The sequence below is a fragment of the Microchirus variegatus genome, assembly GCF_963457635.1.
Source record: "Microchirus variegatus genome assembly, chromosome: 4".
NCBI lineage: Eukaryota > Metazoa > Chordata > Actinopteri > Pleuronectiformes > Soleidae > Microchirus > Microchirus variegatus.
This window is the reverse complement of record NC_139805.1, coordinates 14,566,907-14,623,543: the sequence shown is the minus strand read 5'-3', so window position 1 is coordinate 14,623,543 and position 56,637 is coordinate 14,566,907. Positions and strand designations below refer to the sequence as shown.

The 56,637-nt window shown below is 38.7% G+C and overlaps 3 protein-coding genes and 1 long non-coding RNA gene across 6 annotated transcripts; all 4 read left to right on the top strand.

The window, feature by feature from the left end:
- Positions 1-3,141: 3,141 nt before the first annotated feature.
- On the top strand, positions 3,142-33,423 carry osbpl9 (oxysterol binding protein-like 9; the record flags this gene model as incomplete). Of its 2 annotated transcripts, XM_083887404.1 has the most annotated exons (23): positions 3,142-3,252; positions 5,065-5,115; positions 9,156-9,234; positions 16,018-16,120; positions 19,173-19,338; positions 19,823-19,870; positions 21,935-21,964; positions 22,064-22,114; positions 25,898-25,991; positions 26,475-26,579; positions 27,396-27,555; positions 28,319-28,428; positions 28,618-28,736; positions 28,883-28,968; positions 29,066-29,246; positions 29,473-29,557; positions 29,751-29,861; positions 29,959-30,022; positions 30,113-30,253; positions 30,349-30,427; positions 30,647-30,738; positions 30,838-30,973; positions 31,602-33,423. In XM_083887404.1, 23 exons carry the CDS (start codon positions 3,142-3,144, stop codon positions 31,674-31,676), a joined length of 2,277 nt encoding a protein of 758 aa, XP_083743530.1. In that variant the 3' UTR covers positions 31,677-33,423. The 2 variants fall into 2 exon arrangements, with proteins under 2 accessions (XP_083743530.1, XP_083743531.1); XM_083887405.1 differs by lacking the exons at positions 3,142-3,252; positions 5,065-5,115; positions 9,156-9,234; ... (1 more) ...; positions 19,173-19,338; positions 19,823-19,870 and adding an exon at positions 23,152-23,190 and having other exon boundaries at positions 21,941-21,964.
- A 1,307-nt stretch (positions 33,424-34,730) lies between these two features.
- LOC310926602 lies at positions 34,731-38,705 on the top strand. Of its 2 annotated transcripts, none has more exons than XR_014592811.1 (13): positions 34,731-34,748; positions 35,278-35,331; positions 35,504-35,541; positions 36,069-36,111; positions 36,303-36,350; positions 36,532-36,601; positions 36,785-36,897; positions 37,075-37,114; positions 37,281-37,330; positions 37,567-37,608; positions 37,777-37,810; positions 38,238-38,267; positions 38,488-38,705. It is a non-coding gene; the product is annotated as an uncharacterized lncRNA (long non-coding RNA). The 2 variants fall into 2 exon arrangements; XR_014592812.1 differs by having other exon boundaries at positions 37,564-37,608.
- A 468-nt stretch (positions 38,706-39,173) lies between these two features.
- tor3a (torsin family 3, member A) lies at positions 39,174-43,167 on the top strand (the record flags this gene model as incomplete). Its single annotated transcript, XM_083887544.1, has 6 exons — positions 39,174-39,339; positions 39,469-39,591; positions 40,756-41,021; positions 41,584-41,759; positions 42,543-42,667; positions 42,920-43,167. 6 exons carry the CDS (start codon positions 39,174-39,176, stop codon positions 43,165-43,167), a joined length of 1,104 nt encoding a protein of 367 aa, XP_083743670.1.
- A 1,919-nt stretch (positions 43,168-45,086) lies between these two features.
- On the top strand, positions 45,087-52,731 carry calr (calreticulin; the record flags this gene model as incomplete). Its single annotated transcript, XM_083888438.1, has 9 exons — positions 45,087-45,186; positions 47,034-47,135; positions 49,145-49,348; positions 49,471-49,565; positions 49,800-50,009; positions 50,210-50,323; positions 51,948-52,091; positions 52,266-52,358; positions 52,501-52,731. The coding sequence occupies exons 1-9, from the start codon at positions 45,096-45,098 to the stop codon at positions 52,729-52,731; spliced, it is 1,284 nt and encodes a 427-aa protein (XP_083744564.1). The 5' UTR covers positions 45,087-45,095.
- Positions 52,732-56,637: the final 3,906 nt, after the last annotated feature.

Genomic DNA, 56,637 nt, shown 5'->3' with positions numbered 1-56,637 from the left:
CCCTAAAGCATTTTAGCGTTTCTATCCTGGTATCCTTGCACATTACATTTCTGTCATGTATGACGGGGCATAACTGTGTGGAGCATGGAGAGGGAGAGCACAGAGTCACACATGAGCAGGTGAAACTGGGACAGTGTTTCTATATGTGTCCTTCTGAGTGTGGACATTGTTGGATTCCCTGTAGCCTTGTCATGGCCTCAGTGCCTCAAATCCTTCAACGTATGAACACTATGAAAATGCAGAGACCTACTTTACACTAATCACACAGTACTGATCTCTCAACAAGCAAAACTGCAGTATGTCTTCAGCACATGAGCGATTTGTACATTATTTGGTTCAAAGAAAAAATGCTTTTTAGAATGTTATGTATGAACTTGAATTTTAAATTATTCTTTTCTTTTTTTTATTAAAAGCACAGACCTATTTTGAGAAAAGAGTGTAAATATTTGATTTATTTCATATCCAGGAAACAAAAGATTTATGTGTGGTCACAACATAAGGAGCAATGTTTTTGATGTGCAAGACTGAGGCCAATCCACCCAGACCTGAGCATCTGCTTTATGAATGTATTATTCTTCAGTTCTGAACCCAGCCGAATGTTCATCTGCATGACTCTTTAATCTCCTGAGGTGTCATTTATTTATTATGTTATACCTTTTCTTGGCCCAATAATGCTAGTGTCCAGAAACAACTGCTCTGTTTTTTGAGCACAAACAAAACTGTGTACAGTGCACACACAACCACAAATGTCTTTTTATTTCTGTGGCTCACATCTTTACACTGGATAAGACACATTAGTTCATTGACGCGTTGCATCTAAATATTGCAAGATCTATTCAATAATACTGTCTTTTAAAGGCACTAACTTTTTCAAGTAAAACTTTATTTTGTGGTGCATTTCATACTCATTTCATGTTACTGTCTGGAATATCTTGTCTATCAGGACACTTTGAGACACCGATGATTCATTCTGATACTCACTGTGCATTATAAATAACATGGCCAACCTTTTTTGTTTTTATTTTTTATTGTGCCTTTGTGTGGAATGTGGATACATATGTACAGACATCATCACTGCAAGAAATCACAGTATGGCAATGATCAAAAACTATGCTATTTCTTTTTTTTTTGCCATGAGATTATCACTACGTCATGCCCTCCTGTTATTTGGTGGTTAACAGTCAGTTGTAGATTCTGTATTTACATAGTCATTGACATTGGACATGTATTTGTGGCCATAAACATTGCTAATGCAGCCACACCTGTGTGGTTAAACACATGAACCTGCTGCTCATAATTTGTGTCTGAAACATTTTTCTTTATAATCGCCTTACATCATTCTGGTCCGTTTGCCTGATTTTTAGTGCATGTCTGTGGAACAGGTTTCCAAAAAACAAAAAACAGATGAAACGTTTTTTTTAAAAATCAAACATTGTTTCCTGTCGTTGACCACCACAGCATCAATGGATTCATTGAGTACCAATGCTTTTCCTCCTCATATCTGTTATCTTAACCAGTGCTGTTTAATATTTGAACTGACCACCTTTCTGCTCATTTTTATGATAAATCTTCGACATTGTCTTTATGTTGCCTTTATGTGTTTATTCTTCTGTATATTTGTCCCCCCCCCCTTCTGTCTCCCTGTTTTGGAGAGCAGCTCTGGAGAGCGTGTGTACACATCATTATACCAAAGGCCACTTCTTCAGTTCTACAAGTGCAATGTAAATCCACACACACACACACACACCATATTGGAAGATGTGAATCTAAACAGGGATGCAAATGGCAGAGATGTTGACGTAAATTTTTTATCCTACAAAATATATATTTTGTGTTTTTGTTTTTTAATTTAAAGCTCACGTTATATTACTGTGAAGTTCTGCTTATCAGTGTTAAGCCTATTGTAAATAATAAAGATATTGACGAATACTGTTTGGATTTAAGTTGTTGAGCTGCTTTAATCCATTTGATGAACACTCATGTTTTTGTTTTGACTTCTGAGAGCATAGTTGCCTCATCGGTCTTTCACTTGTACTAATAAAATTGAAAATATAAATATTTCCTGGATAGAAATGTTACATGTTGAATTTGAATAATTATATAATATTAACCCAGCTGCTTATTATTTAGGTGCACTGAGTTTTAATACATTATGCTACAATTTCAAATCAAGTATTTTGTATAAACATTGGTACATACACTGAATCATTATTAGTATTAGTATTGTTATTAAGTGCTCAAGCACTGACTTGTGCCCTATTGAATCTGCTCTGTTTATTCTTTTAAACACTTCCTTCTTCTTTCACTTCACCTTGCCATGCACGAAAACTCACCCAACTTGTGCACATCAATGATAGTGGTGAAAAGCAGCAGGCCTCCACCCTGTCTGTTCTTTTTCACCTTTTTAGGGTCAACCGGTCCACAATGATAATCTGCAAAGCCAGTGATGGCGCCACCTACTGTAACATATGCTTCATTAACATGATGCTTTAAGGCTGTGATCTACATTTTCTATACACAGACATAACAAATTATTGGTGGTCTCTCTCTAGGGCCATACGGTGGCCATAGTAACTTTGTAAACAGTTAATTTACCCATTGTGGGACTAATATCTTATTGCTGTGGCTTCACACCCTGACATGCATGTGGGGGTGCGAGGGCCTATTTGGTGCTTCTTGCAGCCCTAGTTACTGTCCAACACACAGAGTGTGAGGACCCCATTGTAATTGAAGGAGTTATTATTATGAATATTAATAGTAGTAGTATTGTTGTTGTTGTTCATGAACAGGGCCAGGACTGCCAAAAAATATCAAACAAAGAGTACAAGTGAAGTTTGAACAGCTTTCTTGTGTTTTGCATCAGATACATTGTCAACAAACTGCTCAGTTCCCTTTTTAAAAGGCTATGAATACATGTGTAATGTGACTATATTTAGTTTTATGGATGTGGTTCTATCTTAAATGATAAATGGTTGATTTGGAAGCTACTGTGGAAGCCAAACAGTAGATGTTTCCTGCAAATACATAATTGTCAGTCCTCCTTTTATCCTCTTCATCTTCATCATCATCATCATCATCAGCACCAGCACCGGGGCTGTGACACCATTTCCGACTCCTCCCTAACCGTAGCCAATTGTAAAGATGGCGTCCATCATGGAGGGGCCGCTCAGCAAGTGGACTAACGTCATGAAAGGGTGGCAGTACCGTTGGTTTGTGTTGGACTACAATGCCGGCTTGCTCTCATACTACACGGTACGTGAATTACCTCGGTTTTCAGCCGCTGAAGTGGCCCGTTCAGGCGGTTACACAGGGTCTAAGCTGCCGCTGCTTGTCAAAACCGAGTGGGAGCAAGGCCTTGTGTTTGTCAGGAGTTGGGAGTCTCAGCTGGCAAAAGGAGGCGGGCTTTCTTGGTGACGGAGCTGACCGCTGACCAATAGCAATGCTCCTTTCACGGCAATCAACCAATCGAGTTTTACTGGTCGCTCTTTACTTCCGCGAATATTAGCTTGCTAAGCTAGCAGCAAAAAAAATACACATATTGTTGCTTATAGTTCACGACATTAAGTAAACGGTTGATGTAATTCCAGATTTCGTCGAGGCTACATTTGTTACCCAGCTGTAATTAATACCCGGTCAGTTATTGGTGTGCTAGCTGAAAAGCTAGCAAGACATTACAGAAAGAGTTTGGCTTCTGGTTCATTGAAACGTTGCTCTGGTTAGTAAAGTCGATAACAGAGCAGTCAAGAGACAGTAACTGATCACAGAAATAAGTTGTGCCGCAGATGAGTAAAGTTCTCTGAGTTCACAGAGCATCTCTCTTTTTGTTTACGTGTGCTGTAGTCGCTTGTTCGTAATTAAATCCACTGTAAATTACATTCAGCTTAGCAGACACTATCCTCAACTATGACTGAAACAAACGGCTTTATGAGTGATAAAAAATAAAGAGAAACAGTAATGGGTTAGAAATAAGGCACCGATACAACATTAAGATCCCAACTGAACACCAATTTAGTGGCCAAAGACTGATCAGTGTATATAAATGCAAGCAATTATAGGATCAATTTAATTTAGTTTCTGGTTTTGTGCTAAAACTCAACATGATTAACAAGCATTTGCTGGTTTTAGCTGCTTTACCCACAGGTTAATTCAAGAGTGTATTGTTATTTTTCATTGCCAAAAAATGTTATTTCTCTTTAAAGGCAGGAAAGAATATTACAACTTGTAATGTAACCAATTAGGTAAAATCACTGATTTGGATTGAAGTTAATGGGGGGAAGTGCTAAGAGTTTTGGAGTCCAGTATGTAAAGGAAAGCAGTCTTTAAAGTTGAGTAACTATTACAATGCTATAGTAATTACTACAACTATATTGTGACTGTCTAAAGATAAAATTATACAAGTCACTTCAACTACCCTAATTTATCTTCAGTGAGCATAATTGGGTAGATTGATTAACTAAAACTAAGCTATAGTTTGGGTCTAGCCCTTATGTGTAAGAAAATATATGTAAACGGTAAATTAAGGTAGCTTAATTGGCAGATGTGAGTTTCAGAGAGCTTACTTAGCTCAGTGGTAGAGTGAGTCGTCTTTCAACTCGAAGGTTGTGGGTTCAAAACTGTAGTGTAAAGCAGCTTTGGTCATCAAGACTAGAAAAGCACCATGTAAGAAACTCATGTCCTCTGAAGTCAATCTGGAGATTCTCCTGCCAGCTCCCTACGATATTCTGAGGTAAACGATCGCGTGAGCTCGCAGCAGGAGCAACTCCACAGGATCCACAGTGAGGGAAAGGGAGAGTGTCCACTCCATGTTTGTCTCCCTGACAGCGTTCCTTATATATGAATGTCAACATCTGCTAGGCCCACATTTGCTGTATTATCCCAAGTTAATGTGTGAACATTAGTGATACCAACTCTTAAACTGAAGCAGCTAAATGGGAGTTCAACTGTGTTTCGTCAAACTATTGTCAGCCAAAAATGCCTAACTTCCTTATCTACTTCCTTGTCAAGTACAGTTTAGCCTTTCCTCCACTCTGTTTACTTACTACTTGTTTTGTTGTTGGTTCACAGTCGAAGGACAAGATGATGCGAGGATCCAGAAGAGGCTGTGTACGACTCAGGGTAAGATTTTCAAATCCTTGGGCTGTCCTAACACTTATGTTTGATAAATGAGGTGCATTGTCTGTGTGTTTGGCTCAGTATCTTGCCCACTTTGCCAGATAATTGGATTACTGTTCTGCCCAGTGGTTTCCAGTGAGCAGTACAACACACCCCTTGAATGACTTTCTGACAAGATTTGCTTCAACAGTGCATTCTTGAGAACCTATAGGTTAGGCTACAGGCTGTATGGTGCAGTTTAATCATTTGCAGTAGTGGAACAGTAATCTGCAGCCATGTCAGCTCTTTAGTTGCACTGGTTTAGCTATACCAACGTAAGGAATGTGTTTTCAGACTGTGAAGTGTCCACTAGGTGGCAGCAGTTGTCCTATTTTAGATTCCTAATGACTCTTACAGCAATCGGTTTTACATTATTGTGAAGCCGATTGGAAAAAACAAAGGAAATATGAATGAGTTTCACAGTTCCACCAGAAAAGTAAAACGGCACCATGTTACAATTATTTTGATAACAATCCATTTGGCCCATAAATTGCAAGAAAATGTTGAAAAACATGATCATGTTCTCACGTCTTGTTTTGTCCACAAACCAAAATTATTACATTTTTATGACTTTGTGATATGGAACAAAGAAACCAGAAGATATTCGCATTTAAGAAGCTGAAAAATTGGAGAAACTTGTTTTAATAATGAAAAAAACGCTCAAACTAATAAATCAATGATCAAAATAGTTCATTTAGTAATCAATTAATAATCAATTAGTCAAGTAATTGTTTCAGTGCTGTATATAATAGACAATTGTATACAACACATTTGTGCTAATGCATTTACCGCTTAGCTATTTGAAGCTATATCAGACACCTGTTTTTCCAACTGAGTAACAAATATTCTCCCATAAAGAATAAATGAGCAGCCTACAACATGTTGGTTTTAATTTAATTTTTTCAGTCTTTACATTTAAGATTTTTGGATTTTTAATTTTTACCTTTCTGGTATCCGATCCAGTGATCTTCGACCAGAATCAGAGGGAGGATATTGATACTAAGTATTGTATTGGCTCATCCCTATCATCAACATTGGGTATCACTCGGGCTGTAACTAACAATTATTTTCATCATTGATAAATCTGTTGATTAATCAAGTACTTTTTAACATTTTAAATATCAGAAAATGTTGAAAAATGTTGATTAGTGTTTACCAAACAAGGTATCCACAAGTACCAACTCAACAATCTAAAATATCCTTTAAAAAAATAAAATGACACTGCTGCTGTAATAAGCAACAGACATCAAAAGGGTAAACAGAGGTCAACCTCCAGACAGGACAATAATCAGCACATGATGATAACAAACACCATGAGACTGGAAAAACCTCAAAATTACAGTCTGTGACCTCATCACAAACCCCTTTAGAGCAAGAGTAAAGACAGCGCCGTCCACCAGAACATAGAGAACAGACTCTGGGATGCAAACCACTCATCGGTAGTTAGAATCAGAAAGAGTGGAATTTCCAAACAATTATAGAGATGAACCGCAAAAGCTCTGGAACAACAAAAGTGATGCAAAGACCCCATGATCTGCTCATGATCAAGAACACTAGCCTCCACTGGTAAGCAGTGTGAAGTTGGTCTCATGGCTACTTCTGGAATTAGCTCACTAATATTTGTTGATGATGTAAGCAGCAGAAGGAAGTTAGATATCCACGGAAATATTTTTTCTGCCAGTAAAAGCCTTTAGATGGGCCAAGAAAACAGCAATTGACCCTCTGAAGAGGAGACTAAAGTGAGACCAAAGCTAACCAGAACTTAAAGAGGTTGTGGTGAATGTCCAGAATGAAATTACCAGGAAAGCTCAAAGAGCTGAAATGTAAAACTTGTCTCTTGAGTCTACAGCAAATGGAACAGAAAGGAAATAATTGATCTAACTTTTCCAGTAGTTTTTAGGGAAATGTAAAGTACTCAAAAATATCACTTCTCTTTCTCTGCTGAGGTATTTGTGAGGTGAGTCAGTGTGTTGTTGCAGTTGTGTCTGGATTTAAGAGCTTCTCTGGTCCGTTTTTACTCCAACATTGGATTGCCCAACAGCACTGATGAAATCCTTGTCATGAGTATAAGAACGAGTGCCTTATTTTAAGGTCCTTCCTTCCTTGCTTAGAGCCAGTTAAGGCACATTTACATGTCAAATCATGTTGCATCTGTACCTGTTTATGCTACAATCATGTGGCACGCCATAAGAGTGTATGACATGAGTTTCTCTTGAGATTTAACAGGTGCAATGAAAGGTGAAAGCCCTTCTTTTTTTTTTACCACCTCACAACTTTTGTTGAGCACCCTGATCTCATTGCGGGAGGAAGTATGTCCCTGAAACTACCTGAAAAGAGGATCTGCTGTTATGGACGCATTATCATTCATCAAAGGTTTTTGTTTGGGCTCAACGATTGTGATACAGTGTAATGCACTACAGATTGAACAACAAATTGATGATATGCCTCATGGAGATGAAAGCTTTGTTTGTTGAATGTGTTTGCTTCCCTTCCTTGTTTTAAATAACTCCTATTCAGTGTGATTGTTTGGTTTTTAATTGCCTTTAACAATCCCCAGTTCCCTATCTTATACAGTATATTGTGCTAAATGCTTAGCCCACTATGTCTGTTGCAGTTTCTTTTAAGTATATCTTTCCCACGGCTCTCTGTTCCTGCTCAATCCAGGCATGCTTAGGCCTGTTTGAAATAACTGTGCATAACTTGTATTGTAATGTTATGCTGGTTGTCAATGGATTTTTGACAAATATTTTAATTATTTATTATTATTAATAATTCCTGTTCATGGTGACATATCCACACACTTGATTCAGAAAAAGAATCCTGAATCAGCTTTTGTTGACTCTCTACCACAGAAGGGCTGTACTTTGTGGTCAGCAAAAACAAAATCAACCTACAGTACTTTCAGGCAGAGCTTGGAAAACTGACCATGAAGTGGAATTTTTTTTACCTGTTTTTACTTCATCAACTGAGAGTTAATATTTGATTGAATACTACAATTACATCTAAATAAATAAAAACTCACTGCTACCTGTTAATTCATTTTTGGTTGTTTAAGGAAAACAACTCTTATTTTATTTCAATTTCAATTTTAACATTCAAGTAAAAATTCATAGATGTTTAATTGAACTACAGTGTAGAAACATTCAACTCTGGGTAAACATTCAGATACTCTGCTCGAATATAATTTGTGCAGCATACAACAAGATCAAATAATTCAAAAACTTAGTTGCGGGGGCTGGTGTCTCCATGTTTTCTCTCTATTAGCATAACCACGTGTGGCTAACCTGTTTCTGTGCTACTGCGAATTTGCACATCTTTTAAACAATATCTTAGACGATACACAGAAATATTGCACTGTGTCATGGCATGATTCTTGGCGGTGGATGTCTGACGTTGATTTTGCGTTGTATTTGAGCCTCCAACCACTAGATGGCAGCAGGCTTATCACCTTGCATATAGCTATCATCATGGGTATCATCATCACTCCTGTATTGGGATATGATTATTGCCAGTACACAGCCATAGAAAATCCAGCTCATGTGGTGATGTCATTTTATTATTTGTAGGTTTGGGTGTAAAAGTAAGCTGAGTCTCACGCCCTGTTTCTGTTGCTAGGAGCAAGTGCCTCAGCCAGCCATCAGGCCATTTCTCTGCAGTTGGCTATGAGCTGCTGGTCCCTTGTGTCAGTCTCCCTCCACCCTTCCCTGCCCTTCTTCTCCTCCTCTTTCTTCTCTGGCCTTGTTCCATAATGCTGCACTAGTGTATGTGTGTGTGTGTGTGTGTATAAGAACAGGAAACAAATGGATTTTGAGAAAGTATAACAAAAGGATATGGCTCTTTTGAAGGAGAGAAAGAGTGCTGCTGAGATGGATCATGGGTAATTTACAAAGGAGACTCATTCAGGAGGCTGCAGGAGCATGTGTCCGACACGAGGACAGAAATGAAAAGTGGAGTATGACGTGTACTCTCTCTCTCACTCCCTCTCTCTACCCCTCTCTCTCTAGGGAGCTGTGATCGGCATTGATGACGAGGACGACAGCACATTCACCATCACTGTGGACCAGAAGACTTTCCATTTCCAAGGTTAGGTGTTCCCCTTTTAATTTTGCCCCCTTTATTCCTCACTCCTCTTCTCTGTGTTGTCGTCACTGGCTTTGATTCTCTGTGATCTCTTTGAATCCATCCCTGCGCTCCCGCTCTCTCTCACGCTCTCCCTCTCTCTCGCGCGCTCTCTCTCTCATGCTTTTTTCCTTCCCCACCTTTAAACACTTGGATTGGTCTGCTCTAACAGCAGGAAACGCATGCACACCGGCATCTACACAATGTCAAAGCATGCTGTGCGCATTCTCGCCTTTTCTTTCGTCCCGTGGAACCACTCCAAGCTCCGAGAAGTTGGACTGAAATGTCTTTCTATTGATAAACAAGATTTGTTCCACTGCAAGCTAGACAGATTCCTCTTGAACAGAACAAGCAAGTAAGGATCTTTTTTTTTTACTCTCGTCTGTGGCTGAGGAGGAGTATTGCTGCTTGTGTGCAGTCAAGCCTTGGGAATAATAAGGGAAATACTGCTGAGCTGGAAGCTGAGCTCAGGTCTCTTCTTGTTGCTTCTTCGGTTCTTCCTTTGGTTCATCGCTCACACCGCTCACTCTCTGACAACCAGCCACTCTGTAGGGACAGGATTGGCTCCAAGCTACAGCATCGCCCCCTCCCGTCCTGCCGGCCCTTCCCTCCTTTTTGACAGGGTCCAGTCCAGCACACCACAGACATCCTTTTTTACTCCATCACGCCACCAGGTCTTAAAGTAATCGCTTCCACCTTTCTTTCATCTGTCCCATCTGTTCACTGGTTTCTATTTTGACAACACCCCTCACACTTCACCACCAGCACCTGCCATTTACCTCGTTCTTGAGGGTCACCATCCACATTCCATGGGCCCCCCACCCCACACACCTCCTCCATGCCCACTCCCATGTCTGTGTTCCGAAGCTGTATGCTGTGGTTCTACAAACGCAAGGGTAAGCAGAAAACCATGCACGTCAATGGTCTGCATGCATGCCAGTCCAGAACGAAAGGATCGAAAGCAGGCAGTGTTTGTTTGCCTTCTGGGATGTACATTCAGGGTGGAGCAGTATGCTTTGTAACACTCGGGTGAATTGGTTTGTTATGGTGGTTCAAGGACAGTTCAGAGCTATGCGAGTAGACTGTTTGGTGGGCAGTCAGCCAGCCATGAAATGTCAGGAATTGAAAATGTATGTATCCTGTTTTAGTTAAATATTTGTACTGACTGAATTGTTAAGAAAAGCTTTTTTTGTTTGTCACAGGATGAGCTGTTTTTCCCCTCTGTGGGTGATAATTGTACTCGGATTTTAATAGCGATGGTAACAGTTGTTAGTTAGATATTGAATGAATTACTGAGAGACTATGACGACATGAGTGACGGAGCAGGACTACATCGTGCACAGGCTGTTTGAATGAGTGAGTCTAAGTTTGAGAGCGTTAGTTTAAAACCTTTAATACAGTCCATAACACAAAGGAGACAAAGTGTGGAGTAAATATGACTGAAATCATGAGATTAGAATTCGAAAAGATAAGTCAATTTTTGTTGTTGTTTTTTTAATATATGACAGGTATGTATGCTGTTCTTTTGGATAATGTAAAACAGCGAATTGCTTACTTTGAACCTGTGTAACCCTGACACAAATGAATCAAATGTCACACATCCTCTCCAGATACCCAGAGGAGCACTGTGTGTGTGTGTGTTGTCATGTTACCACTGGACCAAAAGAGAAAAGATGACACTAAATATGTTGAACATGAGTTTCTGGATATGTGATGTTGAGGAGTCCGAGTACATTTCACTGTTGTAAAATGATTGTGATGTGAGCATATTAAACAGCCACTCTTCCGGGTTACACACAAACGTTACTGCTCCCACTCCCACTCAGGTGCATCTTCACATAATTAATAATATATTAATCTGCTGCACAGTCATGTTTCAATACAACACAGGTTGTTTTTCTCTGAACAATATGACATTATCAACAAGCAAATAAATATTATCCCTGATGTCACAAGTCTTGCTCCCCTGTAACCTCTCCAATTTGCTATTTTTGAGGTATGCAAATCCTTGACATTTTTAGGAGTTATATGGCATCATATAAAAATCTGGCAATGCAAACATATAGTCAATTTTGAACTGCAATTTTCTTAGCCTCCCATAACCATCTGACATCATAACTGTATTGACTACTTTACCTGCCTATTCAATATTATGGTAAAAAACGGCAACGGTATAAACTGATTCCACTTACCATGTGTTTAAATTATCAATGACCAAATTGTGTTTTGTGTTTTAAATGATAATTTGTGAAGACACTTGCTCTTAAAGGACGGTTCACCTCAGAGGTTGCAGTGTATTTCTGCACCGGGCTGCCCATTGTCTGTGTTAGTGCAGCTCTGTACTGTCTTTCTATTTAGAGAAGCATTCATTATTTATCAGCCTTCTTCCCCTGACAGTGCATCAGAGTTGCCTGAGAGCCCCTCAGCTTCCCCCTTTTCCTCTTTACCCTTCTGCGCTTTTACTCACCCCTTCTTGTCTACATTAGCTATCAATCTCTCCTCTCTCTCCCTGTCAGCCTGAATGAGAGACATGTCTCTTATCAAGAGTCCTTCCTGTTGAAATCAGTATGGGTCGCAGTCCCCACAAACACAGCCCAATGATCACCTTTACTACAGCCACTCATTCTCAGCTAAATCATAGTTCAAATCTGAGCTAAATACTGAACAGATACTAATACTACCACCAATGCAACACCACTACATTGACCTCAGATTACATTTATTGTAAACATTTCTCCACAGCTCTTTTGGGTGGGTGCAGTGTCACAGTATTGACAGGTAGCAGTGAGGAGCATCAGATCTTGTGACCTCCCACTGGAATATGTGCTGCAATGTTTCATCAGCTTGTCAGACAATGGAAGGAACAGGGGTAATAGCGGTGGGATGAATAATTGACGGAGGTCTTTTGGAAAAGGGAGGAGCATCATTATAACTGATAACTGAGATGGTAAGACATTGTTTTGCCAGAAAACGTTTTATTTGTTTTTTGTCTGGATCTGGTATGTTTATGGAGACTCAGTCTTAGTTTATTTGTCTGTTTAATGTGTGGCTGAAGAAAATGTCCAATTTATGCACATCTAGGTCTCATATATTCAGCACAGTCAACCATTAGCATCAAATATAGACGTGCGTTGTCAAACTACATCCACAGCGCTGAAACCCTGATTGAATTCCTGTAATTGTAATTCTACGAACTCAATGAATAATAGGTTTTGCATGAACGAGACTCATGATATAATTTGTCTAACCGGCATAACCACAGGTGCTCTTTCTGTTGGTTAACTATGAACTATGTATCTTCAATTACAATCACTGTCCGATGACCCACCTTTAGATTTAGATCTTTGTAGAAGCTGGCCCATGACGTATGTACACTTTTAATTGTATCATAAACTGCTATTAAAGGCGTGTTATGTTATGGTTGTGCAGAGTTAAAAGAAAAACTTGGTGACCTTTGGACACTTGTGTTCCTCGCAATAGGCACTACACAGCATGTGACAAGCCTGATAAACCACCACTACTGCTGGGACCAGTACATTTCAGAATCAGAAAGTCCTCTGGAAAATTGTTTTGTTGCTATGAATAATTCCTCTTTCATTACAAAGAAAGACATGGAATATTCTTGTGTCTTCAAACATTATCAATTTCTCCTCGGTTTTCTTACAAGTCTTAGTTCCCTATAGTGTTCTAGTTCTCTGACTCGGAATCATTTTTACTCGGCCTTCTCTCAGTCTTGGTTTTTAATCTCAGGATTTTCAATCAAGGCCAGAACTGATTTATTCGTGTGCATCATTATTGTGATTGGATGGAAAACTTCAAATGCAATCAATAACATAAGTAGTTAGAATGATTTGTCACCAAGAACAGCTATACCCCTCCCTGTCCCGTCACACAAAGTAAAGTTAACGTTTGTGGGTACATTTGAAGCTATGCGTTTGTCTGGGAGAAGTCATGTCGCCAAATCCTTTATGAGGTTTGCGTTCCTAAACCACAAACACTTTGTGTAACAACATCTGAAGGGAAAACACATGGCAACAACTACACACCAGGTACTAAGGTAGTACTTCCTCACTTGGCTGACTGTGTTTTTTCAGTGTGGTGAGCAGGCACGACTTTAGGCAGGGGCTTTGTTCCACTAATAAAACATTAAGGTCGTAGAAATTCTTTGAAATGCAGCCCAAAGGGTTTCCATCTACTCTGCAGTTAGGCCAGATGCACTATTGGCCTGTCACAGTTACAGTACTGTGGGAAAAGTTTTATATAAATTCTAATTGTTTATTTTTTATTAATTCACGAAATGCAAAGTGAGCTAACTGAAGCTTATATGTTGAGTTTGTAATTTTTTTCTACACTGCTCTAATTTGTAGTGAATACAGGTTTACTGTTGATCTGTAAAATAGATCCTGACCGTTTTATACTACTGTATATAGTGGACTGGTCTTGGTCTCAGTACGCTCTGCTCTTGGTAATGACTTGGTCGTAGTGTGGTCTTGACAGCACCACTTGTTCCATGACTATCAACTTCTTAACACCCGTTTAGTACAATATTACACAGTGCTCAAATGGCTTCTCATTTCCTCTCTATGCTCTGCACCATGGTTGACTGAGCTGAACCACTCTAGTTTACATTGGTTGCCTCTTTTAGATAGACACGTCCTGGTGCTACATGAAGTGCAAAATGTTTGTTGTTCATTTATTTGTTTTTCGTTTGTTTTTTCTGTCTTTTGTTGACTGTGAATGTCTTTTGGATTTGTAAAATGTCCCTGAGTGTCGGAGTTGTTTTTTTAAAAGATCCAGTAACTTGCTGATTGACAACAGTGGAGGTCCATGATGTGTCCACGTGATTGTCCCGCAGGCTAACTGACTAACTCCTCACACACCAGAGAGTGGAAACTGTCAGGTAGATTTGCGCTACGGACTAGAGTTGAACAAATATTGGATTTGTGACACAGTTCATACAGATAGTGTTTGTTCTGTGTTGAATAGCAGAACTAACACTACCTCTCTCGTGTGAACGGAGCTAAACAACATTAGCCACAGTAATGTGTTCCTCTGAAGAGTCTGGCTGAGGGGAAAAGTGAAGCACTGCCTGAGTGGATTGGCCTGAGCCTCAGCTGCCTTTTAATGTCTTAAAAGCTTTTCTGCTGTAGCCTCTCTGCTGGCACAGCCATTCATCTGCTGCACAGTGATGTTTCAAATTCAATGAAAAATGACTCACAATCAGGATATAGTTTGCTTGCACATTCAATGATGTCTTTTTTCACAGCTTACAGTGTTTTTTTCTTTGTTTTTTGTTTTTTTACTTTGGGTCACACCATCTGCATGCACTCTAAAGCAGAGGTGAAGCTACAGTGCTATGTAAAACTCTTGGGCCACCATTAGATTTGTGTTTTAACAATACTACAATGACCATACATGACCTAAGTCATTGAATGGAACACATCTAGAAAATGGTAGAACGTGGTTTTACCCATTGGAGTATTGGTATTGTCAAAGTCTGTGATTGTCAAAGTATTCCATGAAAGATATCTGCTGTGAAAGATGTCTATTATACCAGTTGTAACTCATTTGATAATCTATAAGAGGGACTTTAATTTCAAAAGCAAAGTCTGACCAGAGGGAGCCCAATTCAGTCTGTGTCATGGCAAAGTACAATAAAGATTGCATGTACCTTTTATCTGTTGGTGGGGCCTGTAATTGGTCACCGTTTAAAGCTACTGTATGACTGGGAATGTGTTTGTTTTTCGGCCTAGGTTCCAGCCTCGCCTTTCTCCATTTTGCCAGAGTTTGAAAGATTTTCTTTCCAAAGCTTATAGTTTATACAGTACAGCTTTGTATGCAAATTGTTTGTGTCAGTGTAGGGATAGGGATATGTCAATTGACCATAGACTTTGGCATTTCAGCCCCGAGCGTTAATCTGATATCTTATCAAAAATACCTTCTCAAGTAATGCTCCCAGCAAGGTTGGTGAAAATCTGTGGATGCGTAGTTAACTTATTTTTTGACATGCATGGGTGAACATTATACCCCTGCTTGCAACCCTAACTTATTGGATCAGAAATGGAAAATGAGTTCTGGCTCACAAACCCTAAATATCATGTGAATGCTTCGCTGAGCAGAGACGTGCACCATGGCCATCATGTGACCAGAATGTGAGTGAGGGCTGCTCATATCTGCCACGCTGCAGTAACCATGTCAGTTTTTGTGCATGTATTTTAAACTTCAAGAAGAAGAAAAACATCCTAACAGCTGAGTGTGAATTTGATTTTTTTTTTTTTTCTAAGAAGTGGTAGCATTTTAACTGAATCGTGTTGTGGGATGTTCATTTTCTCTTTTATGGCAGTAGAATATGTGTTGGCATTGTGCTTTTGAAATGACTGGTTAATGGATCAAAACAAGTGTGATATTACCAGTTACCAGAGTGTGTCAGAGTGATATCAAGCTTGTGGTATCTAGCCATCAGATTCCCTATTTTCCCCCTCATGGTTTCAATCTGTTGTTTACTAAATCTACAAAATAAATTGTTTGTCTGTTAGTTATAGATGAAGTTAACTTCCACGAAGGTGGGCAAAATATGTCATTTCAGATTTAAAAAACATAATAAAGTGTCTCGTCTAAACCAATACACGGTTTCCTTGTCATATCACCTCACTTCTGTGCTAAAATGTCATTGATGTAACACAAAACGAATGTCCTGACGTTATCTGTACGGAAACAGTGGTTCACTAGGTGTTTTTCTACCTTCAGCTCGAGATGCAGATGAGCGGGAGAAGTGGATCCATGCCTTAGAGGGAACAATCCTCCGTCACACCCTCCAACTTCGAGTATGTAACCTTATTTGCATATTTGTGTGTGAGAATGGTTAATTTATTCAGTATGTTTAAGGACATTCTTTGCTTTGAGGCTCCTTAAGCAAATATGTTCTTGTTGCAGTAGATGAAAAAAAATATTAATTTAGATGTCTAGACAAAACGCAAATAAATGTTAATCAGACACTTTGACATTGGGGTTTGTATAGATCCTTGTGTTCCATACATTTGCTTACCCAATAAATAATTTACTGTGCAATACCATAATACCCATGTGATAGTCTCCAGTGTCATTGGCACTTTCAAACTCAAAGTTTATACCTGAAAGGCTGTTTGTCTTTCTGTTGTGTGTCTTTTTGGTTGTTAAGAATGTGTCTCTTAGTCACTTCTCTTTGCTGCTCCTCCTGCCCATTTTCCCTCACCAAATTTATTTTCTGCTCTGAAACCAAACCTTTTTCCTTGTCCGCTTACATCATCAGCTACATAATCATCCGTTTTTCCCACCAATCTCCTCCTCATCTCTCTTATGACAAGCCTTTTCCTTTCTTCCTCCCTCCTCCTTCCTCCTTCGCCGGCAAATCCTCCTGTTGTGCTACGTGTGCCTGCTTGGACTTGCTTCGTGGACAAACTCACATACACACTCAAATTTATTCACTTTTAGAGAGCTGTTGTCATAGCACCATGTGACCCAGCTGTAGCCAATCAACCACACGTTGTCTTCGACTGTCACAGCCAATCGGTGTCGCTCTTCAGTGCTTGTCCCTCGCCACAGTTGCTGCTGCTGATTTGTGTGTTTTCTCTTCTGCCTTCATGAGAGGAAGTGTAGCTTTCCTGTCAGGGGAGGGTCCTGGATTAACTCGGCTCCATCTGCCTCATACCAAACGCTTAGCTGATAACTACTGCCGACGCATATGTTGTACCCTGACTGGACTGACTATCTAGCTAACACACACTCTGACGGCTGCTGTGGTTTATATTGGCAGACTGCAGTGGGGAGCAAGAGGAGGAGACTGTCTTCTGTTTTTGTGTGGGGGAGGAGGTGGGGAGGGAGGGATAGAGAACGCTAACTTTGCCAGAGCTAAAAACAGGATAAAAACAGAATAACGAAGGCAGGGAAAAGAGGGAAACTATCTTGTGTCAGGCTACATGGCCTGATGGGAGAGATTTTCAAGGTTTAACGCAGCATGTCCATTGGAGAAACGCACCCTGTAAGTAAAACACACACGCACACACACACAAACACAAACACCACTGCACCATAGCCAGAAGAAGTAAAGGTCTGCAGTGCGCTGCGGGGGTTTCTGCATTTTTAAAGTGGGTCACTGTGTGTGGAAAGACAAATACATATGATGGGGAGGGGGAAATTGCAAGAGCAGTGCTGTTTTTATGATCTGGAGTGGTTGGGTGGGTTGGTATGGTAATTGTTTATGTGTAAGTGTTCACACGCTGCTCTAAATAATTCCCAATATGTCACACTGATGATATCACATACAAGGGTCCACAGTCTGTTTGGTGGGAATGAGGAGTACTAGAAGTGCAGTCGTCTGGGAATATTTCAGGAACGGTGAAGAGATGATTAATGTGATGTGGTGCTGTGGTGTCTGATTATAATCCAGCCTCTGATTTTCCACCTCCTAACTCATCTCTGCTCTGTCTGCCGACACCACTTCCCCCTCTGTTGAGACACTGAAATGATTGGAGTTATTATAGGGACATTTCTGTCCTGTTTTGCTTCACTCTGTCAGCTTCCTTTTTACTGCCTTATTTTTCCCCTCAATTTCCTTTGGCATATTGTTCCAACCTGTAATGTAAACATGGCTTGCTGTAAAGCACAGTGTAACACCTTCTTGACTTTTTTTAATGTGCTGTTATTTTGCTACATGTTTTAACGTGATAGTGTTGATGTACATATGTACATCTTGGTATTTGATCCTCACTAAAATTATTATGATAAAAAATATCTTATCACACTGTTTTTCAAACGAATAAATAACCAGACGCAACATTTTGACAAGTGATTACCAGTGAGGGCATATTAGACACATTGTTACAACATAGTCCTTCACATCTGAATTAATATTTAATACAGTTTTCTGTTTTGCACAGGCCCTTATGTGGGCACCTAGGTTTTTAGTCACACGAACCTTTGATCTCAGAGGAAGTCTGGCCAGTTAACATAAGCCTTCATTATCTCAGACTTTGTTCTCTATAAAGCTAGCAATTATTTTGCAGTTTAAACTTTAGCAGGCTCTCACTGGGGCTGGTGCAAACATTTGGTGAAAATGGCTTTTCTCCATGTTCCTTTGAGACGGAACGTTCCTTTAGCGGAAAGTAAAGCGCCCTCAAACGCAGGGAACAACAGGACTGTGCAGCACAGCCGGTCCAAAACAGTGGTAACATAATAATAATATAATCTATAATATGGTTTAGTAAATGTCTGATTGACTTCTATTTGCTTCCAACAGCTACAATCCCTTCAATTATTACCTCTCTGCTTTTTCATTCATCTTATTCATTTGTTCATGTCATAGTAACTGTTTATTAACAGTTAATTGCACTGAAGTATGCTGTGTTATTAGTCATCTGGCTGATTCCTTTGGAGTGACGTTGAAGTCTTACTGTGTTGTCACTGTTCCTGAGTCTTTTATAACTATTAACCGGCTCCAGCGTTAAATACGAGCCGATTGTTTACAGAAGTCTTTTTTGTGTTTGTTCAACTATCTGCCTGTTTTTTTCCTGCCTGAAATACCGTGTCATAGCAAAGCCAAGCTGGGTGCTCGTGTGAGGGACTTATGTTTTTAATGGGACTAAAATAATGAAAGAAATACTAATTGTATTGTGTCTCAATTAGGGCTGAATAATTTGGTTGAAATATCTAATTGTAATTTGTTTCAGACATGGCATTGCAGTTTGATTGAAGTCAAACATCATCATTACCACATGATACCATCAAACATTAACTTTTATAATGTAAAAAATTAAATGAATGAATGAATGACAGGCTGGTCCAGTGAGTGGGTGTATAAATTAATTTATTGATAATGGGTGAATACATGGCCTGGAATGGTGATTATATCAATATGCAAATACTAGCATGGTGTTTAATGTGAGTTTGATTATGGCTGTACTGATACTCAGTTGTGTTTTGTTTCTTCATCCTCAGGAGGCCGAGACGGGATTTGTTCCAAGTGTCCAAGACTTTGATAAGAAGCTCGCTGAAGCTGATGCCTACCTGCAGATTCTGATTGACCAATTAAAGGTAGGAGTCAGTGGAGGAACACCTTTCCATCCTTATCACTTTTATATACACTGTTCACCACTCACTTGGGAGCATTTAAAGACAAGGTATAATCCAGGTATAATAGTCAATTTGAAAAACATAAATAAATCCAGTTTCCAAATAGCATCATATTGCATACTGTCATGCTTGTGCTTGACTCTAATTTAAATCATGATCTTCCTTTTACGTGTTTTATTCTCACACTCCTTTTCAACAAAGCAGAAGTTATTTAAAATCAATATTTGTGGTAGTTTGGTGATAAAACAGGAAATACAGTATGTATTTAAAGAAGCAGCAGTTTATTGTCTCATGTAGAAAATCTTAATGTGTCCTTGGTAAGAAGAGCTTGCTGCTGCCCACCACATCATCTGCACAGATTCACCTTCTTATCATTTCAGTAACTCTTTTCTCTGTGGACTCATTTTGGCTCATATTACATGTTTTTTTTCTCTCTCACACACAGCTGTTTGATGAGAAGATCAAGGACTGCAAAGAGGATGAATCACGCAGAGTGAGTACCAGCAGAGCTGCTCTGTCCTTGTGTCCTGGCTTTCTGGTCTATGTTCTCACTGTCATTAGAGCTATGACTAACAGCAGGGAAAAGGCTGACACAGGAGGTACAGACTAAAATATCTGCTGTTTGTCCGTTTAAAGACATCAGAATATCCAGTGTGAATTCTGAGTCAGCATCCACACTAGTGCTGGATGATGAGCTCCAAAAAGGACATCATAAACATTTTTATATCAGTAAATATCCAGCAGTGTCATGATAAATGTCACATCATCGATGACTGATTTTTGCTTTTTAATGAAACGCAACCTGTAAATTGTGGTTTTAGAATTTTATATGGGCAGAATGAAAAAGGGTTTAACACAGACACATTTTACACAACTGGGGTAAGACATTTAAAGTGATGACTTGTGTCTTTGTGCAATATTAACCAATATACTGAACCTCTGCTGAGCTCCAATACAATTGTTATATTGCATTATATATTGTCTTTAAATTATTGCCCAGCCTGAATCCACACTATTGTTTTCCATTCTATATGATTATTGTGAATCTCAGTACCATTTTGGCACAAAATCCTCCCACAGTTCTCCACTGATTTCAGCCTCAGTGCTTGTAAAAAAAAACTTTTGGAATTCTTACATTTTATTTAGGGCATTTCTGTTTCCCCATTAAAAAATTCATAAAGAAAGATCTGTATTGGGGCTGCCATGGCAATTGTGGTAGCATTCCTTCAACTGGAATGCCTCATGAAGTCAGATTTCCAACCCGGAGAGTAATAGCCAGTAGACTCTGGAGTTGAATGTTGGTCACAAAGCCAGATATCGTCCATTTTTATCTTTCTGGGCTTTTGCAAACTTTCAGTGACTTTCTGGAGTAAGATGAAGGGAAGTTGATCAGGATGTTGAAGATGTCCTCCTGGTGCTGCAGCTCCGTAATAATGTCCGTTCTGGCTGTTTCTAAACTCGTAAAAAGCAAACCGGGGGAATTATAGGGATCAGATATATTCCTGTCTGTCAAGTGTTGCGATGTATATCGGATAATCTCCGTAGATTTAAAGTGCATAGTGAACACTGACAGATTATTATTGCCACATTTGAGGCTTCCAAATGGCGGCTCATAGAAGTAACATGACGTCCGGAGCTCTTTTGTACTTCTGTCTTATTTGTTTCCAATAAGTCATGCGTACACATATTACTGTTTATTTTTTTCTGTGAAGTTGTCATGAAGTTGTAAAGCGCTGTTATCGACTGGTATTGCGAACAATGGCTACCCCGAGATATGTTTGCATCCATGTTTGTTCATGTGTTGATCTGTCCATGTCAGATGGTGTGTGGATCAAAGGCAGCAGTGTTAATACTTTTTTGGGCAGCTAGCTAAGATGTGCAAAGGAAAGAGAAAAAGGAGGCAGTAAAGCAAAGAAGAGAAACAACTTAAGATATTCCACTTCTTTGTTATAATATGTATTATAGTGGTTGAAAAAGTGACAGCTCTTAATGACCTCAGCATTTGTGTTCAGAAAACATTTAAAAATGTCTTTTTAAATAAAGATGGTTATTTATAGAGCATGATTATCATTACGTGTACATACAGATCATTGATTTGAGATGGACTCAACCGCAATATTCTCGAGCCCCACCAAAAATGTCATAATTGTGACTGGCAGACTTACAGCTGAGTGCAAGATTTGCTGCTTTTCTCAGTTTAATATCAGCATCTTTAACAAACCAGTTGCTGTTTTTAATTGTCGTGGCTAAGCTGTGTATTTTCTCTTCTTTCTGTGTATTCTTCTTCTAAAATTTAGAAAGTCTTTATTTGGGTACAGTGGTATTTATTTATTTTGAGAGAAGCAGCTGAGTTTAAGGATGCGTCAGTGGCCTCTTGTTTTGTTTTAACAGATGCAATGTGATTCACTTCCTCTCTGACAGCTTGCCATAATGACAAGACTTGACTCCATGAGAACTTATCTTGTTCCAGTTCAGTGGGAGAACCAGCATTTCTTCCTTTAAAGCTTGTGTTTGTGTTAAAATTGCTGATCTTTACAGCTCTCTGTTCTTTTCACAGAAAATTGAAAATTTGAAAGAGACTACTTGTGTAAGTCATACCCAAAAACAATTTTGTCACAGTCTTTTAAGTTTGACTCACTGTGACTTGTCATTTTCTAAATTATGTGTGTTTGTTTTTCTCTTTCAGAGTATGGTAGAGTCCATCAAGCACTGCATTGTACTGCTGCAAATTGCCAAGGTAAATGCAATACTAATGTTTGTTTCACCTCTGTATCTTGGTCTGCCCTTTCACCATAATCATTTGTTCTTGTGAGAGCACATCAGCACTGTGCACTGTGTTACTGTGTGTGCTTCTGGGACAGTTCCCTGCTTACAGTTGCTCTCTGGGTGTGATAGCTTGATGAGGGTGTGCCTTGTATTGTTTCATCACATGTTCCACTTAACTCTTTAAAAGGAAGTGGAGCAATCTCTTCTGATTCATGTGGTTGTTGGGTGAGACACGTTTTACTAAAACACAGTTACATAAGTAAAACATTTACTTATCGACAGGATTCAAAGAATCGTGTTCAGTATTTAGATGGTTGAAACTTGTTTTTCAGGTTCTGACCTTTACCACAGTCAGGGTAAAATATTAAGAATGATGTTCAATTGCTACGTCTCTCATTTAAATAGGTTTACATCACTATAGTAACTACTTTGTGTCTCTTAACCTTTGATGAATTTCATATTTTTTAACCAAATTTTGGCAGGGTTAAGAGGTTAAGAGCTGCAGTTAAGCATCACCAGGAAGTTTCAGTCTATGCCTATGGGTCAAACCTATTGGGCTATTCTTGAATGTTATCTTCTACAAAATGTCATTCTATGAGGATTTTGTTTGATGTCATTTGTATCTGTCAAATTACTTCTGAACCCCTGAATTTTGGGCACTGCTAAAAGGGCCATGATACCCATTGACGGAAACCTAATCAAATGAAAGCATGGACATTATTGTGTTTCAAACCAAATTTTCAGAAGCTCAAAGCCTATAACAATTATAACTGTCTAAATACATAGTACAGATTGTCTTGATAGTAGTGAAAAGAAACAACAGGAGTAATTTTCCATGTGATGAAAGAATTACTGCATGTGGCAGGTGGGTGAACGTTATGACGATCCATGTGAAAAGAGAGATGGGTATCATTGCTCTCTTCACCACAGATGCTCAGGATGCTTTATGAAATGACTCTTGAACCGTCCTACACAACTAGTCTAACATTGTCTTCTCAAAATTTTAAGGACCAAAGTAACGAACAGCAACATGCAAACGGACTTATAGTAAGTTTGACGATCTCGCTCCATGACAAAAATTGAAATCAAACAAACTGCTAACTTTCTTTTCTGACTTTGTTTATTCTCTACTGAAGAAAACCAGATACATCAGATCTTTTTAGTGCATGCTGTCTCATTTAGTGGTAAATCTCATCTGAGGCTCTTTTTCCTCATCTCTGTCACATCTGTCCTTTTAATGAACTAATTCCTGATTTCATCTGGGATTTAAATTCTTTTTGCAATGGTGGGGAACTATTCTTTATCAGGATATGAAATGTGAACATGTATGTGTGTGTGCAAGCTTTTTGTTTCAGAAAAGACAGAGTGTTTATATGTGCAAAGACCATACATGTGTGTTTGCATGTGAGAGAATGTTGCACCTCACTAATTCACTATTGATTTATTTTATCCACACTGCCTGTTTATTGAGCTACAGAACACCAATAGCAGCTCTGCAGGCATTCTGTATTAATGTCAAAGACACCTTCAGGGGTTCAGCATGTTTCTCACACGTTTGCTTTATGTTACTGTCAAAGGATTTCCAAAGCATATAGATTGATTTTCCATCTTCCAGTTGAGCACAATATGTTGTGTAAACATTGAAGTATGTATCAATACATTAGATGGTGATCTGTTTGGGAATTTCAAATAATATTAGAGTCATATCATCATGCAGTTGTAAGCTGGGAGAGTGTTTTAGCTGCCAATTCTCAAGGCATTCTTTTCCAAGCAGTCTTACCCACAACTGTACGCGGGCAAATGCCACTTTTATTGAACAAGCAATAGAGCAATCCTAGCAGCTTCCTGGAAGGTAGACGATCAATCTAAAGCATTTCTTTATGCTTTGGAAAATTGTAGGCAGCATAATGTGAATGGGTTATAGTTAATGGACTAACACATGGACGACCTCTTGTGTGATCCTTGGAGAGGAATCCCACATGGGGCTGTACAGCTCATAGACCTGCACTGCTCACATATCCGGCTTAATCGTACAGTCATTAAGTACAGTATTAGTATTGCATCATATAAATAGAAGTGCATAACCTCTGGCTACACATTTAACTGCACATGTTGTATATCCTATAAGCTTTGTGCTGTCAGTATAGCTGCAGCTAGAGATCTAGAAGATCTAGGTGTCACGTTGCCTGTGCCTCCCTTATGCTAAGAAAACAGTAACTGCATTGTAGGCCTTTTTTTTACAGTAACTCAAACACTAGCTGCATGTTTGATTGACCTTGTCAACAGCTTCACTGCCAGAGGGATTTTACTGAAGTGCAAGGAAGCACTAATCCACACACCCTAAAGCCCTTTATTTATTTATTTATTTTTAAATGCTTTGCTCTGCTTGAGCCATCAGCTGCATTAATATCACAGTGAAAAATACTGATCATAGGCTCTTGCCTTACTTTCATAGAGGCATGTAGACAAATGCTATTTATGTATATAATGTGGACATAAAACCAAGTCCTAAGAATACTCATCAACAATATTTAGAGTAAATTATGCTCAGAGCCCAGTGTCAAAGCACAGACATGATATAGCGACTCATTCTCTGTTCTTTTTGATTTTACTCAATCAAAATCTGCATAGAAACAAGGTTGAGGTGGGACCAGCAGCTACCAGCAAGTTTAACTAACACATCACAATGACTAGATCTCATTTCAGTGCAACCAAAACACCCGAGGGTGAGTTATTGGGACATAAGGGTCAATATGGTTTTACTTTGTCCACTCGTGTTGCTGTTGGTGTTCCTGTCAATTGGGTCACTGGTGCCACTGACCCCATTACACATAATAAACAGTCTCTGCTTTGTGTGTGTATGTATATTTGTGTCTGTATACATTCACATACACAATGATGTTAAGGTACTGTAACACTGATGAGGGCAGATTACTGCTCGTAATGGGGCTGCAGCTGATGATTATCAATTCATCTGCTGATTATTTTCTTGGTTAATCAATAGTTGTTTGGTCCATTTTTTTGTTTTGACCACTGACCAACAATTATTAATTTTGAATGATTTATTTGTTATATGGAGAGAAGAAACACATAAATATTCACATTTAGGATGTAAAAAAAAAATCAGAGCATGTTTTGAATATTAAAAAACATTGAAACCGATTAACTGACTATCAAAATAATAAGTAACAGAGTTTGATTTATACCAAGGTGAAATGAAAAGACAGATAGTTGAAACATGGTGCATTTATCTTTCAGCTCATAAAGTCACTGTGTGAAGCTACTGCTGTCATTTTGAATCTCAAGCTTGGTTTGTTGGTTTCATATTGATTAGTCATGAGACCTGCTAACATCTTTCCAGGAAATGGAGTCAAAGGAAACTGATCTGCTTGTGGTCTGGTGTGCATATATTTCACTGCTCTTGTTGCTGCATTTGTGTAGCATTAAGGTGATCTATTAGTGACGCACATGCTGCTATGTTTAGAGTTTACATCCACACCTAGCTTGGATGTAAAAGGTTTCCATTTTGGTTAGCATGTGGGCATATTTGGTTCTACATGTTGGTAACATGTAGGCTCATCTTTTTTGGCTTGAAAATAAGGCGATGATTTAATTTTTGACTGTAGAGAGTGTGTTTTTTGTTACCTGTTCAACAGTCGTCTATACTGGTAAAGAGAAGGTTGTATTGTGTCTGATGTCACAAATAAGTCAAGTTGATGTTGATGGTCCTACTGTTTGTATGTGCTTCATCTAGAGCACCATTAACCCAGTGGATGGGATCTACCAGCCACCTCTGGATACTCCTGTAGTCGACACCACGATGCCAACACAGAACACACTACCAACAGGTACATGATCAACTGCCTTCTAACCATGATGCAGGTTCAACACATGCCCAGCTTTAACCAGAGCTTAATCGTCTATAACATACTCAGAGCAGAAAACAGCGCCCTCTGTTGTTTGCAACCTGATCTCAATGTTTTCATTCAGTGCTGTTGTAATGGAATATTTAAAGCCAACAAATGTCCTGATTTATTTTATCAACTGAGATTATATTGAGTCACTATTTTGTCTCTAGGAGATATTTGACAGATTTCAGTCCTTCATCCTCATTAAATAATTGGCTAACTTTAATAAGATCTTGCTACATTTTTGGACTTATTTCAGTCAGATGATTGTACTGTTGACACTGATTGCCATGAATAGACTTTATAAACCCTCTCACAGCTCTGGGAACCTCTGATCATTTTCCTAAATCTCTGGCAACATGGGATGTTTTTATTGTGGTTTGGCTTCAGTAATAACTATTCTGCTTTTTGTTTTTGCTAAAGATGCTTCTCAGGTGTGTAAATCAGACCAACGACCTTCCACATTACCTGTTGGCCCTGTTGTCACGGTGATGGGCAGTCTGCAAACCCCAACTCCCAACAGCACAGGTGAAAGTTCACTTAACTGCATCAGCCACTGTTAAAAATAGTATTATTTGTGACACTTATTATAGCTTATACATGTAAATCCTTTGTTTGTTGCTATACTACATATCCCCATAACTAAAAATATGATATGAGAAATATTTCAGCTTCATTTACTAGCTGTTTGGGTGCAGTTTTATTACATGATCTTCTCAATTAGCAGTTGGCGTTTTCTCAGTTCTGGAATTTAAATTTTTTTTCTCACCAGTGTATTTAATCCATGTTGGCACAAAAGTTCCCCTCAGATACAGCTCACAAGATTGGTGTCCATTTACTTATTTTTCTGGAGCTTACAATTAAATCACATATAGTGTAATTTGGGAGTTTTACATGCTACATGGAATAAAATCTAAAATAAAACTACAACAAAAAAAAACAAGCGATGGTAAATTGTTGCTGCACTCCTCCAACCCCGAGTGCTGTGTAAATTAAGAAGTCAAGTACAAAAGCAAGGGACAGCAGAGGTTCCTGCCGATTCGTCTTCTTTGCTGAGGCAGCAGTATTAAAACGCTGTGCTGTGCATTAAGGAGGCAGGCCGCATGCTCAAGAGTACTGTCAATATGCTCTGCAGAGGAAGCAATCACAGTATTAAAAATTGGTTACTGTTCATGGTCTGCTGCACTGGGCTCAGGAATGAGTGCTCCAATTGAAACATTATGTTGCTTTGATCGTCTTCATCTGTATGAATGAAGCTGCTTTATTATTGGATCCTTCACATTAAATAGCAAACACTGCAAGAGAATATTGGTTGAATGTTTTTCTTTACCCTTCTTACATCAGGGAGTGGCCCATCAGGCCCCAGCAGTGGTGACGCCTCGCCGGCTCACATGCCCCTGCCCTCACACTCGGTGCCAGATTTCTCCTATTCCTCCAGCGAGGACGAGTTCTACGACGCTGATGAGTTTTACCAGAGCAGCACTTCACCCAAACACTGCATAGAGTGAGTATAGCACCACCCACCTCCTTGTGGGGCTGTCACTTTTGCCAAAAATCAAAGTTCGAACGACTTAAAGACTCATAATTATTTCAAATAAATTCCACCACCACCCCCAGAGAACACACACTCAGAGCACACAGATGTCACTGACACACAGATATTTATGAGCCAGCTTACAGAGAGTCGTGATTACTTTGTGCACCACATGTCTCTCCACCAAAGCAGGGGGGGTTTACATCAGCATATTGAAACCCCCTGCTCAAATAGCCTTACATCTCCAAGATGCTGTGGCTGACACTGTTATATGATATGGTAGGAAACCTTATGTGCATTCTCTGGTGGACTCCTACTTCCTAAATAAGCATTTGTGTGATATTTGCAGGTAATTACAGATCGAACCTGAACTTTACATCCTACATTCTGAATAATATCGAATTTTGAATAAAAGGTGACAGCCCTACCTCTTTGCAGCCTACACTGTTCAGAGCGAATTTATTGCTTCAGCAATGTTGTAACCAGAGACAGCACTCAGAGAGTGCATCCCTCCATCAAGGCTGCTCATTTTCCCACATCACCACCAAAATCTATTAATAAAAATAGATAAATGAAAAATGCATCTCAGAGCGAATAAAAATCCTGCCGCATAGGCAGTTTAGAGCAATTTACAACAAAATTGCCTGCGAAATGTTACTCATTCTTATCTTAATCTCTCCCCCTGCTTCCTGTTTCTTTTCCGCTCCCTTTTACCTCCTCTTTTTACCCCCAGTCCCTCAGGGCCCACAGCTGCCCCTCCCCTAACCAATGAAGAAACATTGAAACGACCAGACACTACCGAGTCCCTCAACTCGTCCATGTCCAATGGTACCACAGAACCAGGTAAATGAGGCAAACTTATACAAGCTTTCTCACAAATAATAACCGTTTATCTCATCTCACAGTATAGCAAGTTACTTTTACCTCTTTATCCATTTAATAATGTCAAATTGATTTCTGTTGCACACAGAAAAGCAGGGAACTGAATGCATTTACAGCCAAATAAGACGTGTCCTTTGCTGTTTTCGTCAGATATGTTTGATAGCCATGATGACCGTGATGACGACGGAGAGGGCGAGTCTGTGGAGGAGCACAAGAGCGTCATCATGCATTTGCTCTCTCAAGTTCGTTTGGGCATGGACCTCACAAAGGTAAAGAGCTGGTGCACTGCACTAATGTCTGTATAAGCTCTCTCTCACTGCAGTGCAGATAATACTCACCATCATCATCATCTGTATGAACTGTTTCTGTTCAACAACTAGCAGCTTTAGATTTCCTCCTTCCTCTTATTTCTCAGGTGGTCCTGCCTACCTTCATCCTAGAGAGGAGATCTTTGTTGGAAATGTACGCAGACTTCTTTGCACATCCTGATTTATTTGTAAGGTATGTACCATTTCCACAACTCTTCTGTTCGGTCCAAGTTATTGTTTAAAAATACATCAAAGACTAAAAACTGTGCCATCTATCTGACTTCCACCAGTATTGCTGAGCAGTTGGAAGCCCGGGAGCGCATGGTACATATGGTAAAATGGTACCTGTCAGCGTTCCATGCAGGGAGGAAAGGCTCAGTAGCCAAGAAACCTTACAATCCAATCCTGGGAGAAGTTTTCTACTGTCACTGGGATCTGCCCTGTGAGGCAGAGGAGCCCTCCCCACACACGGTGAGAACACTTGCCTCTGTAGTCAGCAGGGTTTCCACCCTGTTTTTATGCGCATTTTAGATAGATGCAAAGTAGTGCAGTGGAAAGAATTTCAGCAAGCAAGAGGACATTTAGAAATTACACAACTGGAACATGCATCCCATGTCTGCATTCTGGCACAAAATTGACATTCTGCATAGTTGAAATCATATTTTAATCTTCATTTTTTGTTGTTGTTATTGTTCAGGAGACGGTTTCAGAGGGTCCAGTTCCATGGTCTTCATCCAACAGTGTGTGTTTTGTGGCAGAGCAGGTCTCTCACCACCCACCCAGTGAGTGTCCAAACTTGTTTTACCCGATTTCCCTGCCCTGCAAGAAGCCTTAAAGAAAACCTTTTTTAAAGTGACCACCTCAGCCATGACTTTTTAACTAATGTAACTTTCAAGTACTGAAATGTTCCAGTGTTTTGTGAAGGTACTCTCACTGAGATGTAATCACTTAAAATCTCTTCTCTTCTCTTTGTAGTTTCTGCATTCTACGCAGAGTGTTTAAATAAGAAAATCCAGTTCAACGCTCACATCTGGACAAAGTCTAAGTTCTTAGGCATGTCCATAGGTGTCCACAACATTGGCCAAGGTATACAAAAACACTCCATGATACACTTCAAAGTATACTTTTTTACACCCTCTGTTACAACTTAGTGTCATGATTTTTTACCTTCTTTTTTGTCCAGGTTGTGTGTCATGTTTGGAGCATGATGAACATTACATTCTCACCTTCCCTAATGGATATGGCAGGTGTGTGTGGCACTGCTTCTCTGTGTTCATCTATGTCATTACCATTTTAGTACGGTCTGTTCATTAACGTTGGCTTCGCTGTATGTCCAGGTCGATTCTGACTGTGCCGTGGGTGGAGCTGGGTGGCGAGTGCAACATCTCCTGCTCCAAGTCGGGTTACAGTGCAAACATAGTGTTCCACACCAAACCTTTCTACGGAGGAAAGAAGCACAGGATCACTGCTGAGATTTTGTAAGAAGAAAAAAGTGAATAGTTATCTAATGACAGTGGATTTCAGACAAAAAATAATAATAATAAAAATATTGTTTCTGTTATGTCTCTTGCAGTTCACCTAATGATAAGAAGTCTTTCTGCTCCATTGAAGGAGAATGGAATGGAGTGATGTATGCCAAATGGGCAACTGGGGTGAGTCCTAATTTGTTTTCCTTTTTTTTTGTTTTTTTATATTTTTCCTTTGAGGTACTGGGTGTGTGAATTAGATTAGACAATAATCACCAACATACAAGTAATTATTTATGAGTTGAGCCAAAACAAACTTTGCTTTGCCTTGAGGAATAACTACTAAAGGAAAGAATTTTGCACTAAATAACAAAAATGAATGTGTATTATTGTGCTTTTTTCTAGGAGAACACTGTGTTCATAGACACTAAGAGGTTGGGTATCGTCAAAAAGAAAGTGAGAAAGCTGGAAGACCAGCTTGCGTACGAGTCCCGGAGGTGAGAAATGAATGAAGCTGTTTTGTTTGTTGTTTTCATGTATATCTATTTAAACAAAAATGCTTCACAGAACATACTTTTATCTCTTTCGACCATCAGATTGTGGAGAGACGTGACTCTGAACCTGAAGCTGAAAGACATCGATTCAGCAACAGAAGCCAAACATCGTTTGGAGGAGAAACAAAGAGCCGAAGCAAGAGAGAGGAAGGAGAACGAGCAGCAGTGGGAGACGAGGGTGAGTCTGCCTTTTGCTTTTCACTTACATGAATGAACATGAACACTATGTTATAGCCAACCATTGTATGTATATGTTTTTCATTCGTATAAAACACAGTAAACGAGATTGCTCTGTTTTCTAATTAAATCTTTGCAGAGAAAAGATGGTGTTTTGCATTTTTGCATAATGGAGCATGGGCTGAGTAGAATTACGCCATCATTTAGCTGACTTTATTATGAGAGCACACTCAGAACATAAATAAGCACAGACACTGGAATCAGAACAGAAAGCAGAAAAAAAATAAAAATAACACTGGGGGGTAAAAAAAATTTAAAAAATGAAAGTCTGCTCACTTTCACTTAAGTTTAACTTCGCTTGCGTTTTCATCTGCTCTCTCTCTCTGTGTTTTTGGAAATCCTCTTCACTCTGTGTATATTTTTTTTAACCGTAACACGTTAGACTGCTCTACGCGGCCTCAAAATATTCCTTATTTTTAAATCCAATACCCCAATTATAGTTGTTTAAATGTTACATATTTATTTTGTTTATTTTCAAGTTTTCATTTTGTAATAGTTGTGTTGTGCAGAGCTGATGTTGACTCAAAAAATAACCAAAACTAATTGTTATTGCTTGTTTGTTCCTGCAGCTATTCCACGAGGACGGGGAGTGCTGGGTCTACGACGAGCCTCTATTAAAGAGATTAGTCTCTCAGAGGCCTTGAGAAGACTACGCACACTCGGATACACATACGTATGCATAAAGAAATGCACACTCAGAGTCTTTATAAGAACTCTTTTGCAAAACCACTTCTTATCCAAGCCTTGGAATGACTGATGATTGAATATGTACACAGCTTTGCATTTAACTGTAAAACAACATTATGGAAATGTATGTAATAATACGGGGAAAGTATCAAAGATGTAACATAAAAATTAGACACTCTTCTCTGATTTGGGCAAACTCACTTCCACCGCCAATGTGAGACTCTTCACCACAGAGAGGAGTTTGGAGCAGCATCGACACATTTCACCTCTCAACGTCAGTGTCATGACCACATCCGTCATCAGCTCCATGCGACAAACCGGAGCACTCATTTCCTTACACACACGTTTTTTTGTCGGGAGGAAGGGTAAAGGGGTGTGTGGCTGGTGTTCAAATCAAATAAACATTGACTAAAACAAAACAAACAGCGCTCTACATCTCAGGGAATCTGGTAACTGAGGAAAAAAGCTGCTGCCCCCTCTGAGAGCCTGACAGCCTTATAACTGTGGAACAGATGAATCTTAAAGGGGCGGGGGATGCAATCTCTGCTTGCCTGCAACTAGACATAACTGTTGTTTATATATAGATATGATATACATATGATGGATATATAAATATATATTCTTTTTTTATTTTCAATGCTCTTTTTGTTTCTTTTCCTTTCTTGCAATAGTGTAAAATATTTGAGGATATAAACTTGATGGCTTTACATCTTTAGGAATCATTCCATTTAGCGTTTTTTTTGATATTCTGTTCTGCCAGCTATTTGGTCCTTCACACAGTTCCTGTCTCAAGTGTTACTCGGAGGTAAAAAAAAAATCCCTGCAGAACCCACAGCACAGATTTATGAAATATATGCAATTTAAAAAAAGAATCTACATTGCCTGTCAATGGACAGATTTGTGTGTCCTATATGCCAAAAAAGGTTTGGAGAAGAGACAATAGGGACTTAAACCAAGGTCCTTGAAATATGTTTCCATGTTACCTGAAGGCATTTATGAACAAATAATTGTTTACATCTTATTGTCTTTCTGGATTGCTGGTCTGTGATGAGGATGTAAAGCTTGGACTGAGTCTGTGGAGCGTGGAGAAAGTGGGGAGTGAGATAAAGGGGGACATGAGTGGACACATGAAATGCTGCTACAGTTCAGTTGTTCTTTTTTTGCCTATTGTTTTTCAAGATAAGAACCACATAGAGGGCAATGTTTAACCTAACCTACACTTCTGCTTTGTAAATCATCATTCATTCCCTATTTTACAGATGCATAAGTTAAATTGAGATGCTTTCGTACTTGGATGAGATGCAGAAATTTTAAAAAAGGAAATACATTTCACCTGAAAATGCATAAGTATATTTGTTAATGTGCGATTGGATCAAGTGAATATTAAAAGAAATGTTGAGTCTTAAACTCTGGTAACCTGGTGAATGCATTTATAGACGTGGTGCTGCCACAAATTGGAAATTCAAACACTTCTGGTTGCTTCCTCCAAAGCAGAAGAATGATTTTAGAGAGAATGCTCATAAAAATTCAGACTCCTAGATACATTTGAAGTTCATTACTTTATTTCTTCTGTGTTTTGTCTTTGTAAATTTTATTAAATCGAGGCCTTGCCATACATTTCAGTATCAGTCTGTCACCTGAGAGAGACCAATCAAAGCAAATGTATTTTTTATTTCCTTCTGATCATAACCAATGATTGTATCAGATCCTCCTGTTTATTGATGCATAATATTAAATCTCCAAGAGTTTATTTCTGTGAGATCTTGTCCTGGTTCTTTCAAAGAGCATGCCCTCCAGTGGCAATGCACATCTTACTTCATTTTACATACTGCCACATTGATTTGCAAACATTACACTCTCATGTTGAATATCTGCAGCACCACAAACCACATTCACTGTCATACACTCAGTTGGTATTGTGTTAGGTTTGCCCGGCTGAAGCTACTGAAGTCTAACAGTTCCAAATATTTATAAATGCTCGGGACATCAGTCTGTTAATCGCTTAACAGTTCACTTGTACTTCAAAGTGCAAAACGTATGCTTTGGCTGGTTTTGGCCGCTATTGAAACATGGTGGAGCAAAATGGCAGCCACCGTGAAGCAAGAACCTAAACCAAACATTCTTTATTTTAAAGAGATTATACACATAAACAGACATTTATATGGACAACATATTCAATTTCTGCCACTAAGATTGTGCTTGGCAATTAAAAAAAAAAAAAAAATTCCATTAGACAGCCATTTCCAGCTGAATGTGTTTAACCCTTTAAGGTGCACACCATGAAAAAAGCAAAGGATAATGATTTCTTTGCATTTTTTTTATTATTTTGTTTACTTATGATAACAATAACCAAAATCAATATATATATATATATATATATATTTTTTTTTTTTTTGTAAAAAAAAACCTACAATATTTGAGATACAGGCCTCTGTTAGTGTTAGTGTTAGTGTTAGTGTTAGTGTTAGTTAACTTAGTGTTAGTGAGTTCAGCTTGATGCTTTTTTCAATGAGATATAGTAAGTGTGGTCGACCAAATGGTTGAGTAGTACCTTAAAGGGTTAAACCGCTCACTCTCCAAGTTCTAAAGTCCATAGAGGAAGTCAGCAATTTTACATCCCACTTCAAAGTTCAAACTCTATATAAATTCAAACATCTTTTAACTGAAATAACACTGATTATAAATACAGTATACCTCATATAACTGCCATTAAAAAAAAAAAAAAAATTAATATTAACAGAAATTCCTCTCTCTATGATATAATAAAGCTTGAGAGTACCACATACAATAGACTCTAAAATTACTGTGTGGTTAAATTTTATAATGATTTATAATGGTTTTTTTTACTATTATTTTTGTCTGTTTCTCTTGAACCATTTAGTTATGTTTAAAATGATACCTACAGGGATTGTCTCAGCAGAGGGCGCTATTCTTCTGACTATTTTTTTCCCATAAGTCTGTGCGACATCTCTAATAAAAGCGCCTTGCGCCCCTTGCTCTCTCTCATTCTCTCCATCTTCAAGCTGCTGGTATGTCGCACTTTTTATTCAGTCAATCGCTAGTTTTAGTTCGGGAACATTTTACTGTTTTCCGGCTTATATGCTGGGACACTTCTCTCTTAGTGTGTGTTTGTTTATCTTGCTGAGCTCAGGTTGTGATTTTCATTAGTTTTCTCAACTTTAAGAAAGGAGTGACTTGATACTAGCCTAGCAAAGGTTAGCATTAGCTGCAGGCCCGAGCCACGTGTTGATTTCAGCATGTAGAGATGCTAACAGCTCTCGGTCATTGCTGCGTCATTGTCCTGTTGCAATGTGATGAATTACATGTTGGTAGGGACATCTGAATTAATGTGAGGAAACGCCAACATCTCTGACTGCACGGGACACTATATTATTACCAGTTTAGTCTCTTTTAGGACAATAGTAGACGAATGGCAGCTCCTGCACGGTTCGCTTTAATATTGAGCATCACTATCAGAACTTAATCGGAGGTTTTGGTTTGCTTAAATTTATAAACTTCGACTTTGCTTTAAATTTTTAACGTCTCCAATATTTACAGGTACATTGCCAGATTCCGCGAGAATGAAGATGATGACGGACACGTGCTCCTCTGGTAATTCACGATCAGTTTTCCTCTCTCCTTTTAATCGAAGTCACTGATGATATTACATGTAAGAGTAGTGGACAGATGATATTTCTGAGTAATTACATACTGAGACTTCTAGTTTGCTGTGCTCTCGGCTATTGATCTTAATTTTATAGTACTAATGTTTTGTCCCCCGCAGGCTGGAAGACGGTTCAGAGCGATGAAGAACCCTCAAAGGTAAAGCTCAGTGTATTTTATCGGTCGTCGAGATGGGTTAATGCTTCTCTTTCGGGCTTTGTTGCAAATGTTGCAACTGCAGCAATTGTTTAAAAACCTGAAATGGGTTTCCTTGCAGATTCAATTTAAATCAAATGTATGAAAAATGCTAATATCGACGTGCTTGCATGCATGTTTTAAAATGTGGTTCTTAAGTGTTCCCACTTCATGAACTGGGGGCGATTGGTCATCTTAAATTAAATAAACGTGCACTTAAATTTTTTAAATGTGCTTAGCCTAAAGTGCACAATTCTCAAGTGTTTGTACTACATATTCCAAACACGTGCTTCACATGCCCCAGAGAAGCATCAGTCCACCTACGATCTTGCACACGGTGCTCCTGTGATGACATTTATTTGCTACTCTTGAAAACATAGATGATGATCCTCTCAACCCACCAAGTTGACTTATCTGAGGCACTGAGATTTAATAAATCTGAAATTCGACATGTATTTTGTAAGCTCATTTATATTTTTGTCTTTCTGTAGGTGTGATTGGTGGTGACCAAACAGATTGTCAACATGAGACCAGGTGATTAAGATAACTTTATGAAATTGACCCAGTGACCCAAAACCTGTAAATGATGACTTTTGTTTAAAAAACATTGGGAATCTCTCTGAAAAAGAGTGAAAGATGACTTTATTCTGATGCAGAACAAACCTTGAGGAAAAAATGACATAAGATTGGGCACTGCTATAAACATGGTTTGCCTTGCTTTGCAGGTCTCCATGCTTTTGGCTCTGGCTTGATTGTTCTTGGATCAGTTTAAGGTAAGTTTACTTATTTCAACATGTTTAATATGAAGTTCCGACACAGTGATGATCCCATAGTTCAACGGATTAACAATGAAGAACTAGCGTTTGTCTTTCGCTCCTAACTGATGTGTCGTCCTGTGACCTAGAAAGTAGTTTGTTTTCAGAGAGCCTTTTTAAATTCCTTTTTTCCCTACAGTTAACTGGTGATCTGTCCAGGGTGTGCCCTGCCTCTGACCATGTGGTGGATGTGCTTCCTCAAGACAAAGGTTATTAAAACAGAATTCACTTTTTTTAATTGATGCTTGACACAGTGATGATCCCATAGTTCAACGGATTAACAATGAAGAACTAGCGTTTGTCTTTCGCTCCTATCTGATGCATCAACATTTGACCTAGAAAGCAGCATGTTTTCAGGGAGCATTTTTTGAAAAGAAACTTCTCTTTTACAGCAGTGGCAATTTGTCCAGGATGGACCCTGCCTTTTGGTCAGCTGAGATTGGTGCAGTGCCCCCTGTGACCATGTGGAGGATAAAGAAGCTGATGGATCTGCTTCCAAACACAGGTGATTAAAGCAGAATAAACTATTTTATTGATGGCTGACACAGTGATGATCCCATAGTTCAACGGATTAACAATGAAGAACTAGCGTTTGTCTTTCGCTCCTAACTGATGTGTCAAAACTGACATTTGACTATGTAGTATCTTTTAAACCCCAGTGCTAATATTTGCTCTTCAACAGGAATTTGACCCTGGCTGAAGGAGTCTTCACATCCTTGTTGGTGAGTCTTTTCCCATGAGGACAGTATAGCTAACGTTCAGACGTGATGAGTAAGAATCAGGTCTCTGATCCAGTTGAGGAAAAATGTCATACATTCTGATCTGTATTGTAGGCAGAACATGAATTATTTTTTTTGCCCATTATCTCACGTGCATCTTTCTTTACAGACCAAATGGCATCATTAGCAGTTGTGGACAAGCTCTTGCACAAAACAGAGGTATGCAAATTATGAGTTTTACTCTGCACTATCAAGTGGAATAATCCACCTCACCTGGGTCTTCACATTACAAAACATCTTTTTGTGACCCTTGAATTCTGACCTTCGTGATGACAATTGAAGACTGACTAAAAATCATGGAGTCTGTTCATATTAGCTCTAGCTGATTGGTCAGTGTTAGAAAGTTAACTCAATATTTCATTTGCATGTTCAACTTATACACCTGTCTTCAGCAGGTTATTGCTCAATAAGGCCTGCTCAGGACTGCATCAACTCAGGTGAGAATTTTAAACTGTCAAAATTAAATGCCTCTGATGGGTTCAGTGATGTTATACAAATGTCTGACCTGAACTTTAATGTGGACAAAATGTTTCTGAGTAACCTGGGAAATGACAGTTCTACTGACCAGTCTCTGACATATAATAAAATTGTTCTCTCTGCTTCAGGAAAGAGCTGCATTCATTTCTTGGCCTGACCATGGTAAGCACTTAATTTTAATCTCTGCTTTTTTTCAATGAGATATAGTGACTTAAAGTGTGGTCAACCAAATGGTTGAGCAGTACCATAAAGGGTCCTCCCACTCCGAAGTCCATAGAAGTTGGCAATTTTTTGTAGTTGTCTCAACCAGAGGGAAGGAGTGACTTAATACTAGCCTAGCAAATTTTATGAACAGCAGGTCCGAGCCACGTAGTTTTCTCGGAATGTAGAGTTCTCTCAGTTCATTGCTGCGTCATTGTCCTGTTTCAATGTGATGAATTAAATGTTGGTAGGGACATCTGAATTACTGTGAGGAAACGCCAACATCTCTGACTGCACGGGACAATGACTTAACAGTTTAGTCTCTTGGGAAATGACAGTTTTACTGACTAGTCTCTGGCATGTAATAAGATTGTTCTCTTTCCTCCAGGAAAGGGCTGCATCTCTTGTCCTGAACATGGTAAGCACTTAATTTTAATCTCTAAACTGGTCACCAGTGAATTTTGATGAGACAAGTAGATGGACCACTTATCTGTGATGAAAAGATTCTGCCAAATGAGTTCCCTTGATTATAACCCTTTACCGTTCCATTATTGTCTGAGTTTGTGGTCAATGATGCATTGTCTCATCTTATGCTTATTTTAGTACGTGGTTTTAATGAAACAATTGTTTTCCTACAGGAATACAAGTGCCAAGTCCATGGAGCATCAGTCGGCTGAATTCGTCTCTGGAGGCGGGACCGTCTACAAACTGGGCCTTTTTACAGATGTCATTGATGGGTTGCAATAAGAGTGCATGCTAGCTTTAAATGCTGTCCAGACAAATGTGATCCTATAGAATTTTGCATTTAAAAACCATCTTTGAGCTTGACAAATGTGAATCTACTCAATAAAATATATTGAACAAAAGAACAGTATCTGGATTTTTCATTTTGAATGGTCTCCTTGCATTGCCTGTATTTCACAATGTTGGGATACATAAAGTGTTAAAACAAGAATAACGGTTGCTTCATATTGGATGTGTAGGGATCACGTGATGTGACTCATAGCGCCGGATGTGACGTAGTGGGGTTAAATGAAATATGCTAACGAAAATCATTTATGTGGTGGGTCTGCTTAACGTAGACGGTGTCATTAAACGAACCACGTCAACAATTGGGTGAAGGCGGTTACACAGACTTTTTCTTGACGGGCGGTGCTTAGTGCCCGCCCACGAGCGACGAAAGCAGTGAGGAAACGAGCACACTTCGCTTCATTCGCTGCTGGTGTTCGCAGGCGGAAGTACTCGTAGCGCAGGCGGTCCACATAAATGGGAGTCGGGCAGTCGATGTCGTGTGGAGTCCGTCATCGGAGCAGCGTCTTCCCCAATGTTGGTGCGGTGGTTCCTGCTTCTCCTCGGGGCTCTGTCCACGCAGGCAGACTTGTTCCAGTTCGACAGCATCACCAACGTCTCCACTTACTATTTTAATTACATTTATTGCAACATATGGGAGGGGGAGTGTCAGCCCAGCCAGGACGATGCTTCACAACAAGGTAGGAAACAAAGAGATGAACAGATAGAATTGTCATCAATGAGGCTGGTCACATGACGAACCTGACCGTGATGATTATGGTGCTCACTGGTCACTGCACGTTCATCAAAGCGGATTTATTGTGTGTCAGTTCCCAGCAGAGAACTGTGGGCAGGTTTTCCTCAGGACTACATCAGTGTGCTGCATCAGTGGTACTGTAGCCTGGGCCAGTGCTGTGAGTCTGGAGACTGCAGGATAACCAACAACATCACAGGTATTCATTCATACTGTCAGTCTGATGAACACATAACATGAGACAGCAAATGTGAGGATCATCTCACTTTCTCTTCATCTTGTCCTCATATGTGATTACAGTTGGTCTATACTCAACCAATGGCAGTTTGTTTGGTACAGTTGTTCATTTGATTGTTGTTGACCCAAATTTAAAATTGGTTAATCACAGCATGTAGACATGGTCAAGAAGACAACCTGCTGATGTTCAAACTGAGCATCAGAATGGGGGGAAAAAGGTCAGTTTAAGTGAATTTGAACTTGGTGTGGTTGTTGGTACCAGACGGACTGGTCTGAGTATTTCAGAAACCGCCGACCTGGGAGATTTCCTCACACAACCATCTCTAGCGTTTATATTAAATACTCTTTACCTCCTCACCTTATTGCTCCTTTACACTTTGTTTTAACTCCTGTAACACCGTACATTTCTTCACATCGGATGAATACAGGATTATTTATAAAGACTGGTCAGAGAAAGATGAAAGTGTCCAGTGAGCAAGATAGCTGTGGTCTGGACCATGAATACTTATTAGATACTTATATTCTCATGTAATAATGCAGTAATGACTCCTGAATGCCCATGCGTTAGATCATTGGTGTAGTGACGAGCTGTGTGGCTGTTTTTGATTCAGCTGTAACATGGATTTTAGCTGTTGTTTAAACTGTAGGAGGTCAGAATTAATGCATTAGATGTCCATTGATTGTGTAGTTGATTGTGTTCGATCTATTTATAAAGAATATAAGAATACTGTCATGCATTACTGGTTGTTGGTGGCTTCAATTAGCCAGGAATCAGTGAAAATCAGGACCCCCTGGTCAATTTCCCTGCATCTCTCTGTACACTTAAAACTGTTGAATAATTCAATATTCTTAACATAACAAAGGTTTAATATGTTCATGTTTAATGTTTGTACTATGCAAACACACATGGAGACACAACGCTTAATTGTTATTAAATGTTTTTCCTCAGATTAATCACTTGTTAAACACCACAATTGACTGGTTTCTTCTTCTTCTTATTATTATTATTATAATAATAATAAAACATGTGTGGCCTTATCGCACAGCCATATGTAAACTGTATGAATGCAAATATTCCGAGCACTTCACTTCTGAAATGTATGCTTTTGCACTTTCTTTTGAGCAGGTCTGGCACGGGACCTACAAACAAAGCTCCATGGGCAGCACCTCGCTCAGTCTGTGGTCCTGAAAGCCATCCAGGGTTTTATCATCAACCCAGAGTCCAACAAGCCACTCACCCTCTCCTTCCATGGCTGGTCTGGAACCGGCAAGAACTTTGTGGCCCGGATCATCGCTGATAACCTGTATCGTGACGGGGTCAAGAGCGAGTGCGTGCGCTTGTTCATTGCACCGTTCCACTTCCCACACGCCAGGCTCGTGGACACGTACAAGGTGAAACATGCAGAGCCCTGCGCTTGGAACGTGCTGTGCACCCACAGTTGTAGTTAAATGTTTAGTTTATGTTTTGTAATTTGCTGCATAAAAGATAACGATCAGATCAGACATTGATCCTTGCACTGACACGTGTGTTTATTTAAAACGTTGAATTTGTCCGAACAGGACAAACATGTCCGAATGGTCCCATCTAAGGCCATTCTTGCACAAGTGAAATCAAATTCAACAGAGCGTAGTACGTAGGATAACCTTGCTGCTGAATTTGTAAATGTGGACTTCTAAACTCTGAATTATTTGCTTTGACTACGTGTCTCTGTCTGCTATTTGTAAATGATAATGGATCACAACAGTCTCTGTTTTTTTAGTATTTAACAAAAATATGAATAAAAAAGCTAATTCTTTTAATATCACCTGGAATGTATGGCTATTTTTAAACTGTAAGTTAGAGTTCAAACTAAAATATCACCTTATACATTAAGAAATAGATTTGTGTCCATTGTATTGTGTGTTTATAGAGAATTGAGTGTTTTTTTCACGCTGTAGTCATCTTTGTGTTCAGGGCCAGCTGCGGGAAGCCATAAGGGACATGGTTTTGCGTTGTCCTCAGACTCTGTTCATCTTTGACGAGGCTGAGAAGCTTCACCCGGGCCTCATCGATGCAATCAAGCCTTACATGGATCACTACGACAACGTTGATGGGGTTAGCTACCGGAGAGCCATCTTCCTCTTCCTCAGGTTGGTCCATAACCGAGGACATGACCTAAGCTGAGTCAGAACATTGTTTTCTTTCAGGTCGGCCACCAATATTCTAACGATAAATAACAAGTAAACTTGCAGACCTGATTTCCTTAAGCAGTTTGTTCCACAGTCTGGGAACGGGAGTCCTGAGTCCTGCAAATGCTCAATTCCTCTGTGGCTAAGAATGTTTCCCCTTGTTTGTCACCCTTTTTATGGATTTTTCATGTTTCAATCACACGTTCCTGTAAATCTTATTAGTTAAGTTACAAGGTCAAACTTCTTTTTCACCACAGCAGTCTGACGAGAGTCTTGTGATCAACTATCATGTTGGACTTTTGTTATTATTTATGTATTTTAACCATGTTTACCTGAAAGCAGAAGCTAATGTAGTTAAACAGAACAGGCAAAAAAACTTAATCATCAACCACCTAATTTATGATAATTTGTCTAAAAATAACTCTACAAAACACACCACTACGAGGCCGTTCACACAAATACATTCTTGTCAATGGAGATGCTTATCATACTCGAATGATAGTGACGACATTGTGACACGGCCATTTTAATAGAATGATTGAAAGTTCTGATTGCACCGAAATGAAAACATCTCAGGTTTGTATACATAAAGCACTTTTGGGGTATCTTTTTATACTTGGTCCAAAAAAGTATGTCAAACTGGTCTTGTGTTCACTGTGAAATAATCTCTATACATCAGGACACACGCAATTATTATTACCATTCATGTTTTTGTTTTTTTACTTTGCCCTTTGTCACTAACAGTAATATTGGTGGCGCAACAATCAATGATGTAGCACTGGATTTTTGGCACTCTGGTCAAAACCGAGAGGACATCGGGATGGAAGACCTGGAGCATCGACTACGAACAGAAACTATGGAATCTCAAGGTTTGCTGCAATGCTCTCTCCCTCTTGAGCTGTTTCTCTACCCGTTTACTTAAGGGTCAACTCTTGTGATTGACCAAAACAATTAGCTGAAAGCTGCAGAGAACTGCAGATGGGGATATTGATTTTTGGCAGCATCTGCGTTCTAAGTTATCCTTTCACATTAAAACAAATCCTTTGTACTATAATATAAAAAAATGGTGGGGCTTGTATTGTAATCTATGAGCAATGTTTCTGTGTGGTTGTCTCATGCAGGTGGGTTTGCACAGAGTGAGTTGATGTCTGGTCACCTGATCGACTTCTATGTGCCCTTCTTGCCTCTGGAATATCGCCATGTGAAGCTTTGTGCGCGGGACGCCTACATAGCCCGAGGTCTGGAGACGGACGAAGCTACGCTGGATGAGGTGGCTAAAGCCATGCTGTATGTCCCTAAAGAGGAGAGACTTTTCTCAGCCCAGGGATGCAAGTCTGTACCCCAGAGGATTAACTTCTTTCTGCCATAGAAAGAGAGAAATGGAGGATATGGGAGATTGCTTTACCTGCCTCTGCACACAGAGCCACAGCAGAGATGTGCATTGTTTGCTCTGCTCCATGTACTCCCTTCACTCACAAATACTCACATACACATTGCATAGACACAGATTCAACCTGTGTCTGTCCATGTCCCTCAGAAAAGAGCAGGTTAAGGTTCAGCATTAAGACAGGAAGGCAGTGTGAGGCTCACCTTGCAGGAATCGTAGGAAACGTTCATGTCGCACCGTGTAGCTCCAGCTGCCCGGTTGGAATCCTCAGTGTGGAAATGAAGTTGTTGTGCAGTGGACGTCATAGTGCAATACACACATCATTTATTACTAGGCCTTGGTATCACTTTAGATTTCCTGAATACATTTAAATTTATTTAGAGATTTTTCAATTTCCGTTCCAATTTTGCTTGATTATGAAAGATTTCCACAGAACTAATGCTGCAAACTGTATAGATCATGTGGATCTCTCTAACATGGTGCATCATAATGAATATTGTTTACCCAAAAGTAGTTACATTAACTAACATTAACATTAACATTTTTTATTTAATATTATCACAACGAGCAACTCTTCAGTACGGTTGTAGGTGATGGTCTTGACACTAGAGCATCTGAAAAATGGCATGTAGAAGTATTTTTGATTCTACACTATCGATGGCAAAGTAATGAACAAACCTGCACTCCGATGTTAGCTTCTCACGGTCACGCTAGACTATCGAGGTCAAGTGTCACTCGATTTTTCTCTAGCACTAGAAACAGGAAATGGATTAATCTAAGGGTGTGTTTTTTATATTGGATCAAAAATGTTTATGTATCTGAAAATCTATTTTGTTTTTAAATCCAGTGTTATTTATTTCTATTCATCGTAGACAGTCTGAGTTGTCTCTCTTCTGTTTAGATCAGGTTATATGTCACGTTAGTACGTGTTTGCATGTCAGACTTAATTTGTACCATCTTTGAACTGTATCTGATTATTTTTGGTGGAATTGTTTAAATGCTGTCTGGGTGCTTCTCTAAGTCATTATCATGGCTTGTCGAGAACATTTAATGACATTGTAGTGTGAAGAGTGTGTGACAAATGACGACAGTGGTGTTACTTGAAATAGTTGCTGTATTTAACCAGACCATTAATTATTGTGTTTTTTTATATATATTAAGAGGTGTTACCTGATGAAAGTGTTGTTATTGTCACCATTATTACTTAATTTAAAGAATTTAGACTTGGTTTCTCCCTCTGCTTTACAGATGTTACTGTTTAAATCTCAAGGGTCACATCACAAGAACAATGTGAAAAGAAAACATCACAAAATAAATAAAAACTAAAAGAAAAAGTGATTTATTTAATATAATAATGTCAGATTTATTTGTGAGGATAATTTATCATTTGAAGGATCTATGGAACTATGATACACTCCCAGGGTTCATACATACATCGTCCACGATACCAATAATGTCGCGATCTAGTTGGAAAAACAGTTATTTCATTTATATAACGACTATAAATGTTATTGTTGCCTTTAATTACTGTGATGTGTTTTTCGTTATAATTGAATTCACACGCGCAAGTCTTTTCATCTTCTTTCCCTGGGTGTGTATCAAGCGAACGCGTGGTCTCCTCCCATTGGCTATGATGACTCTCCTCTGATTGGCTAACAGCTGCGACACTTCCGTGTTGGGGTTCTGCGGCGTCGGCCAATCAGATTCAGACATCTGTTCCGAGCCGAGAGGCGAGAGAAGCATCTGAGTCCCAGTGTTTGTCCTCACTGTAACATCACTGTGTGACAGAGAGCGGACACACAAACACAAAACACACCCCGGTATTTACACATTTGTGTGTTTGTTGCTCGTATTTTTTAATCGTCGCGACGCCTCTGCTCGTCACAACGACCGTTATGATGCCGCCGCTGATGCCGCCGCTGCTGCTGCTGCTGGCCGTGTCGGCCGCGTCTGTCCTGGCCGAGTCCACTGTCCATCTCCGAGAGCAGTTTGAAGATGGAGGTGAGCTAATTGTGCACACAGTCGTGCTATGCATCCGCAATGACACTGTTTCCGTTATACTTGAGTTTAAACTGCAAATATGTCACATGGTGCAGTGTTGAGTGGGTGACAAAGCAAAGCCGGTGACTCTCCGCCTGTTTGTGTCTTGCTTTTAAACGAGCGTTTATCATTTCTGTTTTTTATTATTTATTAACGTATTGTGTGATGACTGCAGTGCTGGAGAATAATATCGGCACCATGACTGTATTTCATCTTTGAACCCTCGCCTCTCCTCCATCACACTCTCCTGCTCCTCCCCCTCCTCCTGCTCCTGCTCCTCTCTGTCCTGGTGGACATCCACTGTCTGTCCTCTCTCCTTCACCTGCCTGCTGTGACTGTCCTCCTCTTCCTTTACATTGGTGAATATGATTTGTGTTAAGTTATGGAGCCAGACAGTGAGGAACCTATAGACATGGTCATTTTATATATATTTATATATTAATGCTCCCCAGAAATACCTTCTTTTACTCGAAACAAAAGCATCCATCATGACCTGGATTGTTTAATTTAATAAATGCATAAATACATTCCCTCCATGTAAGTATAATCATTTCAATCAAAATGCAATGTTACCCCATGCCACCAGTTATCTTCTCATGTCTCTTCCCACCAAGTTGTGGGCATTATTAAGTACATGGTACATAAATTAATATGTTAAATTGCCAGATTATAGATTTTGGCTAATTTACATCTGCTGGTAGAGCTGCTGGTGCCCTGTAGTGCAAAGGGCCCCTCTTATTATCACCCCCTATTTCACACTTCACTGTCCTGTCCAATAATGGCAAAAATAATTAAGCAAAAAAAATATATATAAACATGTCAATAATAGGTATGAGGGAATATTTAATTAAAAGTGTGTTAAGCTGTTAAGCTGTCAAATCATATAATTAAAGTGTCCGTGGCTTAACAATACTAGCCTGAGGAACATTCTACTTTCATCGTAAGTCAATAATTGTGATATGTATATTGCACATGTTTAAATGGCATTGACAATATATATTTGATTTATTGTGCAGACCTAATCACCATCTCCCTTTTCTTTGGAGTTGACATTGTATTATAGTATTAGTATATTATACTAGATATAATATTAATATATAGTATTGTATTTTAGAAGTACATTCAATCAAAAACAAACCCAAAAAACACACAGGAAATATAGACAAAACATGCAATAAAGGTGGAACATAAAGGGCTAAGAGACTGTGACATAATGGGACCAACAGAGTGCATGAATGTATGCATGTGCAGGAGAGTGTTGAAAAATGTCCTATTCAACATAAAAATGACCCCTTCTGCCCAGTTTGCTACTCTATCAAGCAAATTATGGCTGTCACAAGTGATAGTACATTAAAGTGGTATGTAAAATAAATAGTTTTCTGAATTATCACCTTTTATAATGTGAATATTTGTGAAAAGATATCATTATAACTAAATCTTTTTGGTTTTTGTTTATTTAAAAATGAATTTTCCAGGTTCAATATCTAAATACATCAATTTATTTTTCAACATTTCCTGACATTGTATGGACTAAACAATTACTCGATTAATCCAGAAAATAATCGACTGAAATATGAAATATAGTGTATGAGATAAGAATATAGTACATAAGATTTCCACTGTTGGACCATCAGTCTCATGCAGTATTGTGGAAACCTGTTTCTGTCCTTCAGAGTAGATGTGTCACCAGCAGTCTCTTAACAAACACAGTGCAGAGAGTGAGACACCTGCACACAGGCGTCATCACAGTAAGTGGTGGATTTGTAGCTTGTGACCGTCTTTAACTGGACATAAACTCATTTGTGCAGATGCCTGGACGAGTCGCTGGACGGAATCCAAGCACAAGACGGACTATGGCAAGTTTGTCCTTTCGGCAGGAAAGTTCTATGGAGACGCAGAGAAAGACAAAGGTGAGTGGAAAAGACAGCCTGGATCTGTTGCCCCCATGTAAAACATTTAATTCACATAAACTTTGTTAATGTTGGGGTTTATCATAAAGTATATTCAGTTTGTTTACTGCTCAGGTCACTTAAGTTAGAACTCACTTTCATTTAATAATAATGAGATGTGGTGTGTGTGTGTGTGTGTGTGTGTGTGTGTGTGTGTCCCTTTTTTTAATTTTTTAATGCAACCTTTGATGGTGGAACACCAAGCTAGCACTTAATCTGATTTAATTAGAGACAAGATCCACCCTTGAAAGTTACAGTAGGCCTCTCAGCACAATGTAAATCAGGTGTTGTGAAAAAGAGCAGCACTTGTCCACGTTCCCTGGAGTCTGTTTATGTCCCTATAACTAAATCTGTCGTGTCATGGGAGACTTTGACGAATAACAATGGCAGTATATATAGAGAGAGGACAGGAGCTCCTATTGGCTCTTCCACTACAACTAGTCTGAATAAAGGTCCCATATGGTAACATCAACTGCTGATGCTGCAAGCAAAGGAAAGACTTGGAATGAGAAACTGAGCACAATTAAAGCCATGTCTATATTGGTAGAGACTTGCCTCAGGTCATCTGATGATGTTTTTCTTTAAGTTCTGTATCTGTCAGTGCAGCCAATTAACACAAGATGACATGAGGCTTTAGCCATGTTTCCATCATGGTACAGTTCGGTTTGGTACAGAACGGTAAAAGCCCTCGATGAGGCGTGCGTTTTCAACTCAGAAACAACTTGGTAGGATGTGGGGTGTGACCTTTGCACGATGTCTGCTTCAGTGAGATACGTAGTGTGGTACCGATGCTTGGTTTGTGGCTGTTTGTCTCCGTAAGACGTCAAGCTTTGTGTAAGAATAGGCTGCAGGCGTTTTAAAAAAAACAAAAAACACCGGTCACAAGGGAGTAATGCTGCTCTGTCGCCCAATTAGCTAACATTACTCTGGTACCCCGAGGGAAGGGGACTGAAAAATTAAATGGTTGGGGCCAGTTATTTTGTGACTATTCCTAATGGTAACGCAAAAAAATATGTACCGAACCGTTCCACTCTGGGAACACACATTATCAGTCACACTAAAATCAAATTGAATTCTCCTGGGTTCCTACGCAGCATGGAAAAGTATGGAATTTAATTTGAGTAATTTCCAGGTCTGGATAAGTATGGAAAAGGGAAAAAAAATATTGAAAAATGTTTGTGTGGTTTCCAGACTATTATCTCACTTTCTAAAATTAACTATATTAATTTATACAAATCAAAACAAGTTGTGTTATGTTACCAATGCAACATAGTCTACCTGTAGATTATATGAAACTAATTAAGCTGGCTGTAGAATGGTGTTGAGTTACCATGGTTACTGTTACTGGCTGATATTCTCATTTATTTATTATTTTCCATACATGTCATCGAGTCAGCCATCTATTGTCAGCCACGACAGTGTCATGGGTCGATGCAAGTTTCTTCCGAGGGCTGGCTTCATGAACAATTAGTGAAGGATTTTAAAACCATTTATTTACATAATAAGCATCTAACCATTGGTATTCAGATGTTTAATACTGACTGAAAAGTCTGGAAATTTGAGTCTGGAAAAGTATGGAATTTTGAAATGGAAAATGTGTAGGAAAATGTGAACTCTGACTCTCTCTAAGCTGGAAACTGGTGATTGATGGGAGTAAAGTGGTGAATGGGTCTGTGCGCTCACTTAAAAAAAAGATGTGTTCCTCTCAAATGGGTTTCTTCTGAAAGTAAGGCTTCTCGCTGTGATTCTGAAAATGTACCAGTTATGTCACTGAAATGACCATGAGTGCAGGCAGACTTAGTGTTTTTTCTCTCTGCACGTCGTCGTCACACAGTTGAGAAGAGGCCAGGTCAAACTCACAAATTCAAACCAACCTGCACCGTTTCATAGAAACAACGGGGACGTCTTATGCTTCATGCTTGACTTTCTTAAATACAGACACACTGCAGTGACACCGTCTCTGTTCGCAGGTCTGCAGACGAGTCAGGACGCCCGCTTCTATGCGCTGTCCACTCGTTTTGATGACTTCAGCAACCAAGGCCAGCCTCTTGTCATCCAGTTTACTGTGAAACACGAGCAGAGCATTGACTGTGGTGGAGGATACATTAAACTGTTCCCCTCTGACCTCAACCAGGAGGAGATGCATGGAGACTCCACCTACAACATCATGTTTGGTAAGTTTGGACAGGGAAACTGAGCAGAATAGAACTATAGAAGTCCTGTGTTGGTAGACTGTTTCTTATTTCTGCTATGTTTGCTGACACATTTCCTCGTCTTTAACTGTGGACATCTTTAGGTCCTGATATCTGTGGCCCTGGCACAAAGAAGGTTCACGTCATCTTCTACTACAAAGGCAAGAATCATTTGATCAACAAGGATATCAGATGCAAGGTGAGACCTCAATAACCGATTGCTGTTTCAATTTGGGAAATGACTAAAAAGAAAACATTGTAATCACTGTTGCAAGATGAGAAATGTAATCTTGTAAGTTCTGTATTAGCCACATTGGCGTTGTCCTTCGCACACAAAAAAGCAAGTCATCGAGGACACAGAAGATGAATTATATGTAAATAAAGCTTGAATGAAATGACAGTACCTGCTATCCTCCCCCTCTCTGCCCTGCAGGATGATGAGTACAGCCACTTGTACACCCTGATCGTCAACCCTGACAACACGTACGAGGTCAAAATCGACAATAAGAAGGTTGAGTCTGGAAACTTGGAGGAGGACTGGGACTTCCTGCCTCCAAAGAAAATTAAGGACCCTGAAGCCAAAAAGGCAGAAGACTGGGACGACAGAGAGAGGATTTCTGACCCTGATGACAAGAAACCAGAGGTCAGTCTGATTTGTATTTTATTTTCAATCATTTTGTGTCTATTTGGGCCTCACGGTGGAACTCAAGGCTCGCACATTTTGCTGGTTCACATCTGCAGTTTTGTACCATACGAGCACTGGGTGCACTTCCTCACTCGATGTCCTACACTTTGTCTTATTGAACTGAATGTAAATGTTATCGTTTGTATTATTGTTTGTAGGACTGGGACAAACCTGAGAACATCCCAGACCCTGACGCTAAGAAGCCCGATGACTGGGACGATGAGATGGACGGAGAGTGGGAGCCACCGATGGTCACCAACCCTGATTACAAGGTGAACAGCAAATATTTATATTAACAACTGATTGACGATGCTTCATTCTGTAGGTTGCACTAGTGCTGTCTTAAATAAATGGCAAGAGAGATTTCATAGAGAAACGAAGCACTCAAAATAACCTCAAATTAAAGTCTTAAAAGGAAAGATGCAGACAGTGTCAGAGAATAACTAATATAAGATGAACTAACCTTACTAACTAAACTAACACACTAACACATAACTCGTCAGAGTCGGACAAACATCTGATCAGAAAGAATTTACTCTTTAGTCATTAATGGCACAGCTGTGACTGAATGTAGAGCCCATAGAGGGCGCCAAATCATCACAGGGTAAGCCTCATACTTGCTAGAATGTGAACATTAAAAATGTAGAATAACAGTGTTGTCAAGAAGAAAATACAACTTCAAATACCCATCAATCACTTGAAGCACTTGTCAACTAAGGTGAATTTACTGAAAAGTAGGGGGTGAAGAGTGTGATATGACACTTTTCTCACATCTCCGACCAATTTGACCATTTTTTTTTAATGGTCAAATTTTGGACGACATACTATAGTATGACGTTTTTGTCAAATTTTGGACGACATAACATAGTATGAGGTTTTTGTCAAATTTTCGACCAAAAATGTTTTTGTTTTTTTTAAATTGTCATATTTTGGACGACATACTATAGTATGACGTCTTTGTCAAATTTTGGACCAAAAATGTTTTTTCTAAAAAAAATTAAAATTTTGGACGACAAAGTATAGTATGACGTTTGTTGTTTTTTTTCAAATTTTGGACCACACTATTTTTCGAAAAAATTCAAACATTTTGGACGACATAGTATTGTCTGATGTGTATGTCAAATTTTGGACGACATAGTATAGTATGACGTTTTTGTCAAATTTTGGACTAAACCTTTTTTTTTTTTTTTTTCTTCAAATTTTGGATAACATAGTATAGTATGACGTCTTTGTCAAATTTTGGACCACACTATTTTTCGAAAAAATTCAAACATTTTGGACGACATAGTATTGTCTGATGTTTATGTCAAATTTTGGAAGACATAGTATAGTATGACGTTTTTGTCAAATTTTGGACTAAACCTTTTTTTTTTTTTTTTTTTTTTTCAAATTTTGGATAACATAGTATAGTATGACGTCTTTGTCAAATTTTGGACAAAAATGTTTTTTCTAAAAATCTGTCAAATTTTGGACGACATAGTATAGTCTGACTTTTTTGTCAAATTTTAGATTTTTTTTTTCTTTTTTACTGTCAAATTTTGGACAACATAGTATAGTTTAATAAAAATAATAATTTGGAATCTACATTATGTCTAATTTTCACATTCGTGGAATGTGTTAGATCAATACGAGTCAAAACAGTTAATACATGTGTTGTGTAACTGTCAGTAGAGCAGTGGGTCTTTTATTTTTCATTGCACAACCAATCATTTCCTTATTTAGGAATGTCAGTTTCAGAAGCGTTACATTCCTTTCAATGACCCACCTTTCTTTAGTCCTTTATGAACTTGACGGCCGTCAACCCAAGACAAATTTGTCCACCAGCAGATTTGTTCTTTCATTCCTCAGACACTCACTGTAATCTCTTGTCTTGTGTTTTGCTGCTGTTGTCCACAGGGTGAGTGGAAGCCAAGAGAAATTGACAATCCTGCTTACAAAGGGAAGTGGATTCACCCTGAGATTGACAACCCAGAGTACACGGCTGATCCTGAGATCTATAAATATGGCAGCATCGGTGTGATTGGACTGGACTTGTGGCAGGTGAGTGGACACAGAAGCTGCCTCTTAATCACTTTAAGACCAGCAAATGGTTTGTTTTCAGATTTTCACGAAGGAAAGATAATATTGACTCAAAGGAAATTCATCCAGAGGACACAGCTTTTATTTGTTTCTCTGAAATACCTAATGTTAAAATGTTCATTCTCTTTCTTCCAGGTCAAGTCTGGTACTATCTTTGACAATTTCCTGATCACCAATGACCCTAACTTGGGAGAAGAAATAGGCAACGACACATGGGGTAAAATTAAGGTAAGTCAAACCTTAACTTTGTTGTCTCTTTAGTACTTTAAATGTCTGTGCTTTATAGGTGTAGCATTCAATAAGATATAACCATGAAGTGGTGATTTATCACTCTTTTATCGTTCACTTCTCACGTCTCTGTGTTTTCTAGGATGCTGAGAAGAAGATGAAGGAAGGCCAAGAGGAGGATGAGAGAAAAATACGTGAGGAGGACACCATGAACCGGAGAGAAGAGGCGAAGGACGAAGAGGAGGAGGAGGAAGAAGAGAAAGATGAGGAGGGGGAAGAGGAGGAAGAGGAGGGAGATGAGCAGGAGGAAGAGGAGGAGGAGGAGGAGGAGGAGGATGATGGAACAGACTCTAAACTCAAGGATGAGTTGTAAATTTTGCTCAGGAACTGCTTATTACAGAACCTGGCTGTCTGAGTCAGTAAGCCAATGGTGCACTGCTGGTGATGGATGGAGGATGATGATGATGATGATGATGTTAAAGACCGTGGTGAGTGACTGACACCTGGGGGGTGGGGGTTGGGTGGGATGGGGTTTCTCATTAGTTTATTTGTTGAGCAAGGAAACAGGTAAAAAATGACACTGAATGTTCAATTTCCTGTTTTCACGTGCTACTGATTTTGTTATTGTTCTGAAACGAGGAATAGTAAACGGAAAAGAATGAAGATGTTTGTCACAACTGGAAATTATTTTAAAAAAAAAGAAAAACTAGTGTTTCACATTTTATACATATTGTCATGTTTTTTTTTTTTTATCTAGGTTTTAATGAAGTGTAATTTTGTGGTGACATGAAAAGGCTATATTTGTGGACAGTGTAATGTACATGGTTTGTTTTTTTTACCTCATGTGTTTTGTTTATTTTATTAATGTCACTTTTTTTATTATTTTGTTTGTTTATTTGCTTGTTGTTCAACAGGGTTTGACATCATCATGCAGGTTCCTGAGTCTGTGTTAATTAATAACCTCTAATTTAAACATGGGTTAATGGCAAGGTCAATAACTAACAATAGATGTTTGACAACCTGTTGAAAGGAAAAAAAAACCTTGTTGTCAATGAGATTGTTTTATGGGATGCCTCAAGAAAAACATTACTGTAAACTTAACTCTTTTCTCCTCAGTGCACATACTGTAGTCTCGTGTGTCTAACTAAACTGTTCTCAAACTCTGATGTATTTTAGGAGAACTTGGTGTCCCCAACTAGTTTCCTGTTTTTCTGATGCCACCATCTGTCACAAACACTCCAAAAGATGATCCTTTTGTAAGAGATACATTTTGTACTAATGGTAGTTACTGAAGTGGGAAGGGTTTGATGTTGCTGTCTAAGAGAAAAAAAAGAAAATCTGACGGGTTCTGTTCTGACCAATAAAACCAACTGAAAGAAAATGAGCAAATGAGCTTCTCACTTTATTGTGTTATAAACTTTTATCAGGGCCTGAGCTCTGAATCGTGTGAGGACTGCTGTGGACATGTCTGTGTGTTCCCCGGGTGAGAGAAGATATGAAGAGGTAGAGAGTTCACCAAGTTTTCTTTGTAAAACCTTGTTCCTCTGCAGAATACAGTGTGGAGCGGTCTGCAAAGGAGTTCAACCTGAAAACAGGATGCTAGAAGGTCTTGCAGTCGAGTATAATCCAGCTTAAGCTTCTTTGATAGATATAGGTGTGAGTTAATTTGGGTTTCCTGAAATAAGTGCATATGTACCATTTCTATGAAGTGAAGAACAAGAGCATCAACAACAGGTCTATATTAGCAAGCAGAGGTGTGGACCCGAGTCACATGACTTGATAAAATGTAAAGAGAAGTTATAGTTTAGTATGTCGTCCAAAATTTGACAAAAAGGTCATACTATCCTATGTCATCCAAAATCTGATCATTTTCTTGGAAAAACATTTTGGTCCAAAATTTGACAAAAACGTCATACTATACTATGTCCTCGACCTCAATGTCATCTACACTATTTCGTACAAAACGTAGGCCTTTTTTTGAATAAAAAATGTTGGTCTAAAATTTGACAAAAACACCATACTATACTATGTCGTCCGAAATCGGAATTGTTTTTTTGAAATTCTTTTTTTAGCCCAAAATGTGACCAAAACGTCATACTATACTATGTCCTCGACCTCAATATCATCTACACTATTTCATACAAAATCGAACAATTTTTTTCAAAAATCAATTTTGGTCCAAAATTTGACAAAAACATCATACTATACTATATCGTCCAAAATCGGAAAAACATTTTGAAATTCTTTTTTTAGCCCAAAATGTGACCAAAACGTCATACTATAACAGGGGTCTGCAACCTGCGGCTCGGGAGCCACATGTGGCTCTTCAGCCCCTCTGCAGTGGCTCCTTTCTTTTTCCCCAAAACATATTTTTTTAGACATCAATGCGATAAATAAAAGTGTTTTAACATTTTGTACGTCACATCCAATGTCTACGTAAAATAATTGAAATTGGAAAGCCATTTGAAGTTCTGTCCATCTTTGGATCCACATACTTATTTATGCTGGTCAGTTTTTCTCAATTATGAATGGATGACTTCCAATTGCATTCATTTTCCACAAGCAATGGAAGGTCTACATTGTGTTTTTGTGTTTGTGTCCTTTTTATCTCCACGTTTTAAGGGGTTGTGTATAAGCAGCATTCAAATATCAGCATTTTTCTTTTTGTAGTTCTTAAATTTCATGAATACAACAATCTATAAACATTATATATTTTATCTTTATTTTAGGTTTTGCGGCTCCAGATACAATTTATTTGGGTGCAGGGGCAGCAGAAATGGCTCTTTTCATACTAAAGGTTGCAGACCCCTGTACTATACTATGTTGTTGACCTCAATGTCATACTACACTATTTCGTCCAAAATCTAACCTTTTTTTTATTATTTTTTATTTTTTAAATGTTGGTCCAAAATTTGACAAAAACGCCATACTATACTATGTCCTCGACCTCAATGTCAACTACACTATTTCGTACAAAACGTAGCCATTTTTGTGAATAAAAAACTTTTGGTCCAAAATTTGACAAAAACGTCATACTATACTATGTCGTCCGAACTCTGACATTTTTTTTGAAATTCTTTTTTTTAGCCCAAAATTTGACAAAAACGTCATACTATACTATGTCCTCGACCTCAATGTCATCTACACTATTTCATACAAAATCGAACAATTTTTTTCAAAAAAAATGTTGGTCCAAAATTTGACAAAAACATCATACTATACTATGTCGTCCAAAATCGGAAAAACATTTTGAAATTATTTTTTTAGCCCAAAATGTGACCAAAACGTCAAACTATACTATGTCGTTGACCTCAATGTCATACTACACTATTTCGTCCAAAATCTAACAATATTAAAAAAAAAAATGTTGGTCTAAAATTTGACAAAAACGTCATACTATAATATGTCCTCTACCTCAATGTCAACTACACTATTTCGTACAAAATCTAACCATTTCGTCATACTATACTATGTCCTCGACCTCAATGTCAACTACACTATTTTGTCCAAAATGTAAAAAAGATTTTGAATAAAAAATGTTGGTCCAAAATTTGACAAAAACATCATACTATACCATGTCGTCCAAAATCAGATCATTTTTTTTGAAATTCTTTTTTGTAGCCCAAAATGTGACCAAAACTTCATACTATGTGCTCTACCTCAATGTCAACTACACTATTTCGTACAAAATCTAACCATTTTTTTGAAAAAAAAGTTTGGGTCCAAAATTTGACAAAAACATCATACTATACTATGTCGTCGAAAATCGAAAAAAAAATTGAAATTAATTTTTTTGCCCAAAATGTGACCAAAACGTCATACTATACTATGTCGTCGACCTCAATGTCATACTACACTATTTCGTCCAAAATTTGACAATTTTTTTGAAAAAATTGAATTTTGGTCCAAAACTTGACAAAAAGGTCATACTATATACTATGTTGTCCAAAATCTGACTTTTTAAAAAAATATATTTTTTAGCCCAAAATGTGACCAAAACGTCATACTTTACTATGTCATTGACCTCAATGTCATACTACACTATTTCGTCCAAAATCTGACAATTTTTTTTCAAAAAAAAATTTGGTCCAAAATTTGACAAAAACGTCATACTATACTATGTCGTCCACAATCGGAATTTTTTTTTGAAATTCTTTTTTTAGCCCAAATTGTGACCAAAATGTCATACTATACTATGTCGTCGACCTCAATGTCATACTACACTATTTTGTCCAAAATCTAAGCTTTTTTTAGAAAAAAATTTTGGTCCAAAATGCGA